The following is a 71,126-nucleotide window of genomic DNA, read 5'->3' on the forward strand; positions in this document are numbered from 1 at the left end:
GCACTTCTGTATCCCCCCACCTCTGTTTTTCCCATATGTGTATATGTTTGTGAGCTGTCCTTCCACAGTGATCTGGCATGCAGCAGGAATGTATGGATCAAGGTGAATTCATTTTCCCCAGACAACAGAGCATTCCATTTCAAATTAAAATTCTAGCTTAAAATAGTACAAATGTAGCTTATATTGAAAAACACTTGTAGGTGATAAAGCAATTTTTGTAAAGGACCTCTTGAGTGAAAAGGTAACCTATGATGGTAATTCATTCATGCCGTCTTAATAATAGAAATCTTATGTGATAGTTGAACATTTGGAGCACAGCAGTAGGGAGATCACCTGTGAGCAGCAGGCCTGAAGAATGCAGCTGGCTGTCCTGGGTGAACTACAGGGGATGTTACAATGTTGGAATCTCTGCTTTTCCCTCCTCGTTGACCTTGACCCACAACGTCTTGAACTGGTATAAAATGGCAGATTGTGGTTTCTGTTAAATGATTTTTTATTTTAGTTTACATATGACAGGCTTTTTGGATGGCAGAATGAGTTTATACACAAAGTGCATCCACTTTTTTTCTGAATGAAGTTCTTCTCCTCAAGAGTTGCGGGTCAGTGCCCTTATGAAAAGCTTACTATGCGTCATCTGTTTTCATGTGGAAGAGCCGCCTTTTTGAAGTGATGACATATTAAAATACCACACTTTAATACAATATAAGAATTTGTGAATTCCTAATGTTTATGCACTCCATGTGCTGGCTGGTATCCAGCAGTGGAACCTTAACCCAAACTTGAAGACATGACCTGGAGGGTATTGGCAGTCTGCAGTGCTTAATATAAAGGTTTAAGAATGGCTTTCTCCTATTGTCAAGTGAGAACAGCCACTATGCTCTCTGGAACTCTATAACCCTGTTCACTGATCACTTTCTTTGAGTGATATACTGATTTCTGCTCTTCTTTTGCACAACCCTTTTGTGTTCAAGATAGTTCATTTGGCATCGCTAGAATAAAACACAAGTCACTGTTTTATCCTGCGGCTAAATCGACATGGAAACGTCAGACATAAAAGTATCCCACAGATGCCTTTTTCATTCCCTCTTTGACTTCAAATGTGACCTGTCCCTATTCAGATACGTTAGGTGATGCGTTATTACTAAATAATTAATGAGGGGATACAGAGCAGTTTTGCTTTTTACCTCAATCTGCCATTGTGCAATTTACCGTGTACCATATGGTTCCTTTGCCACTCCATTCACCAACCTCACTTCATGGGAAGCATATGCTGTACTGAGAATCAACTCGCCTGAGGAATATGATCACATGCGGGGACAGAGTCAGTCTTCTAGTGTCAAAAAGAGGGGACATGTATATGCCACTATTTGTTTGTTTGTTTGTTTGTGTGAGAATATCCGAGATGGAGTTGAAGAATGGAAAACACTGTGATGTGGCATAGACTTCCTCTCTAGCAGATCATACGAATGTTGCCCCGTTAAATAAACTTAACTATAGTCGCGTGACACAAACGCCTAAAAGTGTTTTTTTTTTTCGAGAAGCGGTATCTGAGGGTTTATCAAGTCAGTTCTCTAGTCTGTGTTCATACACATGATGTTACACGTGAAGCATTGTGTCTCTGCACGTGAGGGGGAAGTCAAACATGTTCAGCAACCATACGTCAGATATTTAAGTTAAACAAAATAGCTAAATAAAGTTTATTTTATTAGTTTGTTTGTTTTTGTGGGTGTATTTTGTGGACGTGTACGTTTTGGAGAATAAATAAATACTCTATGGCAAAAGGTGTGCAGAAAAAAAACGTTTTTTTACAACGTGCACCGTCAAAACTGACGGGGGAGGCGGAGCAGACAAACCTCGCCTACTGGGTGGTAATGCATGCTCGTCCCGATACGCGCGAGTGATGTGTCCTTCTCACCGAGGACCAGGAGCTTGCGCGCGTGCGGTGTGTCCCCACTTTGCGTCCACGCGCTGGCGACAGAAGGGGGTGAAGAGAGAGGAATGTAAATGTTAGGAGGGGAAGGGGAAACGCTGCGAGGCAGGACAACGTCGGACCGTCCTGCGTGAACCCTGATGCTGGTGTGGAAAGTGTGTTGCTGCTCTCTCACCTCCTGATGCCACTGTCATTTTGAGAACCTGTCCCGGCTGCTTAGCGAAAACGTGCAAAACTCAACATGGAACTATTTTGCATCGAAAAGGAATCAGCTGTCATAGCGCAGCGAGACCCCAATATTTTTTGCGATAACAGAGTGTTGACGAGCCTGTTGACAGTAGAAGACAGATTTTTACCCCAGGGACCTTATTTTAAACGTGTGCAGAAGGATATTAAGCCCTATATGAGGCGAATAGTTGCTACTTGGATGTTGGAGGTTTGTTTCTTCTGATCACTTGTCTTTCCACACAGATATTTAGCAAATTAGTTAGCTAGTTATATAAGTAACTGCTTGAAATCAGGTATCAAAATGGTGCCCGAAAGAATGGCTAACACAGTATTAGAACCAGTTGTAGTGACTGTGCATCATTATTAGTGATGAAAGTTATCATGACAACAGTTTATAGTGGAGTCTAAATGCGTGCTTTTGTCACCCTGTATATAGACGAAGATATATGTAGTCAGAAAGGAGTATAGCAATCTAAAATTAATTATAAAATAAGCTAGCTACAGCTATATTTTAGAATTAACACTTTTCTTGTTCATGCCAGTATTGGATAAAGCAAAGCAATATCCTGCACACATAATTTAGAAATAGATCTAAATTTTAAAGCAGAATAAATGCTTTAAATAAAGTTCCTCTTTGACCCTACTCACCGGTGTTCAGTTAGCTAGCCAACCAAGCTAGCTCGTGATCAACTAGGTTAAGTTTATCAACTAGGCGAAGTGATTAATCCTTTACGTTTTTTCTTCAGTCAAATAGCTGTTGGGTAGAAAATAGTTTAAGCTTCATTTATATATAACGTATGCGTTTCATGAATTTCTAATGATTAAGATTTCTTTAGACCATTAGAGAATTTTGAGTTGCTAACTGCTGTAAACTATGGCAAACGTCCGATTTTTGTACCTGGTACAGTTAAAAAACGACATATTTTCATGTGACATTGTAATACATGCATATTTATATACATGTATAGGCTAGCTCAATGTGATACATTGTAATGAATTTTTTTGTTAAAGGCTTTTTTTTACTTGAAACACCAACGCCACTCTCTGTGTGGGCGTTTGCAGCTTGCGGTCTTATCCGACTAGAGAATTTGCTATTTCGAGGCGTAAATGAATGAATATTTAGCAATTTTTAGTTTTTTGCTCATTCAAGAAATTTTGAAATCACACACGAATTCTTGTATACTGTTTTCGTTTTTTTAGTAGGCAAGTTTGTAGAGACCTATAACCTTCTAAGGGGTGTATAAATTGATTATGCTGCCATAAATTCCTTTTTGACAGCCACGTTTCGTGTTCTATAGGTTTGTGAAGAAGAGAAGTGTGATCAAGGCGTTTTCCCATTGGCTGTGAACTACCTGGACAGATATCTTGCTGCAGTTCCCACAAAGAAGAGCTATTTGCAGCTTCTAGGGGCTGTGTGCCTGTTCCTGGCATCCAAGATGAAATCATGTCAGCCATTATCTGCAAAGAAACTTTGTCTTTACACAGACAACTCTATCACATCTCAAGAGTTGCTGGTAAGAGTTAACATTGAATCACAACATGCTAACAGTTTCTTTTCATTAACTTTAAAATGTTAGTGAATTTTCTCCAGAGTCACACCCCACTGTTTTCATTATTTTCCTGTTTTCACTTGGCATTCTCCATGAAACTGTTCCATTGTTACATGTTGGTCTTGAAGTTGGCCCTCCACACCATTTGACACAAAGTCCCTCTTCCATACAGTCTATTGACATATACAGTTGGCTCACACGGTCACCAAATACAGGCAAAGCATGAATATGTTTTTTTACTGTCAGCTGCTGCAGTTGCAAAGATACTGTAAGTGGGGTCCATTGCTGAAATTAAGATCTTTTGTAACTGTAGGTAAGGAGGGAAACAAACATGAATGTGGTTCATGCATGGGGGGATGCATTTGCCTGAATGCATGCATCTGAACAGTAAATTAACGAGAAACTGATAAGACATACCTCTCATGCAATGTCCTAGACATTTGTTGCTTCATGCATTCATGCGCTACCACTTGGATGAACATAGTTATTCATTTTGAAGGATTATTTTATATGAATTTAGCATATCTGCTTATCGGTTTATCAGTTCATCTGTGGGTGAGAATTGGCTGCTTCAAATCTTGTGTGTCAGGCACAGTTAATTAAATATGTCCTCAAATCAGAATGCTTTGATATATTTGTGTGTGTTGAAGTAATTAGGTTTGAATCAGATTTTCTACAGATGGGTTATATAAGTGGATCACTTATAAGTATCACACTAACTGGTGTCATCAGTGATGCTGCTCCCTTTTGTTCTGACACTACTAAAATGACAGTTCTCAAGGCCCAATGGCATATGAGCTCTTTAGATTAGATCTATTGGAAGATGGTTGAAGAGACTTGGTGTTCTGTCGTCTTTGTGATCTGCTTTCAAAGAGCATTCAGAAAATCTATCTTAGTTCAGATATTCAGAGGTGTTGCTGATACTTGTGGTGAAGCCAAGATGTTGCTCTTGAAAGCATCTTGGTCTTTTCTAGCTTTCATTGCTTTGGGCAACAGAGAATCCCCCAAAGCATAAAACAACAGTCTTGCTGAAAAAAATATTATCCTAGCTGAGTCTTTTAGTGATGCATCAGCCTCAGCAGTGTCAATAAGGCGCGTGTGGGCGCAGAGGAGTGGTGGAAAAATCAGAGATGATTATTCAGTTACCTCCTTCACTGAGCCCCATCTGCAAGGCCCTCTCCTCCACTCATAGCCAACTCATTACCAGCACCTCCTCTGTACAACTCCTTCGTTTTGGTTCAACAGAGGTGTTCATTCCTTAATGCGATGGAACTCACACATGACTCACAGGGTTGGCCACGGGGCTTTGGGGCTCTGAATTTCATCGCCCACGAGTGTGAGGTTATAGGCATTGTGACAGGAAACGATGAACGTCCTTGTAGTGAAAGGATAGAGTGACCGCCGGGGGTGATTGGTGCCATGAAGGGGCATTGGGGCTATACGCTAAATTTCTGGCGCGAGTTTTATGTGTCGGGGAGAATAGAGAAGTGTCACGTTGAACGTTTTGAATGTTTAATTGCAACAAGATATCTTCCTGGCATAATCTTCCTGGTAGCAACATCCTCATGCTGTGAAGCCAACACTCCCACAAACAGCTTATAGAAGTATTCCTATATTTTGTTCTCCAAATTCAAGTTGATTTAAACACATTTTAGCTTTAGGTTCACCCTCAAAAGCTCAGGATGGTCACACACCAAAATGAAGATGTATAACTATTATGCAAACTCATGTTGACAACAGCAGTTGGTGGAAATATTTAGCAACAAAAAGGAAGGAAATCTGAAGTCTCATGTAACTTGGTGAACAAGGTTTGATGGCCTTCAGATCTTTTTGGTGCTGTGTTTATAATTACAGACTTAATTACAGAGCCGGCCTCTGGTTCTCTTCTCTTTGTGTTATCATATAGCTCTGCAAATCCAGCTCCACATCAGGGTACTGCACAGTAGCTGGTAATGGTGGCTAGAACCTTGACTGTCCTGTGCACATTTTGGTCCCACAAGGGTGTGTTCTTCCACACTGGATGATAAATTCTAAAAGTAAATAGCAAAGAAGCTGTCAATTGTGCGCCAAGCATTGACAGGCCTCCATGTCGCAGTCACTTCAAAGACAGGGTTTGACTCCACTTGGCTCATTGTCACCCATTGCCATTCACTCGTGATTGTGTTACTTGTGCCTTCAGACCGATGCAGTGACAGCAGTAGAGACTTAAAGCAAAACTGTTTCCCTACTCTCTTGGTGGGTTAAGTGTAAAAGAGACATTTAGACATTTGGTTCCACCGGGAATCTCTTTTCTCATGTGTCTTGCCACCTTAAACCCTGCTTTGAAAACACAGCAGAGAGACCCTGGCGAAGATGCACATGTCCCCTAGAATTCAGACCCTGTGTTTGGTAGGCGTGAGAACCAGGGCAACATTGAACAGTGCCTGGGATCTGAGTGTCCTTGCCTGTGGTCACTGGCAGTTCTTCACTTTGGTCCTTCAGTGTGGAGAGAAAGGGGAAGCTGCCGGTGTGGCCTGCTCGATTCGCCAGCCTCGTTTCCTCCCAGCGCAGAGAACATCTCTGCTTTCTCAGAAACCAGCCTGCAACCAGCAGCAGCACAGGAAGGAAGTGAAAACGCTTTCATGGGGTGTCGGGGCGGGGGTGCAGATTTGGTAGGTCAGGATTAAAACAGGGCAATGTGCAAAGCTTGATGGCATGGTGGCAGTTTCATTACCGACAGTTGTTGGATGGCCATTGCACTGCCTCAGGAGAAGCTCCACCTCTTTGGTGGGAGAGGTGCACTGTGGGTAACAATCTCACTCCCACTGCCTGTCTCACTCCCATCTATGTCTTTGCCCTCTCTGTGTTTTTCCTCGCTCTCTCCATCTCTTTCCACACAGGAGTGGGAGCTGGTGGTGCTGGGAAAGTTGAAGTGGAACATGGCAGCTGTCACCCCTCATGACTTCATCGAGCACATCTTATGCAAGCTCCCCTTACCTGAGGACAGGGTGTTGTTGATTCGTAAACACGCACAAACGTTCATCGTCCTTTGTGCAACTGGTACGTGAGTGCAGTCATTTTTGAAGCCATCTGCCACTGACCTTCCATTGATGGAGGATTACAAATCATACCTGTAATCCAAGATTTCACTCAGCCTTCTTTTACTGTCCTGTATGCATGTTTCATGGTGAAGATGGTGAAGATCACAATGTCGGTAGCTACACTGTAGTTTGAGATAATGCATTACAGTTTTCTTCTAGAGTATTCTTATAGAGTGTTATTGTGAAATCTAGGAAATGAGGTTTTTCCTTAATCTGGGTACACAAAACTTTACATTGCGAAGGTTCCCAGTGTGCATGCAGTGTCTTTGAGACCAGTGGGAAAGACTCAGCAGACTCGTGTGGTCTCTGCGGGCCTCGTCTTATTTCTGTTTTGCGAGATTATTTTCCTCTTCTGGGCGTGTTCTCGAAAGCCCACGTGTGTGCGCAGGGCCCACGAGCCGCGAGGTGGCCACAGCAAAGAGCCCGCTGGAGTCTGGGCGCAAGCGCGAGCGCTCAGACTTTTTCTCCCTCTTGTTGGGAGATGGCGTTCTCATGGCCCACAAGGCGGCCCCCGCAGCGCAGCTGGCCCATGTGTATGTCAGCCCATCCGCCGCGTCCTCCGCTGCCTCTTGAAAAAGGAAGCCCCACCGTCCCAGAGAGGGGAACCGCTGAATAATTCCGGGGCGGAGCCGTTTCCTCTGCCGGCCACAGGCGAACCTTTGCAGGGACAGAGCTTGCGAGATCCACTACCTGGATTTCACACTTTGCTTACTGCATCTTTCATGAAACACATGCAGGTAAGATGAGGGGAACAGAACTGGATTAAGAGGGGACGGCTGCGTCATCAGGTATGCTGACAGCAAGGACTGGGACTATGAGTTAGGATTTAGATCCTATGGTGCAGTTTGCAGAGTGTGTCCTTTAAGTGTTCCCGTCTGGATCTGGCCGAGGCCTACAACAGGCTGAGGGGAGTAGTTCCTGGAAATTCCGAAGCCTTCCAAGAACACAAGAGGGTGGAGGAGGTGGTGGAGGAAGGAGGACCAAGAACACAAGAGGGTGGAGGAGGTGGTGGAGGAAGGAGGACCAAGAACACAAGAGGGTGGAGGAGGTGGTGGAGGAAGGAGGACCAAGAACACAAGAGGGTGGAGGAGGTGGTGGAGGAAGGAGGACCAAGAACACAAGAGGGTGGAGGAGGTGGTGGAGGAAGGAGGACCAAGGCTCGGCTCTGTTTTTCTAATCACAGCTGTGGCTCAAGCTAAATTAAAGCACCGATGTCGGAACGCGGAACTCCCACCCCAAGTCAGGTTGAAGTTCTCAGCACTTGGGCTGAATTCACTCCAGATGTGAGAAACACTCCAAGAAAGGGGGAAAAAAGGAGAAGTCCAGCTCTCCTTAAGATCTGTCCCTCCTCTCCTCCCTCATACGGCTCGCTGTTAGCCCAGGCTGCCTGCAGGGGGGGCCGTCACTACTACACAGGTTAGGGATGTTCTCACGGCCTCTCCCCTGAGCTCCCCTGACGTTCTTCTCGGTTCTCCCACGTGCAGATCACAGTTTCGCCATGTTCCCCCCCTCGATGGTCGCCACGGGGAGCGTCTGCGCAGCTGCATGCGGACTCCAGCTGGACCAGGTGGAGGGTGACGTCTGCAGGCTGACGGAGCTGCTGGCCAAGATCACCCACATCGAAGTGGTGAGTGCGTCACACCATCCACGCCAGCATCTGCACTGCTGCACCACGCAGGTTACATCTATCCTACGAAACACAGTCCAGGATTACACTTCTTTAATCTGTGCCATATAACAGGAAGTGGCCAAGCAGGTTGTTCAGTCCAGAAAATGTACATTCTAGAGCACCAGACTTGGCATGTCCGTTTGCTGGATCTGAGACCTTTCTGATAGTACTATCCAAACAATTGCCAGGCTAGTTCTTAGTGTTGTCACTCCAAAAACAAAAGCCTAATGTTGGGATCACTGTGAAAAATCAGCCCTGGTGTTTATGTGCAGGGAGAATGTTGGTTTTTCCACTAGTTATATACTGAACCTATTTATATTCCATGAAGAGAGTCTGTATGGTTTGGCTGTGGTTGCAGTCAGCAGCTATAAAGTGTTTGTGGGGGGGGGGGGGGGGTGATGGATGCTGTGTATGGGACGATGTCCAATGTTGACTGTGTGTCTGTTGTTGCTTGTTTGTATGGGCTGTGTGTGTGTGTGTGTGTGTGTGTGTGTGTGTGTGTACATGATTGAAGAATGTGTGCTGTGAGTCACATTCTTGTGGCAAGACAATGGCTTCTCCTTCTCCTGACTATGGCTTAAATCTCACCACTTCTCATCCAGAACACACACACATGCACACAAGAATGTTAAGATGCATAACTAGCCAAGGGGGAAAGTAGACACACAAGTACACACACACACACACACACACACACACACACACACACACACACACACACACACACACACACACACACACTCCCAGTCCACAACTTTTCCATGTTGTATTCCCTTAAAAAGAAATGAGAATGTTTTCCGTCTTTAGCTTTGGAAAGAATGACCATATAGCCGAAGGGCCAGTCCTGACCAGTGTCGCCACTGACAACCAGGAGCCAATGACCTGCTGAAGCCTTCCATCACAGCTGTTGATTTGGGGGAGTTCCTCAGAAACTGGACTATGACACATGACACAGCCTTTAAAAAAGCACACTGTGGTCAGAAGGAGAGAGAAACAGAGAGAAAGAGAGGGGGGAGGGAGTTGCACAAGGAGCCCCTCTACAGATTGTTTCTGCAGACCTCCCACACAGACGGGAATAAGACAGCAGGGCTTCTGGTTAAGTGTGTTACTTGATATGAGTCCTGTCAGTAGTCATTTCAGACATTTTCTATTTCTTCTTAAAGAACACTGTGTGTGTGCGTGTGTGTGTGTGTGTGTGTGTGTGTGTGTGTGTGTGTGTGTGTGTGTGTGTGTGTGTGTGTGTGTGTGTGTGTGTGTGTGTGTGTGTGTGTGTGTGTGTGTGCCACGTGCAGCTGTTCATATGTATCTTAAAGTTTCATTCACACTCTTTCTCTCTCTCTCTCTGTCTTGCTATGCTTTTGTTTCAGGACTGCCTGAAGTCATGTCAGGAGAAGATCGAGCAGTTGCTGGCCACAAGCCTCAGAGAAAGTCAGCAGCACAAACTTAAAGAGGGTGGAGCCACCTGCAAGGAGGCGGAGTCTCAGAGCCAGTCATGCACACCTACAGATGTGCGTGACATCAACTTATGATGTTACTTTCACTCCATCCCTGCCACAATTTCTCAATCTGTAAATGCAAGCTGAAATTTTTCGATTTATATTTTTATTATATTATATAACTTGTGAAAAGATACAGAACAACAAACCATTTTATATATATATATATATATATATATATATATATATATATATATATATATATATATATATATATATATACATACATACACACACACACACACACACACACACACACACACACATACACACAATGCACAGCTGAAATTTCAGTAAACCATTTAAAAGAAGCCAAACGCCATGCCTCAGACTCATGTGTTAACATAGCTGAATCTTGAAATTCGACTAAATGTAATGAAATATATCTATATGGACATATATAATCTATATACAACATATAGCAAGAACAGAACCGTGTGCTAATATTATTATTATTATTATTATTATTATTATTATTCAAGCACACGTTGATATGAAGTGTAATACTACACTCCTCTGTCACCGTGGTGGTCACTATTGGGCTTTGTAAAGTTTTGAGGATGAACGCCGGTCGCATTTCGGCGAGCAGTAAAGTAGCCTGTGTGTTCCTTACAAGGCTGTGAGTGGTGGTGGCAGCCTGCTCGCCCCAGCCTGGCCCCTAGAGGGCAGCCATGCCCTGAAAGGCTCTGTGAACGCAGGACCCTCCTGCGGAGCTGGCCAGTTCACAGCAGCCTCCGATGGTCCGCTCGGGCTTTTACGTTGCTCAAGAGAATAGTGTGTGTGTGTGTGTGTGTGTGTGTGTGTGTGTGTATGTGCGTGTGTGTGTGTGAGGGAGAGAGAGACTATTCCATGCAAAAGAGTAGTGCCTTTGTACAGCTGGGCTGAATGTTGTTCAGGCACTTTTGCTGTCATAAGGTGGATTTCCGTTGACATTTGATTGGATGGGGAGTGTTGGTTGTCTGTTACTCTGGGTGTTGTGTAGGTGGGATGGAAAGACCCAGCAGGTCTAGCTGTGGGTCAGAGCAGATGGGAGAACCCAGATAGGAGACTGGAGACGGTCCGGCATGTAGCGAGTGCTTCTGTAAAGTCGAGAGAAAGAGGTCAAGAAGTTGAAGAGAGGGTGTGGGATTGTGACATGAAATGAAAAAAACCTACAGAATGTAGTCATCTTGAAGGTGAGAGAGACTTGTGTGTGTCTAATATATTAAGTAAGCAGACGTCAGAACCATAGTAGCTAACCTATGGTCTGCATGTATCGTCAGGGGGCTTCCACCTCCACCCATCCTTTAATTATTGATTAATTATCTGGGTAAGTGCAGGCAGCGTCAGCAGGAGAACTGAAAGCCCTCAGGACACAAGCCTGAGTCCTGTAGAGTTCTGGATGTGCTGGACTAAATACTTGGTGAAAAGAATAATGGATTCCTCATAGCAAAGTCCAAATGCGAATGCACTTTTGAAACCTGTTTCCCATTTATACATGACTATTGTGCTGTTCCAGAGGAGGATTAAAGGTTATTTTTTCTAGTCAATTATCTAGTTAATTTTATCCTTTTTAAGTTATTTTAAGTCTGGGGCTGGTCTCCTGTTATATTAGTTTTACTTGTAGGTTTTCTTGCTAAGTGTCAACCAAAGAAGCAAAAGTTGGCTGGTAGTGTTTACTCAATAATAGAGATTGAAAAACTGTTCTGAACATTTTTGGGGGCAAAGATACGCAAGTTTAGTTATTAGTTTGTGTTTTTGTTTTAGTTGTGTTGTCATATCATTTTATTGTCAGCATTTTGACATTATAGACTTGAAATTTATATGTTTTGCTTCACATCACAAACAAACGTAATAAGCGGTGTGTTCGTCTCTTCATCTGGAATGCGGTAACTGATTTAGCAAAAGCGGACTGTGGTTAGTTAACCCTGTCAGCACAGCACACACACACCCTTGAGTTCTCTGTGCAGATCCTAACAATGAAAGCAGAAAGAAATATTAAAATGTATCTAATTTTTACATTACAGCATCTATAACTTATGCCAGCAACATGTCCTAAGCCTTCATCGATGCAAAGACTCAGACTTATCCACCGTCCCATATGAAAATGGAATATACTGCATTATGTTGTTGATGTAATCCAAGATATAAAAAAAATCAATATATTGCATTGTGTATGGGCTAGCGTATAATTTTTTCATTACCATATAGAATTTACAGCAACTTATCTTCTGTTATAACTGTATGATCTGTTATTTGTATGCTGCTAAAAGATGGAAAACGTGCTAATCTTTGTCTAGTCTTACACAGATAGTGTTGTCAACCTTCCACTTTACATGTGCTGCTACATCTGAATTATTTTGTATCCCCGTTTCCTTTTCTTGGCTTCTATTTGTTTAAAAAGTGAAAAATGTAGTTGTGACAGGGTGGTTGATGTGTGTTTGTGAATCTATTACTCTGTTATACATGTCCTCTGTATGCCTTTGTTTTCTTTCCAGCTGGTGCTGTTGTTTTATCACCAGGTGATTTATTTTATTTCATTTTTTACTTTTTTTGCTACAGATCTGTAGCGCAAACATGGATGCATCTCCTGTTTTAGTACTTCACCTCTTACATTTGTCAGGGAACTTAGGCAGACAGCTCGGAGAACTAGGAAGGGACGGGCAGATGGTTCTGCCGTCCTGCTGATTGGCAGGTGTCATTGGTTTGTCTTACACCTACCGGAGGGCCTTCCATTACTCACCACACCTCTAACAGTAAGGGCTGTCCACATTCAGGTCATACTTGGTGCCAAATGTGAGACACCAGGGAAATATATTACAAAAAAGCAAAAATACATATATATATATATTAATGTTTTCTTTTTAAAACCTATTTTCAGTCTGGTTTGTACCTCAATAATGTCTATTCCACATTTTCTTTGATAAATAAACTAATGCAAAACATTGTGGCATGTCAGTTTGTTATTTCAAAAACCTTGAGATACCCATTCACTTACGATGTAATGCTGACATCTAGTGGCAATTCTAGAGTATTATGCATTATGTTGTTCTTCCGTGCACCCACGGGAGGGCAGCGCACAATATCAAAAAGCGTAAACGCATGGATAATAAGCACGACCGCCACTTTACTATGTTATGACGTAGTTCTGGTTACATTGAATATCCTGATGTAATTCGGACGTTTGACCACAAGATGGCAGATGTCTCAGAAGAACGGGAATGCTTTCCGTTAGACGTCATTTAGCTGCGGCGCTGTTACATGAACCAGGAAGAGAAGTTATTTAAATTCTTTATCTAGAGCAGTTTTATTATGCTTACATTTGGCTTAACCGTCGTTCGACAGTAAGTGGATGCTTCATCATCCATTGCCAGAGATTATTTCTGAATTTCAGATCTCACACTATTGTCCCTGTTCGGAGAGGACAATCACATAGTGATCATCCGCGTGGACACCTTAGCCTGTTAGACCTTGACGGTAGCCTGTAACCCATTTAGCGGTCTGTATAATAATGTAATGTATTTAGGAATTTACAAACAAATATCAGTGCTTAATAACGAAGATAATAAGTTCTTGTATTTGACTAGTGAAAGCTTTGGAAATGCCCTCTTTTCTCCCTTAGTGGTGAAACACAATACAACAAGGATAAACTGCTACAAGGTATAAACAAAGACTTCAGGAATGTCTTCTTATAACATCTACCAGCATGCAGGTGAGTGAGTGAGCGTGTGTGTGTGCGTGTGCGTGTGTGTGTAGGTCAGGGTGTGGACACTCCGCTGTCAGAGGTGGGACTGCGTCAGGCAGAGGCAGCCGGACATTACCTCCGAGACCTTCATTTCAGCAATGTTTTCGTCAGCAATTTGCAGAGAGCAACAAAGGTATGTCTGCATGTGTGTAACTTTGATGGGAGGCTGCATAGACTGGGACAACACTGACGGTGACCCTGAAGAGCCCCCCCCCCCCCCATAAGACTGATGAAAATGATATGAAAATCTTTGGTCAGAACTTCCAGGTTTGCTCAACTGATGCAGGTCTGTTTTCATGCGTGTCTCCTTTTTCAGACGGCCGAGATCATTCTGAGGAGCAATCTGCACTCCTCTAGCGTTGAGATGGTGTTGGATCCTTTACTCAGAGAGAGGGTGAGCCGCCGACCCCTTCGCAGTCCTTGACCCACGCAGGAAGGCTCAAGTCATGTTCCGATCGCCTCAGGTCAGCTGTTGCGAGGTGACCTGTTTGGATTTTGCCTTTTCAACCCTTAAATAGGAACTGAAACTGAACCCAAACCAAAATCAAATCAACCTCGAGACGATCGATTCGAAGCACTGCCTGGTTCTCGTTATCTCACACTCTTTATCCCAGTTGTTGCACACACTCGACCCTGCTTGTGACTTTATTTACCCCCTCACCCTACGTCAGCCCATTTAATCTGGCTCTGGAGGCGCCATCCGCAAAGCCACTGTTCTGGTTCTCACTGCGCGCTGTCTTGGTAGGGCTTCGGGGTGGCCGAGGGCCGGTCCAAAGAGGACCTGAAGAATATGGCCAACGCAGTGGGCCAATCCTGCAGGGACTTCACACCACCAGGGGGCGAGACACTCGAGCAGGTACAGTTAATGTGCTCTCTGAGCTAATTCGAGTTCAGCGAAAGCTGCTGTTTAGAAGAAATGAGAAGTAACCCTGCTTTATACGGTCCTGCTGAGGACCAGATTAGGAGAAATGCTTTATTAAAAAGGACCTATTTTTGCTAAAAGGTTATTGGTTACTAACATTAAAGAAAGTTACGCATAGTTATGTATGTGTAATATCAATGTGACTTTTGGTATCCTGACAAATGTGTGTGTGTATCTATCTCTGTGTGTGTGTGTACATGCATGTGTGTCTGTGAGTTCAGGTGAAGTCACGCTTCCGGAAGTTTCTGAAGACCATGTTCCAGCGCATGTTGGACGACCACGGCTCTGATGGTCCAAGCGCGAGTCTCGGTCACGGCCTGAGCTGTAACGGACCACCTCCACCCGTGGCTGCAGGCGAGGCCAGTGAAGGAGTCACCGACCTACCCGCCCACGCACTGGTGGTGAGCCACGGTGCTTTTATCCGAGTAGCGGTGCGCCACCTGGTGGACGAACTGAACTGCAGCCTGCCTGTGGGGCTGAAACCGAACCAGGTGTACTCGGCGTGCCCCAACACGGGTATCTGCAGGTTCATCATTGCCCTGCGCGTGGACGAGAGTGTCCCACGGCCTGTGATTGTCCATTGCATCTTTGTCAACAGGAAAGATCACCTGGCCAGCATCACAGACTCACATTAGAGGCTCGGAACAGCTCTAAGCTCCATGAAATTAAGAACAGCAGCAATCAAGGATTTCCCCCTTGTTTCAGACTCTGTGTACAACTTCTCCAACTGATCACAGTTTATGCCCTTCAACAGTGTTTTCTATTATGCATGGCCATACAAGGAGAAACGCACTCTGTCTCGCTGTATGTGCATTTGTATTAGTCACGATGCTGCAGTCCAAAGTGTCTGTGAACAATTTTAGATTTAGAATTAGACAGTTTTCTAGTGCAACTCTGTTGAATTACCTCACCTGCATGATTGTGGATAATGTCACGCTTTAGTGTGACAGGGCGCACTTTATATACATTTCTTACGTCCTTCCTGAGAAACGCTTGACGTTTTTAAATATCTCGTTCCATATGGAATAAAGAGTGAAACACTTGAATAAAGAGAGTGAAGAACACTTGAAAGCACATAAGTAGTTTCTGGATGTATTTTTGTAATTTTGAGAACAAATGTGCAGTAAGGGTTGAAAACATGCCTCACTGCCTGGAGAGGGATGGGAGATTTGCAGTGCATGGTCACTTCCAACACCTTTGGACACTTTTAGTTTTTTTGTTAGGCTTTTGCTTTGAAAATGGGCCACGCCACATGTAGCTGTATCTTCTTAGTGTTCACATTCTTCATTTCACATCAATTTCACAGGTGTGATGAAGTAGTTTGCTGCTCTGTGCTGTCCACCAGATGGCACCACCGGACTGAGGCCATATACAGACCAAACATGATGAGGGATATTAGAGAGAGAGTACACGTACCCACTTCCACCTACGCACTGGCCACAGACAATCACGGCCTGGGGCCCCTTCATTTAGTCCCGGCCGTCCTGTGCTGGAAGCGTCCTGCTCTGCTCTGGCCTGTCATTTGTCCACCGACGTGTAGGCGACGGTCTGGTCTGGTTTGGTTTGTCACGCGCAGGGAGCTCGGACAGCGGAACACCACAACCGTGGCCTCGCATTCCTCCTCTCTCATGGAACCGCCCACCTCCCAGCACCCGAAATACGCCTCCTCCTAACAGTGCAGGGCGACCTCGGACGGTTGGTGCCGGAATCACCCGTCTCACTCAGGTGTCCCTGAAGCCACCTGGCACGGGGCTACCATCAGGTGGGCCCATGCGCGGCAGGTCCGGCTGCTGGGTTCTGCAGGATCACGTGCCTACATTGTCGGTGATGTTTGCATCTCTAATTACATAGCGTGGCCCTGGGGCGTTGTTCTGCTCCTTTGGACAGGAAAGGCTGTTGGTGAGTGTCCAGCTCCCAGTAAAAACATGACGGCGGACGCACAACCACGCTGCGCTGCAGACACCCAAACAAAGTCATGTGACCAGAACGTCTGGGGCTGCGAGTGTGGCTTCCTTGGCACTGTTTAAGTGCTGCTCCGTCTTTGAAGAACATGGCGCGAGCAAGGTGCCCACATAATGCAAACAAAATAACCATCTAGAGCTTCCATGCATGGCCCGTGAGCGTCGGAATCAGCTGCTCGCAAAGTACCAGAATGATCGAGACGTGGAAGCCGTTGCTTTGGTTTTTTTAACATGTTCCTACTCTTGCATCAGGAAAGGGCGATCATGCAGGTTTAAATAACCACTGGTAATACAAGAATTTCATAGTATCATCAACAGTAGATCAACAGAAGCTGAAACAGCAGAAGCCACAAAGCCTTTATATGTGTGTCACGCGCATGAGCTGAGATTGCTTGTGCCTGTCACGCTCCACATCCCTTTTGCCTCGTTACAGGTCGACGACCTTTCATCCACGCTCTGCAGAGGGATTCTGTAGCGCGTGTGCCGGGCCAGAGAACACGCCCTTCTGCCCTCGCCCTTCTGCCCTCGCCCTTCTGCCCTTCTGCCCTTGCCCTAACTTCCCCCTGACAGCAGCTTTTCTGCACGCACATGCTGGCCCTCATTACCGGGACAGCAAATATTCCCCTGGATACAGTTGCTCAGGAACAGGCCGGTTCAGTCATTTCAGGTACCTGCACGTTTAATGAAAAAGGGAAATATTGTGCTTTTATTGTACTTTACTTCTATATTGTGTTCATGTTTACATTTAGATTAAAGAAATGTCTTTTAAAGTCTCACCTCATTTTGCTTTTGATAACTGCACAGTAAAACAAGCTTATCATTTCATTGTGGTCTATTTAGCAGCAGCTGTGTGTGTGTGTGTGTGTGTGTGTGTGTGTGTGTGTGTGAGCGCCCGTGTGCCCGTGTTCATTGGAGTGTAATGTGATGACTCTGCTGAATGGAATGCCCATCGTCTCTGGAGCTTGAAGGGGTCGATACCGTCCTCTTAGAACAGACATTAATCACCTACTGTCTTCTAGTCTGTATTCAAGTCGCATACGGCCAAAACAACCCTGAACAACTTATTATAGGCTAGGACCAAAGCAGTGTGGCTGATTTATGAGTGTGCTCTTCACATAAACACAATCCATTTTATAAGGTAATGGTGAAGTTTAATGGAAGAGCTGTTTGAACACACTATAATGAGGACATTTACAGTAGGGCAGTTATGGCCATGGATATATATTAATTGTACATCAGTTTAGGAACTGTTGCCTGCTCATTCTGTTGTTTTCCCCCCAAGGACCATATATACAGTATCAGTCTAACTTACTGATACTCGTCAAGTATATGCTGTAACCATTTTAGCAAACAGCTGACAGGAATCTCGAGAATCCGATATACCCATTTCAGTTGACAGGGTATTAGTTAACTTTGGACTGATTTCAAACCAACATGATGTCCTGCAACTCTTGTGGTACAGAGACTATATATATACAGTTACTTTCTCTCCACTGTGGCTTTCTAATGATGCCCAATCAGTCTGCACCTCTACCTCCGAGAGGTTTAATTAGTGGTTGACTGATTTGCACTTCCCTTTTCTTCTATATAAGGACAGGCCCGGCAGTCTGGATCGGTCTTTCGGATATCCGGACGCGAGGGCAGAGTAGCATCCTGCTGGTGTCCTGGGCTCAGAAAAGGCCCCTGGACTCTGGCTTCCTCCTGGTGCGAGGAGGCTCTCACCACAATGCCTGCCAGCTCCGACCTCTGTGGGCGGCGAGGGGGCATTGCGTTTTTATTTTTTCCGGAGTTCACCAACCCCGCAATTCTACATAAATGTACACTTCCCGAGCTGCGTAGTCTCTGGGACTGATGCACTAATTGCTGGGGAGGGTGAGTTCGGGGATGGGCTAGAGGTCCAGCTTGTTCATGAAGCTCCTTTGACCCATTTCGGCCGGTTTGTTTGGGTGGCGCCCGCACAGGGGCTGGGTCCAGGAACAGGAACACCACAGCACTGTGGGAAGTGGTGAAGACACTCTGTTCCTGACTGAGATTCTTTGGGGAGGTTTGTTAAACAGGAGACATTTGCTTGAAAACTAGCACAATGGCACATGGGACCTGTCCTGCAGACTCATGCTGCACATGTTTTTCTCTTTGTTTCTCCTGTGCTCACTCATGAAGGGCTTGGTGATCCTCAGAGGGGCTGGAGCTGCTTGAGGTATCGCAGAGGAGAAGTAATCAGAGCGGGCTTAGACATTCCCACGGCTTAGACTGAAAACCCCTGGTCTTGTATGACAGTCAGGGACAGTTGGGGCTCAAAATATTAGAAGAGCAGCAATGGGAAGATTAGGAAGAAGTAACTTTAATGTAGCAAAAGTGTCTCCTCGAGATATCAGATATGAAGGCAGTAGGAGCGAAGCTACATGAGCAGGAAAGGCCTTTGGTCCCTGAATGTGACGCGCATGACAGTGTCTTTGCAAATTCTTCAGATTGTGAGGCTCTTCCTCACTGTGCCAGACTGGGACCCTTCAGGCTGCCACAGGCTCCCGGCCAGTGCAGAAGTCGAACGAAGATGTGAGGTTGCTGGCAGCGTCTCGGTGTGGTGTCACTATGTGCTGTACGGTTACGGCTGCTGACAGACACGGGTGGGGTGGGGGGTGGGGGTGTTGTGTACAAGCACCATGCCCCAGCACACTTCAAAATAGCCACATTGTTTTCTACGCTTCAGACTGTGGGCTGAAGGGTATAAAGTGTGTGCGTGTGTGTGTGCGTGTGCGTGCGTGCGTGTGTGTGTGCATACCGTTGGGCTTTCTTGGCAGGAGGGCTTCACTCATTAGCTTTCATTTTTGTAACTGGGGTTCAGTCCTTGATGTTATGGCTTTGGAGGTCCCTGCTGAAATGAAGACGTCATTTGTACTGCATGAATAGTCTGTGGTCTCTGCTGTAAATGGGTGCTCGCTGTACTCACATGCATTCCGCCCGCAGGCCAATGTGCCAGTCATCTCCCACACACTGATAAGGGCTGCATCAGTTCCGACTCGGTCTCTTCATAACCCTCATCGCTCACCCAAAGCTTTGTAAGATTGGTGCCCTCCCACACCCAGTCCTTACACACACACACACACACACACACACACACACACACACAGCCAGTATAGTTTTGTTCAGGAGGTTCATTGACTCTACTCACAGACATTAATACAAATACATTGATATGTACTGCAAATACACTGATACAAATACTCAGAACCAAATGTCTGCAAATACACTGATACAAATACTCAGAACCAAATGTCTTCCATTTTGCTGTAGAGGAGCTGGGTTGGTGTTGTACAAACAGTCATTTGCATGCACAAGCATTTGCCAAACAGTGAACTGTTTTGTTAATAATGGTGCAATGCAGTGAATTATCAGGAGGAACAATCAGGTAGACAGAGTGAACCCTGTCTTCCACCAGAGGGCGATACTTTCTTTTTTAACAAATATCCTTAAAAAAAAAGAGAAACCCAATCTCTCTGTGTTTGAAAAGGGAAACTCAGTTTTTCAAAGTGCTTCCTCAACACTGGCTTTCAGCCAGAGTGCTTCATCATTGTTGTTACAAAAAAGATGGGTTTTTTTATGTTGGTGTCGTATTAATGCGTGTCCTTAAAAAGTTCAACTGCACCCTTCTCTCTTGACACAGTGACATGGATTGATTCCACTGTAAGCACTTCTGCTTGTACTACTACAGGAATAGAATGACTGAATATGCTCTGTGAACCCAAACAGAAACTGACAAAACAGTCACGTATGCCAGTTCCAGAAGTTCACAGCAAGATGGACAGATACGGGACGAGAGTCTCCACACGATGATGCCGCTTTTGTTCATTGCCACTGCGGCATCTGTTCAGCAGAGGGACACATCGGCGTCTGAGACGTCTTACTTGGTGTCCCTACGGTTCGTGTCCCTGTGTGAGTGTAAATGCAACGTTACCTAGCACTACATTCCTACCCTTCTGCCCCCCTGCCAACGTGAAGCCCACACGGCCGGCTGCCACTTAAATCAGGGGGGTGGGGGTGGGTGAAAGGCAGGGGTGGATGGGGGAGGTGGGGGTGGGTGAAAGGCAGGGGTGGATGGGGGAGGTGGGGGTGGGTGAAAGGCAGGGGTGGATGGGGGAGGTGGGGGTGGTCTCGCGCTCTATCGCCCTCTTTGAGAGGCGGCAGCGCACTTGACGCCCGGTGGGGGTGAGAACGTGCAAAGCGGCCCATGGATGTCTGACAGAATGTCTTACATTCCCAAGCCGGGCAGTGGGCCCTGAAGCCTGGTGTTGGGTTCCGGCCTCTGGAGACGGGGGAGCGACCGTGGCCCTGGGTGACTCAGCAACACCCAGTTGTCCCTACTGCTTGCTCAATTGTTGAATTGTGTTTTGTAGCGTCGAAGGTCGATCTCTGAGGAAAAGCCCCACTCTTGGCCTGAATTAAATATCTCCCAGACATCTTTTTTTTCCAGCTTAATTCTGTTGAAGTTCTTACAGGTCCTTTTGTTTGAACTGAAACCCATATCTTCCTAAGCTTTGTACAAGAAAGCAGAGGCAGAAAGCACATAGTTGCTCATGGACTGAGCTGGTTGGAGTAGGTGGTATTATTGCTGTGGAGAGGAGACATTGACCTGACATTCCCACCTTTGACATCACAAGCCCAACTTGGCTTCTGCTCAGGGTCTGTCAGTAATCTCTCTCTTTATTTCTCTGTCTCAGTCTCTGTCTGTCTTTCTCTATCTAGCTGTTTATCTAGCTATCTATCAAGCTCACAACTTTTGCCAAAGGGCTGTTGAAAGGAGAATCCATACCCCAGCCCCAGAGACATTCAAATGGTCTCTAGTGTCATCATAATAACATGGCACTTAGTGATGCCTTTCAGAAGAGCACGTTTCACACCAGCAAAGCCAGACTGAATCTTGTTCTAAGCATACTGCACAAAAGGGAGGAAAGAGTGGCGGCGAGCAAGCAAGGACAAAGCAGCCATCCTTTGATGCCACACGCCGAAGACAAAGCCATGACCCCCCCCTGCACGCCGGCAGGCTGTCTGCCTGAGTCATCCTCCAGCGCACTCGAGTACCCAGAGTTCCCTGCTCCCTGCAGGGCGGGGCAGACGCAGTGTCTTAGCCAGCTCCCACAGGGATGTCCGTCGCTAAACCGGTCGAGTGTGACCGAGTGTCAGTAATGCGTGAGCTGCTGTGGCCACGTTCTGTGAGGTCGACACCGTCAAGTGCTGTCCCTGTGCCTCAGAGACAACACTTTATAATGTCTTTAAGTATATTCTTCCATAACACTTGATAGGAAGTTACCCAAGCTTCTATTTATCTCTTTTTCCACAGGCACTTTTCTACCACGGATCATCTGTGTCTACAGTAGAATCCACGGTGCAGCCCATATCCTCAAAACCATCTCAAGGGCTTCAGTCATATGTGCCTGCACCTCCTCTGTGTGCCTCTGGCCCTCTGCCAAACTGCCCTGTCCTTCTGTTCCATCACAACATCAGTCGACTAACGACAGGCTCATTAATACATTTGCATTCTTCTTGATTTCTTTCCTACTTCCTGCATAACTAAGCCATCGTGAAGCTCTTTTTAACGGGCATGGAAACGCAGCTGCCCTCCCACGGAGAATCCAGGCCATGCATTAAATGTTAAGTGGACATGCGCAATCCTTATGTCACGCCTGAGCAATTCTTTCCTGCCTCTTCCCAGCTGTTGGATCAGTGCTGTCTAATGCAGCATTAATAAAAAGTAACTGAAAGGGCTTGAAAGCATGGTAGATCCAGTTACTCACACCAGCACACTCCTCTGCTGCATAAAGCTTGTGGAATGGTCATGTCCCTCTAAACAATAATTAGGGTTGTACTGGGCATAGAGAGTGTGTGGTACCTAAATATGTGTGTGTGTGTGTGTGTGTGTGTGTGTGTGTGTGTGTGTGTGTGTGTTAGAGAGAGAAACAGCTGACCAAAGGCAAGAGTTACATTCACCAAGCTCACGCAGTCTTTGCATTTCAATTTACATTTGTCAAGTTGTGACTCCAGTAGACTGTAGTACTGAGCATTATCATGTCTAAGTAGACACTACATTCTCATGTCTAATGAGAAATTACATTCCAATGTCCATGGAGACATTACATTATCCTGTCTAAGGAAAAATTACATTCTCATATCATAGGAGACATTACATTCTCATATCTAAGGAGACATTATATTCCCTTGTCTAAGGAGACATTACATTTCCACGTCTAAGGAGACCTTATATTCCCAAGTCTAAGGAGACATTACATTCTCACATCTACAGAGACATTAACTTGTCCTATTTATACAGATATTATATTCCCACATCTAAAAAGACATTACATTTGCATGTCTAAGGAGACATTATATTCCCTCATCTAAGGAGACATTACATTCTCATGTCTAAGGAGACATTACATTCTCATGTCTATGGAGACACTACATTCTCATGTCTATGGAGTTATTACATTCTCACGTCTAAGGAGACATTACATGTACATTTGGATTTAGTCTTGCTGAAAATCCTATCTGCACTGCAGTGGATAAATCAGCCATGAGGCTGTGCGCAGAAGGCAGATCTTGTGCTCCTCATCTCTCCTGGTATCTTCCTAGCACACATCATCAAAAACACACGAAGTGGTGGCAACTTCCTTCAATGCCCCATTTAACGTTTCCTCCTCTGCCGCGGCTCTAACCCTAATATTTGCTGGCTGACCTATTTCCGACAGTTTACAGATTATATTTGAACAGCCCAATATATGCATACACTTATGTATTTTGACATTTTTAGGTCATTTACATTTTCTTATATGAGGTAAAAATATATACGATTTTCACAATTTCCAAGTGTATTACTGTAAATTGTATTAACCTGTTATGTATTCCCACTTAAGTCATCTCAAACAACTGTAGGTGTCAGGGCTATTTTAGAAGGTCAGTTATATCTTATTTACATTTACATTTATGGCATTTGGCAGACGCCCTTATCCAGAGCGACTTACATTTTTATCTCATTTTTTATACAAGTGAGCAATTGAGGGTTAAGGGCCTTGCTCAGGGGCACCTCAGTCATGGCCTGGGGATCGAACCTGCGACCCTCCGGTCACAAGACCAGTTCCCTAACCGCTAGGCCATGACTGATCTTATAATCAAAGCTGCCAACTTGAAGAGGGCAGCAAAGCCCATCAACTAACCCTACAAGAAGCCATATGTGCTTTTTTAAACATAGGCTCAGCAAAACACAAAACATCGAAACCGAACGTTAAAAGACAAGTTACAACCCACTCAGCTCGTCACAGTAGGACTGCTCAGCAGAATCACAGCACTCTTTAAATATTCCACGCGGGTGTTCTTCTAATATTGATCTAGGGCTTGGTCTGATAATTGAACTGTCATTATGCTCCCGTGTGTGATCTAGCATCATGTGTAAGACTACAGACTGCTGATTCATATGGCTTTGTATATGCTTAGATAGATAGATAGATAGATAGATAGATAGATAGATAGATAGATAGACAGACAGACAGACAGACAGACAGACAGACAGACAGATAGACAGATAGACAGATAGATAGATAGATAGATAGATAGATAGATAGATAGATAGATAGATAGATTTTAAATTCTAGTCATTGACTGTAATGTTTTGCAACGTGTAAAAATGCTTATATCTATCTAACGATTTGGAAACAGCAGCACGTCTTTCCATGATTGTACGTACGTTTTCGTTACTTGAAGAAGCACGTGGAGAACAGCGAGACGCGTCAAGGCATTCGCTGACGTCTTGGCATTCCAAGCGGCGCGTACATTCTCTGCGAGCCTAAAGAAAACAGCATCTCAGCATCACTGCAACACCGAGAGGCTGTCGGCGCTGTTGCTTGTGATAAGACTGAGATCATGTTCACGACAGACGCGGTATAGCTTCACTGCGCAAAGAAGCTTTCAGAATCAGGTCGTTGTGTAAACTTCCTACACAAACAGCGGGAAGTGGCAGAGTGGAGTGTCATTGCTCTCCGGTGACAACTGGACTGTTTTTACACCTTCCTTCTAAATAAGGAAGCAGACTGTCAGACATATGACCACCGTCCCAATTTGGGTGCTGCAAAAGCGCCCATCGCATCCCATGATCTCTCCAAGCCGTCCAATAAGGCTCTGCGACCCCCGTTTTACATGAGGAGTAACGGCGTCCCGCTGTAGTCTCATCGGAGAAGCGGCTGCAGTTTCAGCCCTCGCAGTGCGGGGCAGTACTTGCTGGCTTGCAACTTTCTCTCTCTTCCTCCCTGCCCTCCCCTTACTTTCTTTTACGGGACACGAGTGATGTCACATGAGGATGCGGGTGTCCGGCAAGGTGCGATAGGTTTTTGGTGAGGGGCATTCTCCGTGACCAGCTTTGCCCAGCAAGAGGCGCGGACCTGCAAAACATGCTAATCACCACTATCACCACCATCAGAAGTTCTGCCGCACACTCTCCCAGTTCTGTTCTGATTTCGGGCTACTGTTTCATGCTCGAAACTCTGATCTGCCTTGCTAAAATAAGCGTGTGCCACCATGCCGAAGGAAGAAAAACAAGAAGAGCGGTATTTTTAGTGGCATTAATTTTGACCACGTGCCCCGAAGGTAAACCGGATGGCCATTGCGCAAAGGTTGCTCATCAGTATGTCCAGCGAGGCCAATACGCGCTGGCCGCGGACTGCAATTCTTCTCCTTGGCTTCCTTGCTGGGATTGTGTCATCATACTCGATTCCAAGTAGGATTAACGTAACTTCACTGGAAAAACGATGGGAGACCCTCTTCTCCCGGTCCGTACTGGGAATATCGGGGGAGAAATCGGACCTGAACTGGGAGCGGGACTATTTACTGGGCATCAAAAGAGTGCGAAGGCTGTACTGCAACGTGGGCATCGGGTTTCACCTTCAGGTCCTCCCAGACGGCAGGATAAACGGTGTACATAATGAAAATCAGTACAGTGAGTTCCATCCAGAAACGTAATGCAATAAATGACCTTTTGTGAATAACAGCGACGTAATGGGTTTGATGGCTTTAGGTATTATTATTGAGATTTGATACGTTGTGTAAATAGATTTAAATGTCTCATCAAGCAAATACAAATCTATTAAAAACACCAGTATCCATTAAGTGCTAAGTATCTGTCCTGGCTAAAACATGACATGAATGCTTAGACGCATATAGACGCCAACTTATTTTTACACCGACTCCTTCTGCGTCCCAAAAGCGGTTTGCCATGCACGCCGGAAAGTGCGCGTGTGAGAGATGTTCATTTAGATGGTGATGTTTTGCATTGTTTTTTTTTTAACAAAGCCCGTGCATCCCAAATCGCCACCTGCAAGGTTCCACCCACCGCAGTACGGTGCATGCCATTGTTTCTTCTTTCATATTGATAACAGTGTAGGTACGACCCAGTTCGTTTGTATAACATGGTGTTTTGTTTGATTAGGTTTGATAGAGATTTCTACGGTGGAACGAGGAGTGGTTAGTCTGTACGGTGTGAAAAGCGAGGTCTTTGTCGCAATGAACAGCAAAGGAAGGTTATACGGAACGGTAGGTGCGCGCAACTATATTCGCAATCCAGTCTGCATCCTGCATCCATAAGACAAACCAAGGATGTGTTTCTGAGTGCTTCTGAAACTAGGACTACTGTGTAAAATTGATCATGGTTAATGTATTCCTTATTCCTTATAACTGTTTCATTTCTCGGTAGACTTCATAAACATATATCTCATACGACCTGAATGGGAAACACAGAGATGCACTTCTGTAATTAATGCATATGTTAAAATTATGTACTGCGGGTTGGCGAGATCAGTGACCAGGGGCAGGGGTGTTACCACGTGCAGATATTATACATTAAGACATTTTGGTCAGCAGGTCCATGCAATGAGTCTGTAATATCTTTCAAGAAGCCATAGGTAGGATAGGTTTATGGGAATTTTTAAATGCCAGCAGGACTGCGTTTTGCAGTTTTGGAACTGATCTCTGTTCATTGTTGGCAAAGGCATCTGGATCTGGGCAGTGACAAGACAAACTCTGAAAGTTTTTTTTTCTATAAGGACACCTCTAAACTTGCATTTTATATGTATTTTCTTTGAGGCTTTATGCTAACTGCTCGCAATAGCACGGGTAAAAGTTTTCATGCTCTTTACGTAATAGGCCTAAGCCACTCGGTGCAACTGAACGATGGTCCCTTTGTTGGCACACGCGTCCGTGTAAGATAACAGTCACTCTAGTTGTGAATAAAAGATATAATGATAAAGGTAACCATCAATTAATAATAACTGTGATGCTGAAACGACAGAAACGTAGACGCACGGACCTATTTTTTCTGGGGGACCGACTTTTTCAAAAGCCGGTTTTGGTCCCCCCCAGTTTTTACGGTTAAAACCAAATATTTAAATAGCGACGAATCCATGTCCCCCCCACTTTTGAAATCAAAATTACGTCCATGCGTAGACGTGCGGGACACATAAATTGAGATTTTTGGTGAGCAGTTGACAAATTGTATAGGCTATCAGTTTCGTTCACTTTTGCACAAACGTTTCAGGGATTACTTGAACTTTGTTAACGGAGTTAATCTGTTGATGCTGAAAGTCAGATAATAATTACATATAATGAGAATTTCTGATCTTTCTAAAAGAGACTTTCTGGATATTAATAGGTTGGATATTAATGGTTTTTCTCAGTGAGATTCCAAGAAACCAATGCTGTCTTTCCAAATGAGGGTCCTAAAAACTATAAATACCATAAAGCTTTTTTGCAGCCAGCTCCTTAGAATCTGTTGGACAAAATGCTTTTTGGTGGTCACAGGTTCTGCTGCTAGAAGTAGGCCTATAATCACAAGAGTAGCTGTACCCAAACATGTGAAGTGCTTTGAAAACGGGACTCTGCTGTCTGGATTTTTATTTACTTTTTTTTTGATACTGTATGTCTAGCAGGAATATGGCTAAGGAGTTATTGGACGTATGTTAAGGCAATTGCAAATTTCGTGTTTCGTGTTCCTCTTCAAGAAGCCAGTGTAAAAATTCCAATCTATACCTGTGCTTGTGCAGACTACATGGAGACCAGAGCATGGAAAAAACCTACTTCTAGGCTGGTATTCAGAAAATTCTTAACGTTTCAAGCCTCATCTTCTGTTGTTATTACATCAGAAGAGGTCTTCTTTACCTTTACATGTTTGTCTATATACAGTAGACAAACGTTCGTTTAGAGGAATTTTAATATTTTACATTTCTTCATCACTTGCAGAAGTTAAATAAGACATTGATCAGTATAATATAGGAGATCATATGACGGCTTCTTGGCGCCTAAGATGGCGTTTGTGTGAAACTCTAATGACTGTAGTAGTTTTGTGTTACATACGCCACCAGTTCCGTGTTATCTACCCTAAAATATTTTTTTTGCACAAGGCTAGTTTATACTGAGAAAGTGAAACAAAAAACGAATTACACCACAATCCTTTCCAATAACGCCCAGCTCTGGACGCAAAGTCCCTGTGCGCGCGTAACGTTGCGTAAACGTGACCGCGTTTACCAGCGCGCGCTGGCCTTGCGCCTCTGCGCGGGGGCCTCTGATCTCCTTTTGTCTCTTCTCTTTCAGCCCACTTTTAATCACGAGTGCAAGTTCAAGGAGACATTGCTGCCAAACAACTACAACGCCTACGAGTCTTTCGTTTACAAGGGATTCTACATCGCCCTCAGCAAGCACGGCCGAGCGAAGAGAGGCAGCAAAGCCAATCCCTCTATGACAGTCACGCACTTCCTGCCGCGAATATGAGCGGGTAACCGATAATAGCGCTATTGTTTTTGCACACGTGGATGCTCCCTCACAGAAGAGATTTGAAATCATATAATACCTAAAAAACTAAGGGGAGTGCAAGAACACCACTACAATAGTATTTATTCTTGTCTTTATATATGTATATGTATATTTCGATAGCTAAAATTTTTTTTTGAGAACTTACATATGTAGGCCTACCATTTTTGCTGCTTTTTTCTTTTATCTCGTCTGGATTTGGCGGTACCTGTCCATTCGCCTCACCTGAGTGCTTATCGGGAGGGGTCGTAACACTGGAACGGACGGCAGATGTCCTTATCCTCTTTAAACAGTGAAGTGATATTTTGTATTACCTCAGAACCCCTCTATGGGTATAAAGGATGCACAGACATTTGCAAACAATATGTAAATTTTTGTTTCCTTTTTTCTTTTTTGGTTCGAGCCAACTTAACCTTAAGGTTGGTTTATCATTAGGATATATACATCTATTTTTGCTTTGTTTTGTTTCTTTCGTCTAGTTTTCTCACCGTGGAAACATGAGAGCGCTTAAAGTGACGCAGATCCCTTTCTGCAGCTGAGGTGCCTTGGCTTGCTTCCATGCCTCCCCTTTAACGTGCATTCTCCGAACACCCCGGGGAGTCAGAAATAGGGCTGACATGCAAGCCAGGGCCCTGCAGGGACTCTCCCCCACAAGGGCCAGCCAAGGGGGGGTAGGACGTGGGGTGGTGAATCTCAACTTCATTTTGCTTTTCTTTGGCCAGAGGACACACGGGCCACTCAAGGCTGAGTAGAAGAGTGTGACCTGCTCTGGATCACTGATGATAATGTAAAAGCCAAAGGCTCCTGTCTCCTGATTTACTGTCGTATCTCAGCTGCTCCATGCTAGCTTACAAAAAATATGGTGACACAGTATCTTTTCCGGCACAGTGTGCCCAATCATCGCGTTGGGTCTGGTGTACCATTTACTTGTGCACTTTAGTTTCAGATGTTTTTGGAACTGAAGAAAAGTTTTTGTAGTTAAGAAACAAAATACAGGGGAACTTATGCAATCGCATACTAAAAATATTTCTGTCCATGAACTGAGACACCACTGGTAAATTATGACACAATGCCTGTCAGTGGTATGGCTGATGAGATGATGACACGTAGTTAAGTAAGCTTTTTGCATAGTACGTATGTGGGTATGCTAAATCAATAAAAATGCTGTACATACTGGTAGCTTTGCCGAAACGAAAAGCAGGGAGCGATAAGATGAACGTTTCGCTGCTAATGAGGGAAAACGTGCTTTGGGTTGCACAAAGATGAAGTAGATGTTGGTGTCTGCTGTTTGGGGTGGGGTTAGGCGTGTGCATGGGTGCAGGACTTATTATATTTATTCACATGTTTGAGGGGTGCTTATGTGTGAGTGTGTGCTGCGTGTGTGTGTGTGAGTTGGGGAGAGCTGTGTGTGTGTGTGTGTGTGTGTGATGGGGAGGAGTGTGAGATGGGCAGAGCTCACGCTCTCTGCTGCTGCAGCACTGCAGTGCCTCGGGGAACTGTAACAGCTCCCTCTGATACAGGCTGCTGGCAGGACAGGGTTGCCATGGCACGGCGCTCAAACGGAGGGACGGCTGCAATCCCATCCCAAGTCAGGGTGTGCCCACCTTCAACTTCAAGGAGCGGTCCCCTTCAAAGGGAACTGGGAAGGAATGGCACTACTTTACCACGGAGAGACACTTGTGCAATGCTGTGGCCGGATTGTTTGTTCATTCTGCTGCAAGAATGTGTCTCTCGTCCAGCACGGTGGGGGCAGGGGCGGGGGTAGGAGGGCAGCTTCCCAAATACCTGAACCGAAGCTCGGCCGCGTGCGTCGGGCCGCCCTGCGCAGTTATTCCTGTAAAAACGCCACCGCATACCGAGGCCTTCAGATTCCAGCGGTAACCCGAGGGCCGTCTGCTCCGGGTACCAGCTCATTTTTAGTTCAGGGCCTGGGCCGCCAACGAGCCCGTAACCCTGACACACCATGGGAGGACCAAGCTTGTCCAGGTGCCCGTGCTCCGTGTTACCTTCACCTTCGCCACATGGCCTTTCCCCCCTTCACCAACCCAGGTTCATCTCCACTTCCACTTTGCAGCCCCCCTGCAGGGCAGCATGGACTAGTGCTGGTGGGGCGGTGGCTCAGCTGGGTGAGGGTCTGGGTACTTCATGGCCCTGGCTGTGGACACACCTGGGTGGAGTGCTCTGGGTGGCCCTTGCTAATTCCTCATTGAAGCTTCGACCATGACGCACAGGGCCTGGCGCCAGTCCTGATGGTGCCACCCTGCACAGGCCCCTTGCCTGCACTGCTATTCATATTGCATGCAGAGGAGGACGTGTGTCCCTGTTCCTGTCCCTGTCTTTCTGCAGGCTGCTCTTTTCCTCCTACTGCCCTGTACGACTGCAGGCTTCAGGTCGCTCTCTGGGGAGGGGAACGCAAAGCTGAGTGACTCCACTGCGCTGCCACGCACTTTATGCACTGTGTTTAACCTTTGTTATGTCCTTGATGACTGTTGGGGTTTTTATGTGCACCATTAAGATTGATGCTAATGTTATAGGACTGTCAATATAAGATGTAATTTAAAGCTTAGTTTTGGACAGAACTCATTTGGAATTGATATTTCCATGTCCATACCTGTCCTTATTAATGTGCATCCACAAAACCAATCTGGTGAAGTCTGGTTAGTGCCATTGGAAGATTTAAGCGGTTTCTTTAAATTAAAATTTGTATTTATTAAAAGGCTTTAAATAGTAACCATCATATGGGCTAAACCTCCCTCTGAAAAATGTATTTGATAAAATCATCATAATGTAATTGAGCATGTTATGATCACCGGTATGAATCATTGAGTTCTTTCCCAAAGTCAGCTAAGCCTGTAATTGCAGTTGCAGTTGCCTGTAATTGCAGATTTTGGCAAACTTCCTCTACAATGGGAAACTGTCAGTACTGTTACATATGAGATGGTAATGATATGAGGAGAGGCCCCATGGCACAAAGGAAACACTAAGTAGGAACTGTTGAGAAGTCTACATAATGTCAATTAATATAAATCGCAACTTCATAGAGAATTTAAAGGCCATTTTCATCTGCACAGTTTGCCACCATTGTTAGCATCAAAACCCACGAACAACATACGCCTTTGTTATATTCCAGTACGCTGCATATTAAAATCACCAAAGCTTAAGAAAACCTTGCCAACCAGCATGGTGAAACGTTTCCTCTTGTCTTTGAGAGCTTTGTGTTATAATGTGTTATAATGCCTTATGAATGTGCTCTGAGCTTCTTAGTACCTCCTGGTACAGCGAACGCATTCCTGTGAATTCGGAGAAATAGTGAGCAGGACAGAGTCATACCGGAGTCACAGGAGCCATAGCTGTCGTAGTCGGTGAGGGATGGGGTGGGTTGGGGGGGTGTCATGGGAACCTTGGAGAACGGGAACACCCCTGATCGCTGCTGCGTGTGCCGCACGGATTTATAGCAACAGCTGTAAAAATGTTTATTGGTCACAGAAACGGGGAAGCTGTGAGACGCAGCCTGTCAGCTTCACGAGGCAGAGACCGTCTCCGTGAGCAACAATGCGCCATAGCCCCTTCATTCCAGGGTCCATCTCTCCGCCATGTAGCACACAAGGCGGTCTGATGGCTTGGGATGCCATTGTCTTCTGAAGCGAAGATGGATAAAGTTTTTTTGAGGTGCATTGTTGAGCTTGTTGCTAGATAACTTTCCATCGGCTGTGGGGAAAACCTTTTTTTCAGGAAAAGGGTTGACTGCCATTTCATGTTTGTTTTTATTTTGTGTGTGTGTTTTCAGGTTATGCAGAAAGGGTTCTTTCACTTGTTCATTTCTATTCTAATCCGTGGGCCCACTTTGTATTTCTCAGCATTAGTAGCAGTTCAACTATGACAAATTTGATGTTGCACATGGTTTCCTCAAATTCAGCAAAACTACAGATGCCCACACTAGGCAGACAGCATACGCATGGCCACAGAGATCCAACCAATAACAGGCAAATGTTTAACCAACCAATGAAATCCAGTCTCCAGCAAATAATGTCTGCAAACTGCAATATGGAAAAGAGCCAGTGCATTGTAACTGCTGTGATGTATATTAGAGTGGACATTGTGTGTGTGGACATGGCGGATGCTCTGTGGGAACTGGGACTGTGGAATTAGGGGACATGTGTAACCTTGCAGCATATGCTCACTCAGTCTTATCCCTCCTATCTCTCTCTCTCTCTCTCTCTCTCTCACTCACTCACTCACACTCTCTCTCTCTCATTCTTTAAACTCTGGCCCTGAGTGCCATCTTTGCCCATTCTGCTTTTCCTCACTCTTGACATATACCTCACCTCCTGCCTTAGTTATGATTTCTTACAAAGATTGGGAAGCAGCTGGACACAGACGTCTTCCGGCGTTTCTCTCTGAAAGCCAACAGTGCTGTGTGTGAAAACAAATCTATTGAAAAAAAAAAAGTGGTTTACCTTTTATTTTTGTACGTATGTGCTGTGCACAGCAGCGTAACCATATTCCTGATATCAATAAAAAGTTTGATTTTTTAACAAGTGTCTCTTTCCTTTCATTTTCCCATTTTCAGTGATGGTATCTCCTTCCTGGGTAGGGGGGTTAATAACAATCCTGGTTGATTTTCAGATCAAATGGCATATTTTAAATACCAACAACAAAAAGTGTATCATATAACAATACATTTACAACTCCTAGACCAGAGTGACTGTCATAATGACATCAACCTACTACTTATTTACTAAGTAGTTACCGTATACCGTGTATATATATATATATATATATATATATATATATATATATATATATATATATATATATATATATATATATATATATATATATATATATACTGTGTTGACATCTTATATACTGGCGAAGATAAATGAATCACAGCACACGGATCAAATCTTGGATCAAGAATGTTGTCTCTCCTCGCTTTTTATTCGCGCACAAAAAACTTCTCTGCATACATAGCTTCAGCTCTCTCTCCTTTTTTAACAAAGCGAATGTAAGTAAGTAAGTAAGTAAATATTTATTTGTATAGCACTTTTCCAAGTGAGACTACAAAGTGCTGCACATAAAAACATGAGAAATAAATATGTTACACAAAAATCACAACAAATCAAAATCAAATAAACACAATTAAAACAGCACACCTACGCTTCCTACGCACACCTAGCTGTGCCCATCTGCAAAGGCTAAAGAGAACAAATGTGTTTTAAGCCTTTGTTTAAAAAGCTCTTTAGAACCAGATAGCCGAATATCCAGTGGAAGGTTATTCCAAAGCTTTGGAGCGCATACAGAAAAGGCGCAATCTCCCTTTCGTTTCAGTTTAGTCCTAGGGACTACCAACAGCCCTTGATTAGAAGAACGCAATACCCTTCCATTTGAGTAAGCTGTTAAAAGATCAGAGATGTACTCTGGACCCTCTCCACAAAGCGCTTGATAAGTTAAAACCAATATTTTAAACTGAATTCTATAAGCTACAGGCAGCCAGTGCAAAGCGGCCAGAACTGGAGTGATATGATCACGCTTCTTAGATCCAGTAAGCACTCGTGCCGCTGCATTCTGGACCCGCTGGAGCTGAGCAAGACTTTCACAACTGAGACAAGTGAACAATGCATTACAATAATCCAATCGCGATGAGACAAAGGCATGAATAATTTTCTCTGTATCCTGAAATGACAGAAGATTTCTGAGCTTAACTATATTTCTCAACTGTAAATAACAAACCTGTAACAACTTCCTCACATGTATAGAGAAAGTAGCATCAGAGTCAAAAATAACTCCTAGATTTCTCAGCTGTGTATTAATCTTTGTATGCAACCAACCCAATTCCTTCTTCAGATTACTAGCCACAACCTACATTAATTAACAATAGAGCATGCGCAACTCTGATAGTCACATGACTAATATCAGATAATCATATAATGGAGAGCACACTATGTACATTCATGTTAACACCCCCACTTGCTCTCACATTATAAACATCCCTCGTTTACACTCCAAACATAAAATTGTTGAATTTTTGCAGCTTCATTTTTGTTGCAGGTTTTGTCATCATGTCAGCCACCATTTCTTTGGTTGAACAAAACGTCAAAGAAATACTCCCATCCCTCAACATAGTTCTGATAAAATGATACTTTATGTCAATGTGTTTGCACCTCTGTCTACTTACAGGATCTTTTGCTAGAGCTATCGCACCCTGGTTATCCTCATAGATTTTTACTGGTGTATGATGGCTTTTGCTATCCAATCCATCAAGCAACTGAGAAATATATACACTTTCTTGTGCAACAGCGGTAAGAGCCATATATTCGGCTTCACACGTTGTTAGAAAGCGCAACGGGTGAAATACCATCTCCTTGGCAACGGTGGTAATGCAGTCCGAACGAGTCGGGAAAATTGCTGTCACACACTGACAAGCGGCAGATCAGCTAGTGAGCGAACCGAAGCTGCCTGGACTTTCCGTGGGTTTTTTCCATATTCCTGTGTGTGTTCTTGAGGGAATGTGAGTGATTTCTACCTTCTTAGTGATGGACAATTCGATGATTGTTGCAGTTTGTGTTGAACTGAATTATATTCGCAGGTCGAGTTGACTCGTGTTAGCTTAGCAGCATTGCAGCTAGCCTGAAACCACTGTTGCCAACTCGTCAGTAAGGAAAGTCGCTATTGGTTGTCCTAAAAGTTGCTAGAAGTCGCTAAATGACGTCATCACCTAATTTGCATAATACATGTTTTTGAAGCTGTAAAAGAATAACGTTGGGAGAGATAAAAAAATGAGTAAAAACACCCTAAATATGTTAGAACTACAAATGAACAACATCTGTTGCCTTTGAAATAGGCACTCACTTCTCAAAAGAACTACATGACTTTAATGCTTTGTATAAATAATTTTTACGTAAATTACAGTTTTTTTTGCTGTGTTGTTAAATGTTAGTATATGAGTAGCTGTTAGCAGGAACTAGTTGGCATAGAAATCAACCTTACAATACAGGCAGTATACCTGTGTATTATCTCCAATACATGGCTTCAGCCAGCCTTTAAATTCAGGATTTGATTCCCACTCTTTCCTGTATTTTTGAGCATATAGTTTAGTGAGACATGATGAGCAAGTTAGCTAGATGTTAAGCTTTCACAGAGACGCACTGTGGACGAGTCGAGTGACCGGCTACGTGGTGAATGAGGTGAAGAATGACTGAGACTGTGTGAGTTAAATTCTGTGCTTTCTTTTCGTGTCTCACATATTTACATCCCTCGGCGGCGGCAGCTTTGGGCATGCGCAGTTCATTTGCAGTGTGGACGTGGAGCGGTGAGGGTCTGCTCTGAGTGCGAGACTGCACTGAGTGTTGTGGGGCTCACGGCCCAGAGGACAGCAACTGAAGAGCGTGTTTGTTCAGAGCTGCCAAAAGTCTCCAATAACACCACAAAAAGTCGCTAGATTTGTCGCTAGTCGCTTTTTACTACAAAAAGTCGCTAGAGGGTCTGAAAAGTCGCTAAATATAGCGACAAAGTCGCTAAGTTGGCAACACTGCCTGAAACAGCTCCTTGTTGTTGTGTATATCTTATAACGTTATGCTGTTAAGTAATTTATCCGTCTCTCATATTATTTCTCTGCTACTGTATTATACTTAAGTGGTGGTTTATATTTAGATAATGAATCTTACTGGCGAACTTCTGCCCATATGGCAGTTATTTACTAATGTTTAAACGTAATTGCTGGATAAGATTCTGATTATAACTTCTAATACATTGTACTGTTTCTGTATATTTTCAGACCACACACACACATACACACACACACACCCACGCACTTCCACACACGTTACAATTGATGTCAAGATCAACAAGTTCTATTAAAGAAAAAAACTCACTGTCCCAGTGCGTTGATTCTTTAACGGGAATCATAGTCCATGATTCACCGCCTCAGCCTGCAATCCTTCCCTTTGAGTTTTCGCCCCGCATCTCAAACATTGGTCCTTCGAGCCGTAATTGAGTGCAACCTAAGAGGAGGATCATGGACGACGCAGCATTATGCGACGCAGAGCCCCGAAGACGTCCACAGAGAGAACATCACCTACCTGCTTACCTGGATGACTACCAAGTTGCATTCCAACCCCCTGCGCACATGGACCTACAGACCGCCGTTCCTTGCTCTAGCAGCCACCATAGCAGTCACCACAGCAGGTCATCCAACAGAAGTTTGTCCACCCAAAGCACACCTAGTAGGTATACATGTTACTCAGTTGGTACGTATCCCACTCAGGGTCTCTCCACTGCCCAAGCTGCAATCCTAGAAGAGAGAATAAAGCAGTTGGAGCTAGAAGATACACGTCGTATGATCGAGCATGAAACTCAAGCCGACTTAGAGTGTGAAATGCTGGATGACCAAGCCAAGGAAGCACAGCGACTCCAAGATGAGGCAATCAAAGCCAGAGAAGCACTCACCAAGCGACTAGAAAGAGAGCGACGCCTGAAAAGAGCTGAACAGGACCTTGAGATTGCTAAGCTTCGTTCTTCTATGCTTTCCAGTAACTGGGCACCTGCACATTCATCCGCCCACTCTGATGTGTTAGAACCTTTCCTGGGCTTACCAACGGCAGTGCTGGTAAGACAGGTTGACGAACGTCCAACCACCTCTCCGCCGCGGTCAACCCAATTACTTCCACCACCTGCTCCTGTTGTGTGTCCAACCACTCCTTCCCCACAAGTGATGCCACAAGAACTGATGCCGTCAGTTCATGTCATCACTTCAGCACCTGTGACCCATCCTGCACCTCAAGAGGTATCATCCTTTGAGTCAAAATTTCCTAGTGAAAAACAAGTTTGCACTACAACCTACAATTTCCCGCTAACTCGGTAGAGCGTCAGTTTTCAGCAGTGTACCAACCAGCCATGGCACCACTTAACGCTGCTCAGCATACCAACCATGGAGCTCCACGGCCTCTACCGACTCACCATGGGAAGCCTGTGCCAGTTCTCTCTGCTCCCTACCCTGGCTATACACCACTACCCGGAGCAGAATTACTCATAGCATCAGCTCTTGGAATCCCTCGGCCTTCCCTTCCAGTGTTCGAGAGTGGTCGGGAGAGTGATTTTGCATTGCTTAAGCTTGCACTAGACAAGGTACTGGGAGGCAGCCTTCACCTCAGTGAGCAATATAAATATCAAGTGTTGATAGGACACATCAAACTCCCAAGCGTGCTGCAGCTGGCTAAGGCTTAGATGCATGACCCTACAAGATAAATACGGGCAACCACGACAGTTGATCCAAAGTGAGCTAGGTTCCATCCTCAATGCGCCTGATCTAAAGATTGGTGACGCTGACGCCTTTGACTCATTCGCCTTATCAATCCAGTACATGGTAGGCATGTTAAAGACACTTGAAGGACAGAATGGGTATGAACTCCACTGTGGTTCCCACGTTGATCATCTGCTCAGTAAGATGCCTCCCACTTACCGTGATGGTTTGTTGAGTAATATGGTGTTCTGCAGACTGGTACCGACAGCACCTACGCCCTTCTGGACTTAGCTACCTGGCTCCAGACAAAGTCACAAGCAAGGTGTATATCCAATAGAACGGCAGCACTGTATCAGACAAATACCCCCCGACCAGCTAGGAAGAATCAGTGAATTGCTCAACCTGAAGAGAAGCCAGGAACTGCGTGCTTCAATGTAACTGACAGGGCACCAAGGGAGGAGACATCTTTGTCAGAGCTTACGCCTTTCTGTCCATACTGTGATAGTCAGGACCACTACCACAATTCCTGTGAAGAATTCAAGAAGTTGACCACCGATCAAATCTTAAAGTGGCTCCTGGATGGTAAACGGTGTCGAAAATGTGGACGCAATCACCCAGAGGACCGGTGCACAACTGCAAGGAGACGCACCTCACTATCTTGCATGAGTTAGTCCAGGAAACCAAACGGAAGGTGTACACGGTCAGTCTACTTCCCACAAAGGTGATGATCAGCCCAACAGGTCTCAAAGAGTAATGCTGAAGGTGGTCAAGGTCCTCCTTCATAACGGTGACCAAAGGATGCAGGACTCGATGACGGGTCCAAAAGGAGTATCGTCCTTCCTCAGGTGGTGCAACAGCTCAACCTCTTCAGCCATCCAGAGACTCTACCTTTGCAGACTGTGCACCAGAGCGTTAAGCAACTTAACGGCGCATCAATCTCCTTGAAAGTGTCATCACCACTGCGACCATACGAAAAGCACCTGATATCCCACACCTTCACTGCCAAAGGGTTGGTTCTTGCTGAACACACTTATCCAGTTGGTGTGCTGCAGCAGAAATACAAACATCTCAGGGACCTTCCCTTATGCCCGGTGAACCACGTACAACCACTGCTCCTAATTGGGTCTGATATGCCCCACCTGATCACTCCGGTCCAACCAGTGCATGCAGGACCACCAGGCGGACCTGTCGCTATTTGCACTAGGCTGGGTTGGTCTCTTCAAGGGCCAGTTGATACTGTTCATCTCTCACCTGGGGTCCAACAATGCCTGCACATCACCACAGCCTCAGCTTCCAGCAAGCTTCTCGGGAATGTGGAATGCCTTTGGCAAATGGACACCTTGCCCTACAGTGAGAAAGTTGTCACTCGCTCAAAGGAAGACCAACGCACTCTTACTCTGCTCCAGACAGCCACCACTAATAGTAATAGTAGCTGATGTTCCGCGCTACGCCACTCCCCTTCTTCGCCGTACGACGGACATGGTTCTCTGGGCTCCTGCCGAAGCAGTACTTCCCAGGCTTCACAGCATAGAGCAGAAGCTGGCTAAGAACCCTACACAAGCTAAGTCATACTGTGCTGAGATCCAGAAATTGGAAGCATCAGGCTATGTGGCAAAGGTCTCACCAGAAGAAGCCTGTCAGTCACCAGAGTTGTGGTTTATACCACACCACATGGTCCACCACAATGGAAAGGACAGGGTCGTTTTCGACTGCTCATTCCAATACCGGGGGCAGTCACTGAATGAGCTCCTGTTGCCTGGACCAACACTAAGGCCTTCACTACTAGGTGTCCTTCTGAGATTCCATCAGTACTCGGTCGCTGTAAGCGGAGACATAAAGGCGATGTTCCATCAGATCCATTTGCAGCCTATTGACACGCCAGTGCTGAGGTTCATCTGGAGGCACATGCAGAGGGAAGACGAGCCAACCATTTATGAATGGCAAGTGCTGCAATTCGGCACTACATGTAGCCCCTGTTGTGCTGTATATGCTCTCCAACGCCACGTTCGAGATAACTGTGGTGACAATTCCAACTTGATCGAGGTTGTGGAGCAAGGCTAATGTCATCATCCAGGACATCTGGAAGCAAAACATCAGTTGGGATTATCTGATTGAACCTTAGTCTCTGAGAGAACAGTGGACAGATTGGGTGAAGGAGTTTCCCGATCTCATCCACCTCCAATTCCCACGGACCTACGCACGTCCATGTGTCGACGAGCCAACTGCATCCAGGGGGCTTCACATCTTCTGCGATGTATCAGAGAGAGCGTATGGTTCAGTGGCCTACCTACGCACCGTCGATGACCAAGGTTATGTCTACACCTCCTTTGTGCTAGCCAGATCAAGAGTGGCACCAAAGAAACATATTAGTATGCCACGTCTGGAACGTAGCGCTGCACTCACTGGTGCCCAGCTTGTCAAGCTTATCCAGACAGAGCTGACCATACCCATTCAGCAGACGTTCCTCTGGTCAGACTCCACTATGGTGCTCCAATGGCTGAGGTCAGAGTCGTGCTGTTACAAGGTCTTTGTTGGCATGCGTATCGCAGAGATTCAAACTAACTGAGGTAGACAGCTGGAGGTATGTGGACTCGGCGAGGAATCCGGCAGATGACATAACTCGAGGTTTGAAGCTCTCAGACATGGTGCATCCACACCGATGGATTAATGGTCCAGATTTCTTCCGTCAACCTCCAGATCAGTGGCCGGCTAAGACAGCAACAGAGGATGATGAACCTGATTCTGTCGAACTCCGAAAGTCCACCTTTGTCGGTACAACATCTGAGGCTCGGAGCCTAGATCTACCTGATCGGCACAGTTCCGCACATGGAAGGAGCTAGTCCAGACTACTGTCACATCCCTTCATGGGGCGACCGCCTCCGGTGATTGTCAGACTGTAAATGCTGCAACCTACATCCTGGCTGAGAAGTTAATCCTGGCCCAGGCCCAGCAGGACTCTTTCCCTGGGGAGTTAAAAAACCTGTTTCAGCTGACAGTCATCTAATCACACTCTCACCTGAATATGATGAAGCCAACTCCGCTCCAGTTCAGCTACTCAGCACACAGCGGTGAGAATGGCAGAAAGTGCATCAGACTAAAATTTTTAACAAAAAAAAGCTAAACTAAAATCAGCGGTGAAAATGACGTAATCACGGTGGCCTCACGCGCTGTCGATTTGCGAGGTCGTGCACCTCTCTAATTTTGTAACTTTGCGCGCCGCGCCTGAGCGCAATGAACAAAGTCATGTTTGCAGGGTTCATAATTAAAGCACTTGTACGTCACTTTCAATGTCCATTTCTATATTTCCCAGCACGTTAAACTAAATTTTGTTAAATACATATACTCAAAATGATTCAAAATAATTTGCTTTTTAATTACATTATTTAATGGTTGTTTATTTTCAAAACGCCCAATCTTAACGTCTTCAGGTTCTCTCATTTTTCGTCCTGGAATTACAAGAGGCTCGTATTTGTTAACGTAATACAAGAGAACTGTTCAGTCAGACAGCTATTTATTGTGAAACGAAGTAGTTACAATTTCTTTAGCCTAAATTCCAGCACTTTTCAAACCTGAAACACAAAGCAACATTAAAATTAGTCAGGTAAATGTTCATTCCCCATCGTTACGGAGAACACTGAAAAGAACGTGACACGGTGGAGGTTCGTGTGAGGTGTGCGGAGTTGCGTGCTACGGTCACTCGTGAAAGTATAATCCAGGCTTTATAAGGTCCTTGCTTTCACTGGATGTGAAAGATGCCATTAATTTACATGCGTTCATTTTCAAATTCTGACATGTGTTTTTCGTATGTTAAAACCAGACTCAGTGTGAAAGCCTTAAAATAGAAATCTGTGAGGATCATGTCAGAAATAAATCCTCTCTTTCTGCAGTATCTGGTTATATTCCAACTTTGCAGTAAAATGGACCTTTACAACAGTTGTTGATTAGACACGAACCCAGGCTCAGTTTATCAGATATTAAATAATTTAAACTTAAATAATTGTACTGAAATCCATGATTTAGGTTTCTCTAATTTTGCAGTATTTATATAAACATGTGTACAGCTTATTTTTTTAAAGGAGACATTTTGTATACAATAGTTCCAGGTTTCTACAATAAATAGTTAATTGAACAAAAAAATTGTTGTAATTTCTTTAAGGGTCAGTGTATATTTTAATAATATATGTAACAAACTGTGATACCGTTATAACCGTGATACCGCGGTATTTTCTGAGACGGTTATCATACCGTGAAAATCTCATACCGTTGCAACCCTACCCATGAGCTCTCTGGCCAGTAGGCAAGGTGGTCAAAATCCATCCTGGGGCAGACGGGAACATCAGAACAGCCACTGTCCGAGTTAAGGAGAGGACCTATGTCCGTCCTGTCGCCCGGCTCATCTAACTGCCCAGATTCAGTGACTCTGAGGGATGATACTAACTGATGGGCTTTCTTTGGGAGTTCAAATGTCCTGAAGACAGACATTTGGGGGTGGCTGTGTTAGAAAGCGCACCAGGTGAAATACCATCTCCTAGGCAATGGTGGTAATGCAGTCCGAACAGGTCGGGAAAATTGCTGTCACACACTGACAAATGGCAAATCAGCTAGTGAGCGAACCAAAGCTGACTGGACTTTCCGTGGGGTTTTTCCATATTCCTGTGTGCGTTCATGAGGGAATGTGAGTGATTTCTACCTTCTTAGTGATGGACAATTCGATGATTGTTGCAGTTTGTGTTGAACTGAATTATATTCGCAGGTCGAGTTGACTCGTGTTAGCTTAGTAGCATTGCAGCTAGCCTGAAAGAGCGAACTATTGTTGTTGTGTATATCTTATAACGTTATGCTGTTAAGTAATTTCTCCGTCACTCATATTATTTCTCTGCTACTGTATTATACTTAAGTGGTGGTTTATATTTAGAGGAATCTTACTGGCAAACTTCTGCCCGTATGGCAGTTATTTACTAATGTTTAAATGTAATTGCTGGATAAGATTCTGATTATAACTTCTAATACATTGTACTGTTTCTGTATATTTTCAGACCACACACACACACCCAACGCACTTCCACACACGTTACAATTGATGTCAAGATCAACAAGTTCTATTAAAGGAATTCGATAGTATTCGATAGTACCCTTCAAATATCTCAACACATGCTTTGCTGTTACCCATTGTTGATCACTCGGCTTTGATAGATATTGTGACTGACAACAAAACTCAGGTCTGGTCTGGTCATTACATATATCAAACTCCCAACCAGTTCTCTAAATTCTCCAAGTATGTCTTGCGGCAGCCTGCAGGAAGGTGGAGTTGGACATCCAACCCCGCCCACATCCAACTCCACCCTCTAATACGCTGTCGTGCGCCAACCCACTACTTCTTCATTCGAGAATAACTGTGTGGCACTTGAAAATATGCATAATAACTCACAAGTGTTCAAGAGACACGTCGTTGCGCTTAATTTACACATACCTTGTTTACTTTGTGTATCGTTCCACGTATGTTATTCATTATTTTTATTTATTGGGTGGCGAACGTAAAATGTTGATGGGGGGATGTAAAATGGACACAAATTAAGTATTATATCGCGATCGATCGATCGCCGGTGGTTGGCGTCAGAGCGAACTAGTAACTCATTGAATCATATATGTGGATCTGAGGTAAATAAACTAGATTTTTTTCGGCGTGAGAAATCAGATGTGTGGTGTGAGAGCGTGTGAAGACGGTCAAATGCGTGAGAGTTGGCAACTCTGCTACTATAAGTACACAATTAAAATGGTAATGTTTACTGTTTACTGATAATGTTGGTGATAGAGAAGGGGTATGTTGGTAATGTTGGTAATGGAGAAGGGGTGTAATCAGGGCTTAATTTGAGCCGGATCAGGATCCGGGAACTCTTTCATTTTGAAGGGTGCGTTCCGGGAACTGTCTGCCTCGATCCGGTAACTTTCAAGCCTAATAATTATAAGTTATGAAGAAATCTGTCTGCGTTGAACCAATTAATTGAACAAATAATTCTCTAAAACACATTTTAAACACAAGATCCACATTCCTAAATCACATAAGAGCTCTCCTTTTTAGCGATGCCTTTCCGTGTCTCCCCTATAAAGCTAGGGGATAAAGCACACATCCATTATACTTTCGTGAGTGACCGTAGCGCGCTACTCCGCACACCTCGCGCGCGTCACATTCTTTGCAGTGTCCTCCTGAAACGATATGTGGTAGTATAAAGAAACACCCCTCAAACACAGGGGAAGGAACATTTACCTGACCAATTTTAATGTTGCTTTGTTTCAGATTTGAAACGTGCTGGAATTTAGGCGAAAGTACTTGAAAATGCACTTCTGCACTTAAAACACTTATAAAACACATATAAATAATTTAAAAGTAATTTATATATATATACGAATTGGCTTGTTATTTTGACATTTGTGCGCCTAAGCGTTGCGTTTTGTGTGCGATCCGGTGACATTGTTGGCCTCAGTGACCCTGTGTCTCATGCCGCTGTTTGCGTTCCGGCAGCGTTTGATTTACAAATTAAGCACTGGGTGTAATAGTAATGTTGGTATTTAGTGTACTCAAGCAGCCCAGCCCACTTTCGCAAATGGCGACACACCTGAACAACTCTAGTGATATGGCAGTGTTGTAGAGACCAAGAGTGGCACGATGAACACTATTCTGACTAATGGCTAAGCACATTATGATGTTGCCACCATGCACCCCAGGGACACTGACGACGGCTCAGTGTCTTATCATGTGCCTTTCCCTGTGCCTTGTTTTAGTAAAGTTGTAAAGGAACTTTACAACCACTGCTGCTACATTAATATTTATTTTATTGCTGTACCTTTGGGTAAGAGAGTAATGTAATTTAAATCATTTGTATGTCCTGTACATATTCAGAACTGACAATTAAACTATTCAAGAAAAATCTAAAAAGATTGTACTAAGACTTAAATTATTCATGTGGGATAATAAAGAAAAACATACATTTTGGTCAATAACATGTGAGTGTTTTTCTTGGCATCTGTTAAACTAATTAAAATCTGGAAGTTCTGTTTACTGGGAGCAAAAACAGTCCGAGTTTCGAACATAACATGGGCGTGGCTTCGGACTTGAGAAGAGGGTGGAGTTGGATGTGGGCGGGGTTGGATGTCCAACTCCGCCTTCCTGCAGGCTGCAGCGAGAGGCTTCTCAAATTTTCTGGGGTCAACCAACACTTCACAATTGTCATCATATTCCAACTTTTGGTCACAAGGGGTCGCCCTTGGCTTGCATTCCGCTAAATAAACCGATCCAAGACCTTCTTAATGTACCTTTTCTGGTTCATTTTCACAAAACCCTCTATATACATATACGTATATACACTGACGCAGACAAAGCACGTGGACAACGTTGACACACGCCCAAAAGGGAGGGGCCGGGGTCCTCAACGTGACAATTGGTATATGTCAGCAGGATTCTGTTTGAATCCATTTTCACACAAGTGGTCATGTAACATCCTGTTCCAATTTCGACCTGATTGTTTTAACCCATACAATGATTTCTCCAATTTGAATACTAACTTTTCACCCTTCTAATTTTTTATCTTGAATCCTTCTGGCTGTTCTATGTACACTTCACGGTCAATTGGGGCATGTAAGTATGCAGTCTTTACATCCATTTGATGCAACAACATATCATTCTGTGCTGCTACTTGCATCAATGCCCTTATGCTCGTCATATTTGCTGTAGGGGAGAAAGTATCAGTAAAGTCAACTCCCGCTACTTGTCTGTACCCTTTTGCCACGTACCTCGCTTTACACTTCTCAGAGCCATCAGGGTTATCCTTGATCATTTATACCCATCGACCTCCCACTGCATTTTTGACCTCAGGTAAGATGGTCAGTGTAAGTATTGTTTTCCTTCCGCGAATCTATCTCCTCATCCATAGCTTCTTTCCATTTGCTAGACTGAGTGGAATTCACAGCCTCTATATATGTTTGGGGTACATTGCTTATCATCCTGTAACAATAGTCGATGTTAGATAGCACCCTATCTTCACTGTCTAGATCTGACACATAATGGTCTAAGTATCCTGGTCTCTTGTGCTCTCTGCAAGGATAACGTGTCTCAGGATTATCCTGAGAACTGTCCTGAATCCCTATTGAATCTCTATTTACTGGTATTCCTGGTGGGTTCTCCTCAGTAACTTCGAAGCTTTCATTAGTTTCGTTAGTCGGTTGAGTTTTATTATTCCCTCTAATTATGTAATCATCAGGGTAATCAACAACTGCTTGTTCTGTCTGTGTGTCCTGTTCCACCCTACTCTTTTCAACACACTTCACTAGTCTGTTCTTAAGGATCTTGCCGGTGTCTGGGTAGTAGACCAAATAGGCTGGACTATTTTTGTGATAGCCCACAAAGATCCCTTTCTCACTCCTTGGATCCAACTTTCTCTTGTCTTGCTTGTCTGCAAAACACTCTGATCCAAATCTTTGCATCGTGGAAATGTTGGGTCTCTTCCCTGTCAGCATGAAATAGGGCATTTGTTGTCTTCCTGATGCCTCCAGTGACCCCTACCTCCCTCAGGAGGCATGTGGTTGACAAACCCATGAAGCCACGGCATCCGTAAGCAAAGGTTCTACATTGCTGTGCAGTAATGTAGGGATAGAGAGACAGGGTCTGTAGTAGGTGTGGACGCGCCAGGGAGAACTAGCGCCTCCGCGACTCCGGCGATAGAGCCCTCACAGCGGGGCGAATGGGTGACGTCTCGGCGGCGTAGTCGGAGAGCGAGGGCTGCAGCTACCGCTAACGCCAGCGCTAGCCCACCAGAGCACCACTCCCCGGTTCACGTGTCCAACAGGTTTGCCCCGCTCAGTGTTACACCCGCTGAGGAGACTCTGGTGATAGGAGACTCTATAGTCCGACACGTGAAAGTAGCCGTAGCTGTAGGGGCACCAGCGGTTACAGTCAGCTGTTTACCGGGAGCCAGAGCGCCGGACATTAGTGGCAACCTTAGATTGTTAGCTCATAGGAGGTTTTCTAGGATAGTGATTCATGTAGGGGCCAACGATATACGTCTGCGGCAGTCAGAGGTGACTAAGGCTAATGTTAAAGAGGTGGTTAAATTAGCCCAGACGATGTCCGATGCCGTAATCTGCTCTGGCCCCATCCCAATGCGGCGCGGTGATGAGCAGTACAGCAGGCTCACGTCGCTAAACCGCTGGATGTCCAAGTGGTGTTCAGAAAATCAAGTGGGCTTTATTAATAATTGGGAAGAGTTCGAGGGCAAGCCTGGTCTTTTAGGCAGGGACGGTGTCCACCCCACCCGGGATGGCGCTGCCCTGTTATCTTGCAGCATAGCCCATAGCCTGTTAGCTAGTCGGCAGAGTAGCATTAGGAGCTGCTGACTGTCCAGGGTCGCGACCAGGCCGCAGACTAACGGGTTAAACCTGTCTGCGAGCTGCTTAGAGGCGTCACCAAGTTCCCTTAGGATTGAGACTGTGTCTGTGCCCCGGGTTAAACTAAATCATAAGAAAATAGTCCGCCCGAAGTTTTTAACTAATATTCAGACTTCACATCAAATTATTACAACCTATATGACCGATCTGAAAATTGGATTAATCAATATTCGATCGCTCAACTCAAAAGCAGTTTTTGTAAATGAACTTATAACAGACCAGAAAATTGATATTCTTTGTCTAACTGAAACGTGGGTTCAATCTGGTGATTATTTAACTCTAAACGAAGCCACTCCTGTGGGATATAGTTATATACATAGACCTAGACTGTCAGGCAGAGGAGGTGGAATATGTATAATCTATCGTGATTGTTTAGAAATTCATCAGAAATACTTAGATATCTCAAACTCATTTGAGATGCAGTCTATTAATGTTATTAGTCCATCTGAAAATAAAAGTACATTCTCCCTAACTAATGTATACAGACCACCAGGGCCTTACTCAGATTTCTTAAACGATTTCACCGATTTTGCAGCAAATTTAGCAGTATGTAGTGACAAAATAATAATGGTAGGAGACTTTAACATACACTTTGATAATGCGGAGGATCCACTGACAAGGGCTTTTACTTCTATATTGAACTCTGTCGGCATTAAACAAAACGTAGTAGGACCTACACATTATCGAAATCATACCCTAGATCTAATATTAACGCTGGGTATCGACGTAGATAATATAAACATACTCCCGCAAACCGTAGCAATCTCCGATCATTATTTAGTAAAATTCGATTTTCACCTTAACATAAATACCCGCCCGTCTCCTCGGCAGTGTATAAAGCGCTCAATAAATTCATCAACAGCAGCACGGTTTATTGAAACCCTCCCTGACTTAACTGCTTTAGCCCACTCGCCATCCGATCCAGGAGAGTTAGATAGTCTAACCGACTACTTAGAGAATACCTGCAGATCAGCTCTAGATATAGTAGCTCCACTAAAATATAAAAAAGCTAGATCCAAAAAGCTCGCCCCATGGTACACCGACCAAACTAGAAACTTAAAACAAATAGCACGTAAATTAGAGCGGAAATGGCGATCTACTAAATTGGAAGTATTCCACTGTGCCTGGAAGGATAGCATTATTGACTACAAACGGGCACTCACTAAAGCACGCTCAGCATACTTAGCCTCACTGATAGAGAAAAATAAAAACAATCCTAGATTTCTTTTTAATACTATTTCTAAACTTACAAAAAATCAAGCAGGCACAGAACCTCAGATTCCAGTAAACCTCACTAGTAATGTATTTATAGATTTCTTTGATAATAAAATAGAGAATATTAGACAAAATATAAAACCCTTTATTAGCAATACAACTGGTATGTCATCTGGTTTGGTTGATATTGATTTAAATTACATACCGGGAGAAAAACTTGATGCTTTTCATCCACTCCCAAAATCAGAATTAGAGAAAATAATTTCTTCCTTAAATTGTACTACCTGCACATTAGACTCAGTTCCCTCAAAGTTATTAAAAGGGGTATTACCAGCTGTAACTGAACCTCTTCTAACTATAGTTAACTCATCCATTACAATAGGTCACATGCCAAAATCATGTAAATTAGCAATTATCAAACCTCTGATCAAGAAACCAAATCTTGATCCGACTGTGCTATCTAATTATAGACCCATTTCAAACACATCATTTATATCTAAGATCATAGAAAAAGCTGTTGCCCAGCAATTATGCCTATATCTGCATAGGAATAACACATTTGAAAAGTTCCAATCTGGTTTTAGGCCCCATCACAGTACTGAAACAGCATTAGTTAAAGTAACAAATGATCTCCTCCTTGCATCAGATCAAGGCTATGTATCACTGTTAGTGCTTCTTGATCTTAGTGCAGCTTTCGACACAATTGATCATAGGATCTTGCTAGAAAGGTTAGAACGCTGGGTTGGAGTCTCAGGCACAGCCCTTTCATGGTTTCAGTCTTACTTAACAAATCGCTATCAGTTTGTAGAGCTCAATAATATTTCATCCAAACGTACAATGGTTAAATATGGGGTCCCGCAAGGCTCCATCTTAGGACCACTATTATTTACATTATATATGCTACCATTGGGCACAGTTATAAACAAACATGGTGTCAATTTTCACTGCTATGCGGATGACACTCAACTTTACATATCAGCCAAACCCGATGACAAACTCAGTTTAGGAAAAATTGAGGCCTGTGTAAGAGATATTAAATGCTGGATGTCTCTAAACTTCCTACAATTAAATGAGGACAAAACAGAAGTTCTCCTTGTGGGCCCTAAGGCCGCAAGACAGAAAATTCCAAATTTAATGCTTAATCTTGCAGACTATCCCATTACACCTGGCACAGTAGCCAAAAACCTAGGCGTCATACTCGACTCCGACCTATCATTTGATAAATATATAGATAATACTACTAGGATAGCTTTTCTACATCTCCGCAACATTGCCAAATTAAGAAATGCATTATCACAGGATGATGCAGAAAAATTGGTGCACGCATTTGTTAGCTCTAGACTAGACTACTGCAATTCACTACTGTCAGGATGTTCAAATAGGAATCTAAATAAACTTCAAGTAGTTCAAAATGCCGCAGCTAGAGTTCTGACCAGAACTAGAAAATTTCAGCATATTAGACCAGTCCTATCAGCCCTGCATTGGCTCCCAGTTAAATTTCGTATTGATTTTAAAATTCTATTATTAGCATATAAAGCACTACACGGGCTTGCTCCTGAATACCTCCAGGAACTTATTTCCTACTATGAACCCCCACGTCAACTAAGATCACAGGGTGCTGGTCTGTTATTAGTTCCACAAATTAACAAGGTAACAGCAGGGGGAAGAGCCTTTTCTTATAAGGCCCCCCAGCTTTGGAATAATCTTCCTAAATGTGTCCGGGACTCTGACACAGTCACAATCTTTAAATCTAGGTTGAAAACCCACTTATTTAGTCTAGCGTTTGATAATTAATATCCCCCTTAGATAAAGGTACAGATCCAGGGGTTCATAGATGAAGGGTTTTATGGTAGACTGGGGCGCTGGTGCTGTCGTCCTGTCACTGCTCGTGGTCACTCAAGTTTGTTGACAGTGCAGTGGACGGATGCCATTGTCTCAGAATGCCCCCAAGCCTATGTTACCTTCTGGTTCTGCCTTTTTTTTAGCTAGGCTGTAATAATTTAACTTAGTGCCGGAGTTGCTGCCACACTCCAGAAATGTTTATAATTTTACCTGTCCTGTATATGTCCTCATACAGAGCTAATTTTCCCTGTTTCATTTCTCCACATGGCTGCCCGCCTGCTTGAGGAATAATGAGATGAGGAGAGACAAGCGATCCATCCTGGCCGGCCACCTCCTGCCTAACCGGATGCCTACACCATGATGGACATTATTACATATTTTTCGGTCTAAATTGACATTATTGCATCTTTTACATTCTGTCTACATTCTGTCTATATTGTTGTTGTTGTCATGGTGACCGGTGTCGGCCAGAGGAGGATGGGTTCCCCCCCTGAGTCTTGGTTCCTCTCAAGGTTTCTTCCTCATGCAAAAAACTAGGGAGTTTTTCCTTGCCACTGTCGCCTTTGGCTTGCTCACTGGGGGCTAGGACTCGGCACTTGTAAAGCTGCTTTGTGACAACAACTGTTGTAAAAAGCGCTATATAAATAAAATTTGATTGATTGATTGATAATGCTTTAATTAGATGAGTAGGTGCAGCATCTACTATGCATGTGGAAGGTTTGGCAGATTTTACGAATGAAATAAGCTCCTCACAACCAATTGGGGGAAAAGAACTCCAAAAGAGCATCAGGGCTGACCAGACAGCTGCCAGAAGGCATTTGCAGGTTGACAGGGTCTGAGATAGCATGACTAATTTCTTCCCTAATTTTATCTATCTTATCATTAAAGAATTTCATAAAAATGTTACTGCTGCACTCCTGTGGGATTACAGATTCGATTTAGTCATGATTCCTAGATACAGTGTTAAATAGGAGTCTTGGATTATTTTTATGTTTTTTCTATTAAAGCCTATTCTATTATAATCAAACTTGAATATAGAAAGTTGATCTGCTGAGTTCATATAAAATGGGACTTGGGTGGAAGTTATGTAACCAACCTATCCAATATATTAAATTCTTACAAACTGTTAATTCAAGGGTTTACATTTCCAATTAATCCGAGTGCTTTTATCGCCCAGTGTAAAATTGTCCGTTGATAAGAGATCGTTGTGAATAAATATATTTCTTCCTAAGATTTACCATTGATCCTCAGAATACTTACAGAGTCTGTGTCGGACTTTAATAAAGCATGAATCTTTACTGCGAAGGGCTGCCGCTTTTAGCGGGGCGAAAGTTGGGTCTTTGGCATAACTCCATATTTAAAGTAGGAACGTTGCTCTTTCCGCACACCAAATAGTTAGGACACACGCGCACTTGCTTGCATACTCTCTGCATCTACCGAGGCAAACAGCAGCTGGCCGGCCACACAGATCGTGGGACGTTTGGGACAACATATTTGGTGAATGTAAATGTTACTGTGTCCTCGATGTGGTTACAGTAACACCTGTTTCTGATCATTGCTGCTGTTTGCACTGCATATACCCATAAGGTAAGTGGCTCTCAATTAACATGCACCTAGCCATGTCAAATAGGGTTCTCCACTGTCGTTCTGCCGTGCCATTCTGGTGTGGAGAGTATGGTGCCGATGTCTCATGTCTGATTCCACTTCTGTTAAGCAGTGACTCAAAATCCATACATGTAAACTCGGTGCCATTATCTGACCTCAGACACCTGATCTTTCCATAGGGAGCTGTATGAGCCATAAACCTCTCTAAGGCTATTACAGCGTCACTCTTATTTCTCAGAAAATATACAAATATTGCACCTGAGAAATCATCAGTGAATATCATCGCATATCTATACCCCTCTTTCGAAGCTGGATCAACTGGGCCTGCTAGGTCTGTATGTACTAGTTCCAGTACCTCCCTAGCTCTCCTTTCTGGGTTACAATTTTTACTTTGGGTGAATTTTCCTTCTATGCATATCCCACAATGACGGTTAGACTTGTCTACAACACCCTTAATTTTCTTACCGTCAACCGCATTCTCTAACTTTAGGATGTCGTCGTAATTGCAATGACCAAGAATCGCATGCCATGTTTGTATATCCCTATAGTCTGTTATATTCCTTGATGATACCGTAACTTGTTACCATCCTTGAGTTGTATTTCATCTCCACCCTGCTGGAAGACCACCTTAGCTCCGTTGGTTGTTGCCGCTTTTACAGAGAAGATGTCCTGTGGATATGAAGGAATGTACAGTGCATCTCTGAGAATCGCTGTACACCTTCGTCCCTCGCCATCAATCAGCTGAACCTCCGCATCTCCTCTCCACTGCGCAACTCCTGTAGTTCTTGTCCCATCAGCTAACTCCATGGTGTGATTTTTTGGTTGGAACTTGGAGTCGAAAACTTTAAATTTTCTAATGTCGGTTATAATGATTAAAAGTATACCCTGAAGCTCAAATTCCTAGGTTGCGGTAGGCTATAGTTTATGGGTAAAGTTGAGTTGGGCAGTGGGGACAGGACCTGATCCTGTATTTCCCTGCCCACTGGAGGTAACAGTATATAGCTTTCCCTACATCGTGGTTCGTACGATCCACTACATTTGTATCATCTAGAAACTGTATTAGCTCTGCGTAGGCTTCGCCTTCGTCTTCTTCGTCCTCGTCGCTAGCTGGCGTGTGTAGTATCGTTTCTTTTCGTCCTTAAGCGTAGATGACCTAAGAATTTTGTTTCCCACAATTCGTAATTGTTCTCATCTCCGTCGAACACTAACCTGCTCCATCGTGTGCTTTGTTCTTTCGTTTTGCGTCTTGCAACTTCTACGCCCGCCATGTTGTCCGCGTCGTCTCTTCAACTTTCGTTCCGGTATTAACTAATTAGTCAGCACAAACGTAATCTGGGCCCATAACCTGTTGACATCTTATATACTGGCGAAGATAAATGAATCACAGCACACGGATAAAATCTTGGTTGAAGAAGTGCTCTCCTCGCTTTTTATTCGCGCAAAAAAAACTTCTCTGTATACATAGCTACAGCTCTCTCTCCTTTTTTAACAAAGCGAACGAACTTAATTAACAATAGAGCATGCGCAACTCTGATAGTCACATGACTAATACCAGATAATCATATAATAGAGAGCACACTATGTACATTCATGTTAACAAACTGCTTTGCTAAAAGTTATTGTACTTGAATAGAAAATCTTAATTAACATTAGGGACATATTGTTATATTGTCAGCGACATATTTTAGTTGAATAGGCTACATAGAATTGTTGGTTAACACATAAATGAAACTCGTAACATGTATTTTTGCATCTAGACCAAGGGCTGGCGAGAAAGGGGACGGGTTAGGATTTGCACTGCACGAGACACAAGCTCACTCTACTGGTCATACAAAGGAGGTGAACCACATTACTGCATCGCACTTGAACTGTATTAGTGAAAACTACAGTCAGACTAACTTTTTTGTGAAAGTTAGATTTTTCAACAAGCGCCTTTAAACGTGTTCCAGTAAGATCTTTATTTTGCACACCGGCAGTGGCGGAGCTAGACTTTTATCCTTGGGGTGGCCAGAGGGTGGCCAAAGCTATTTTAGGGGGTCCATAGACTATGACAATGTATATTTACGAAAAGCATTCAATTGCAATCAAAATCTGTAAATGTTATACTTTTCATATCAAGTACATCTTAAACACGCAGGAGATCAGATTTGTGTATGAAATTTGCAGTTTTTTAACAATGTGCAAAATGTACAACATGTAAAAGTAAAAACACAGATGTGCTACTTCTGGCATATCTTACAATCCAAATATACGAAATACGAAAGCTGCTTTCAGCATTCCCTCGATCATTGAGTGACTGTTTTTGAAATAATTAATTCCATTTGAGTAGGCCTACATATTTTCAGTAACTTACATCACTGATACGGTCACACAAGCTTAAGTCGGGGCAAAGAAACCACTGTAGATGTAATGTGTAGTATAATATTTTTCCTAGAAAAGTGTCTTTTTTTACTATTTATGTACAATATGTAAAATTATAATATAATTCATTCATAATATTACCCGCACCTACAAAGTTAAAAAAAAAGAAAGTAAAATGTTTTATAAGCTGCACCGGGCTAAAAGCCGCATATATCTACTGAACTGAACCCATTTAACTGAACTGGGGTGAGTTTCCCAAAACGTTCTTAGCGCTACTTCGTAACCTCGTATGAAATGTACGAGGTTACGAAGTTACTTAGCGCTAAGAACGTTTTGGGAAACTCACCCCTGATCAGTTTCTGAACGGTGCCTGTAGCATTTCACGTGCGACACTTTTTACTGTCAGCCGGTGTTGTGGGGCATTCCGACAACCCTCGTTTATCCGCATAAAGACGCTACAGATTATATTGTCGATTTATGTTTCTATACATAAATAAGAGCTAGGTTTTAATTATCCATCACAGCAAACTGCATTATCTATGTCCAAAGCCACACTGGCTCAAGGGTGTTAATTATTTTAAATAAAATACACACTGGCTATACCGAAGTTCACCTCGGACCACGACATCGCAGTATTACAGCAGTATTATGTCTAAATATCTAGTTAGGACAAAACTAGAGTGCTCAGTGAACTAAGTTATAATCACTGTAACTCCGGAATATCATCTGTAGCGTCTTTATGCGTGTGCAAACGAGGGAACTCGGAATTCGCCACAACACGTTCGTTTGAAAAAAATTCTCCGTCGTGCCTGCTGCTTGCATGTTTTAAATGAAATTGAGCATTGAGTATTATTACCGATTACAAAACGCAACAGGCTCTCAACAAGATGTGCGATGCGGTGACATGTCAGTCATCTGGGGGGGCACTTGGGGTGGCCAATCAGAATTCAGGGGGGTCCAGTGCCACCCCGGCCCCTGCTTTGGCTCCGCCTATGCACACCGGAGATATTTTGACTTTTGTTATATTTACTTTTGTTTTGTTGCTCTGTGGTTTATCGTATACTGACTGCAGTGAGTGACGTGTTGCGTGTGGGTACATTGAGAAAAGTGTTAAGTGGGCTATGGTAAATTCAATTATGGCGTGTCCGGTACCGGCCAATTAACTTCACTATAAACAGACCAAGGTGTACACATAAAACCACCCATGCGTTCTTCCGTTCCTTGTGAGTACGCATCTCTAGTATGGGGGCGAGTGTTGCGTAAAAATGCAAGGAGTGGCGCAGAGTGAGTTTAAATAGCCGGACTTTAAGTTTTACGGACCAGAACGACTTCAAGTCCTGACTTTTGTCCACGCACCCTGTGTCCTCGCTCCGTCCGCCACCATGCGTAAAGCTGGCCGTTTGAATGTGCACTCTCTCCTTGCTCTGTGGCTCGCGGCGTTTCAAGGATGTCGCCATGCGGATGCTGCTCCAAACGCATCTCCTCTACAAGGTTCCAACTGGGGAAACCCGCGGAGATATATTCACTTACAAACAACCACAGATCTACACAACTTTTATTTAGAGATTACTCTTAATGGACAAGTGCGCAAAACTACAAATCGTGGTTCATACAGTGAGTACGAACGCTTACGGAAAACTTGAAAAGTTGTGGGTCTGTGTGTCTGTGTGTGAGAGAGAGAAAGAGAGAGATACATCCATAAATATATGTATATACACAAGAACTCAAAATCGTTTTTCATTTCCAATCTATTTTGTATCTTTTCAATAGGTGTGATTCTGTTGAAAGCTGAGACCAGGGACCGTATGGCAATATTTGGAGTAAAAAGCAACCGGTTCCTGTGCATGGACCCAGAAGGGAATCTCTTCACATCTGTGAGTACAGCGGCATTATTATATAGGTAACCAAAAACTATTATGAGAAGTGCTTTTGAGTTTAAAATGTAATTAAAGAATAATAACATATAACTCTCTCCCTCTTTCATCATTTGTCTCATTCTGACGGCAGACGGTTTGCAACAGGGATGACTGCCTTTTCTATCACAAGCTTTTGGAGAACCACCGTGACGTCTACTACTCCACCAAGACCGCTATATTACTCAACTTGGACGGAAAAAAGCAGATGTATGCAGCTGGTCAGAACCTTGCTCAGTCGTCGCTCTTTCTATCAGAAAAGAATACAGTTCCACTAGAGCGCCTTCAGCACAGAGAAAGGAGAAACCGACAGATTGATCCCTCAGATCCCCTCAGCGCACTCAGATTTGGAGAAGAGGCGGACTCACGTGCCTTACAGGAGGACGATGCAGACCAAGACGTCGATCCGTCAGAAGATCGCAACATCTCCAGAGAAACGCTCAATTTCCCTTCCGATGATGACCCATGGGACCTGATCCATGCTAGGAACCCCAGCAGTCCCCGTATCTCTGGAACCGTTGGCTAAGATCACTCATCATTCATTATGACTGGACAACATGTGTACAAAATTGCGTCGAAAACAGCTGGTCTGTCAAAACGAACACGGGTCTAATTTAACAGCATTTAAGCACTATTTAAGTAATGATAATGAGACAGTGTCTACGGTGATATTTTTGTTAGTATCTTGCCTTTTCTGTTTTTTTCATTTCATTAAGTCTACTGCTTCTGGTGTTTACACTCAAGTATTGAAGCGCCACAGTCAGAATGTGCCCAGTATCTTGTTGCTATTGTGTCTATGGACAATGGGATGTCTACTTGAAAATCACTTTAAATGATCAAATTTGATCTTTTATAACTAAATTACCTCTCTTTGCAATATGGTTTTTACATAGGCCTATGATTAATACCTGTAGGCCTATATTTATTTTCCTAATCTACCATCTCAGATAATCAACTGGTGCCGGACACCAACTCCAAACAATAACTGAAACCTAAAATATTTATTTATTTAATTATATTAACATGTTTTATTTATGGTATTTATATAGTAGACACTTCATTCATTTTCTCGATAAATAACAAAATGAATATAGTGAACGTTTTCCACATTTATGGTTATCAATAAACTTTTCCCCCTCACTCTCGTGTGCTTCGTTCCCACACAGTCCACACAATCTGCACAAAATGCAGTGAACTGCGACCTCATGGGTACACAATCTGAATGAAACGTGATCAGCATTAACATGTTTTTTATCTGGGGTTCAGAGCTTGCATTTCTTTCTGCCTTAAAAAAAACATTTGCACATTTTAAGCTACTTTTTCCGCTCAGGGAAGCTATTTTTGGTGAGAGCCGCTGGCCTTTACAGTTGTGACACAGGCAGGGCCGGCGCCAGGACATATAGGCTACAGTGGGGGGGCGTCAACAAATTTAGGGGTGGCGAACGTAAGTTCTTGACGGGGGGTGTTTCGATCGATCGCCAGTGGTTGGCCCCACAGCTAACTAGTAACTCACTGAATCTTAAATATACATCAGATGTAAATAAACCCTGAATAATTGGATCTTATTATTAAGGGGGCGGGACACTTCGCCTGAGGGGGCGACGCCACCTTTCGCCCCCCGTGTCGCCGGGCCTGGACACAGGACATCTGATAATGATAATGGCCTCAGACAGGCTATGAGACGGTATAATAAAAAATGCCCTACTTTCAAGTGTGTGTTTCTTCCGCCTTTGTGTTAGAACTTCCGGTCAGCTATTTTTGCATTAGTGTACACTACTACATTTTAATGATTTTTTTTTCATAAAATATGCATTCTTGTCTAATTACTTCTTTACTTCTTAAAATTACAAAATGAATGCAAGGAAAAGATGTGGCCACTGATAATAAAATAGTTACTTATCTGATGGAATAAGATGGAAAATAGCGTGATATTCATATTATATTGTGCACACACACAGATTACATACATAACTATGAAGCCGGTATAAGGGCCTGTACAATTTTATATTCATTTTGAGACCACTCTGCTTTAACCATATGATGCAAAACAGTAGACCTGTTTTATAATTATATAACATTATAATTATAAACAATCAGTTGAATTGCTGTTGTACACAAATACGAGCTCTTTAAATCCATATATTCAACTAAGACGTTAATTCTAAACCAGGGGTGGGCAGTTAATTTTCTCAAGGGGCCTGGAACGAATGATACATTAGAATGATACAATGAAAATGTGGAGGAAAGGTTTATGTCATTAATTAATGAACTTGAGATTGTTCAGTTTAGATTGAGATTGTTTTTTGTTTTAAAAAACTAGCATAACATCGTCCGCATAGTTGCAGCTCCTCCGTCATCTCAGTTTTCCCCTTACCCCACATGTAAAGATCAGTAACTGGGATATCATCACAACTCTCCAGAGCCAAGACAAAAAGTTAATATCTGCTTTGTTTTACAGTTGAATGTCCAAATTCCTCTCGTTCATCTTGTTGCGGTTCACCTGAAGAGGGACACATTTGCAAGAGGGACAAATTTCCTTTTCTCAGGACAAATTAGTACTACCAAAGGACCACCAAACATCTTTGGCAAACTCCCCATCAGATAATGTCTTACTGCTTTTTGCAGTGTTGTAGGATATCACAAAGCTGGTCCTAACTGCTGTATTCCTGGACGAGTGCAGCTCTGTAAACAATCCTTGCTGCCTTTGCGGTTTCGCTAGCAAATTTTCACATGCCCGTGTCGGTGTTATGCTTCAGTCAAGTTATTGTATTTTTCTGAGCGTTTACTCTTGTAATAGCGATTCAAATTGTAATCCTTAAACACAGCTAACTGTTATCTGCAAATACGGCTTTACATTTTACTTCAGTAAACAAATATTTAGATGTCTATTCCTGTATCACTCATTCTTTGTTACAGTTATATGACATATACAGTTAAGAACTCATTTCTTGCTGTCCAACACATTCACCGACACATTTGAGTGAAGGTGCACGAGCGAGCTGACCGGACAGCAGAGGTGTCAATTCCAGGTTCAGAAAGTAAAAGTCCTCACCAGGATTTTGCTCAAGCTTGCTAGATTTTCTAATTAGCAATCCAGGTAAAATTAGTGGAATCAACACAATCCAGGAAGCCTGAGCAAAATCCTGGTGAGGACTTTTACTGGAATTGACATCTTTGCCGGACAGACACAAATTTAAAAACAAAACCAAAACAGCTGCCTTCAAAATAAAAGCAGTGACTTTTTATTTCATGCACGTATCACAGTGTAACAAGTGTCATAGTCACACATTTACTTTTGACTGCTAATTTATCAACTATCTCAATGGGGTCTACAGTGGCCAGGTCTGCTCTAAGGTCTAGATAGCTCTCTGGGTGGTGCATGTGCTCTGGTGGCTATGATGGCAAGGTTGTCAATAGATTCGACATTTTAAATTACGCACTTTTCTGTACTTTCCCATCCAAAAACAATTTAAACGTTTAACACAGAATATGATCACATTTGCGTATCAGATATTTCTACTCATTAGCGATGAAACGGTGCCATGCTTTAAAGTGAACTTTTACGAATCTGTCATCACGGAACCATCAAATAACTTTACTCAATTTGTTTTCAGGCGGGTTCGCGGTAGATCTGTCAGGCAGGAACGCTGAAGTTGCGCTTTCGCCAAGATGATATTTTGTGGCTAAATTCATAAATTAGACTGCCATGTAGGTCATTATCGTTTAATGTACCTGTTGTAAACCATATCTAGCGCATAGCTAGGTTATGTGTTTGATCGGGAGAGAAACGCACTGCTGCTTCTGCAATACAAACACCGACTCTGGTCAGTCTCGCCTGCTCCTGTAGAAAATGGAGCGACCCTCCAGGTTTGTAAGATGATGGCTGGCTGCCTAGGTTAGCTAACCCAACTAACTGAAATGATTCCTCTTAAACTTAGCTGGACCTAAGCTAATTAGGTTTTAATTCATTCATTTTGATTGTTTTTATTGATCAGATGAGTTGATATCTCACATGAACTCGCATGACTTTGCATCCTGTAGTTATAGGTCTGTTAACATTATAACGCTAATTTTGTTATATATCTTGGATATGAATACATAATAATGAATTGTTATTCTGCTTTCAAGCTCGTCCGAGTAAGCTAGCCCAGCTAGCCGTTTCTTGTGTTTTAGCTATTAATTAAGTTTTTTGTTGTTTTGTTTTGTTAGGCATAGGAAAACTGTAAATTACGTGGATTTCCTGGATGATGACGGTAAAGTATTGTCTTTTCTTAATGTTATCCAAACACTGCAGTCGCTTATTTCTGATTACGTTGTTTGTAGCGATACATCTTAAGCATGTCAGTAACACATCTTACTCTCCCACTCTCTAAATGCGCTTTTAACACAGATGAGGATTTTGCGGCGGTGAAAGCACCGCCACATAAAAAAGCTCGAGGCTCTGTGAAGGAACCTCAGCACGAGAAAGAGAGCAAAACCCCAATTAACTCTGCACACGAACGTGGCCTATCAGAGATTACTGGTAAAGGATGCAAAGAGAGGTATTTATTATGTATTTTTATTTTTTTTTTACTTAAATGACGAAACGGTGCGCACAGAAAGAGAGGCAGACGGATTACAAATGTAGTAAAGCACACAAAGTTTCCAGAGAAACAGTACGTTTCGGGCAGAGGTCCTTCATCAGATGTGAAGCTGAAGCTTGAATACACACACACACACTCTCACCGGTCACTTTATTAGGTACACTTTGCTAATACTGGGTTGGACCCCCTTTTGCCTTCAGAACTGCCTTAATCCTTCGTGGCATAGATTTAACAAGGTACTGGAAACATTCCTCAGAGAGTCTGGTCCATATTGACATGATAGCATCACGCAATTGCTGAAGATTTGTCGCCTGCACATTAACTATGCGAATCTACCATTCCACCACATCCCAAAGGTGCTCTATTGGATTGAGATCTGGTGACCGTGTGTAGACTAAATGTAATAAAGCTGACTTATTTAATAAGTGATTTCTTAGTGTATTTAAATGTGTCTTAGGGTGTCTTTGGATGAAAAACTGTACAAAAGAGACTTGGAAGCTGCACTCTCTCTCTCACTGCTCCGGTCTACAGAAACCATGGAGATGCCACTTACCCGTGGCCGAGGTGTGACTGTTTTGTGTTTGTGAATGACTGGTATCTCTTGGTACTGCTAATGAGGTTTGCCTCAACAATTAACCAGCAACTGCTCATTTTGTGCTTTGAAGACGATGAAAAGCCCCTTGAGGATTCACCTCCTGTGCTGATGCACTTCAGTACAGACAGCAGCTGCTTAGGTAATCAGATCTGATCAGAACTGTGCTTCATTGGTGTAATTCAAGTATAATTTATCTGCCATATATATAGTAGTTTTAGATTGAATAAATCTTTAAAATGTTTTACTTGGACTTGATTTCACCCCAAGAGCAGGATACATCTTCAAGACCGCTCCTTCAGGATTTACCTCCCGTGCTGTCAAACTGCAGTGTGGATGTTAGTGAATTAGGTAAATATAGAATTCTCTTCTATTAAAATACTGATGTAGGAATAATTTAAGTAATCAGAATGAAACAACTTTAACAGTATCTTTTGTGGGTGGATGGATGTTTTTATAATTTTTTTCTGGAAACACATTGGTGGAATGTTACCATAGCTGTACTGTATGTATGCACACTGCCACCACAGGTTTAGATCAGATCATCAGCGAGCATCCCTTCTTGCCTGCCATTCCCGGACAGAGGAAGCCCTCACAGGCCCCGCAAGGGCAGAGGCCAGCTTTACAGGAGGAGAAGGACGAAGACTACCAGCCCCAAAACACGCCCGGTACTCGCAGCTCAACAGCTTAATTCACTGGGCTTGCCCATCGCAGCACGTGTAGTGAACATCATGGCTTCAGCAGTGTGAGTTCACTGCCTTCTTTCCCCTTCACTCATTCAGAGAGTGACGCAGATTTTAGTGATCCGGATGAGAGCGAGGACGAGGAATATACAGGGAAGAGAAAAGGAGAGAAAAAGAAAACAAAAAAGAATGAGAGAAAAACAGCCCCCAAGGCTGTTAAGGAGAAGAGGCCTGTGAAAACTCCTAAAGCCAAATCACACTCAACAGGTTGTACAATTTCCTGCATAAAAAAAAAAAACAAAACTTATTGTAAAACACGTCTATGTCTTTTCTTCTGGATGTTTTCATGTTCAGTATTAGACTAGGGTAAAATGTGCACATCTCGCAACATTTTGGGTTTGCTGGACACAACATATGAGCTGTTAATGTCCATCTTAGTATTATTTATGATTTTACCTATTTTTACCTATTTATGAACTTAACTCGGAACAGTGCATTTTCTATACTCCAGAACATTAAGATATACATACACTTGAGATGTGCATGTTGACTTGGTTCCCTGAATCAGGAAATAAACGTTCATTATCATAATTTTTTGCACACCTTATCAGCACTCAACAGAAGTCCAGCTGTTTCTCATCCTGCCTCCAACAGGAGTCCCACCACTCCTCCTGTGGCTAAGCCTGCACTCTGCTCCAGTCCTGCAGAGGGCAGAATTCCAAAGTGGAATCCTCCCGGTGAGGTGGCATTCAATCAATCAAAGTTTATTTGTATAGCGCTTTTAACAACTCAAGTTGTCGCAAAGCAGCTTTACAGGGTTTACAAGGTTAACAATACTATGGGTCCAGAACCCTAATGAGCAAGCCATTCTGCAAAGAACTCTATGAAACTCAGGACCCTCATTCATGACCAGATTTATAGTGTCAGATTAGTAATCTGAGCACTTCTGTTTTCAAGTAACTTATGTGCTGTTCATCAATAACATTTTTTTAGATAGTATCTCTCCCAGGAACCGATACGTGCACATATACAAATAGGGAAACTATTTTCTTGACCAACATCACATATAATAGAATCTATTCTATGTGCTACTGGTTAAGAAAATAGTTTTCCTAATTGTGTGTGTGTGTGCACATATCCGTTCCTGGGAGAGATACTATCTTAGTTTGAAATAATTTAAAATTCTCTCGTATCCCCTGAGTCGTGGATTTCTAAATGGCTAGGATAGTCTGGATTTAAAGTAAGTAATGTAGTTATAGATTTGCCATGATGGACTCGGTACATGTTGATTTTTAAACAGGTCTTTTTTAAATCTGCAGGTCAGACTGATAATGGTGAACAGTAACAGTTAGTAATCTGTAGTAGTAGTAGTATTTCTGATTCTGATTAATCCTTCTTTCCTTGGCTGTCGTCAGGTGTGGTGGGCAGAAGTCCTGGCTCCTGTCTGAATGGCCCAGTGAAGTCACCTGGGTCGGGTCTGCGTCTTGGATTGTCGCGATTGGCTCGAGTCAAGCCACTGCACCCTAATACTGCATCACGTTGAGTTGATTTTGTGTAAAACATGCCATGCAACTGTTCTCAAGCGTATCCAGTGTGTCCTACTGTCTGTGTGCCTTTGTCTCCACTACATTGCTAGTAATTTGATCTGAATCAGGATGTCACATCTCTGTACAGCAATTTTTTTAACTGAAAAAAATTGGCCTATTGAGTAAGTATGGTTTTTGTTATCATTCATATAGTTTCACATTTTCATGTGGTTTTTCACAGGATTTTAAATATGTGCTGTCAAGGTCATTAAAAATTTTAATGAAATCTTTTAGAATTAAACATTTGTATTTAAATTGTCATAGACTGTAGTGTTTTCTTTTGTGTACACTGTTTAATTCCATTTCAAATCTGGACCCACTTGAATACATATATCAACAGTGTAAAAGATATAGTTCTTATAAAATATTTACAAATGACTCTGCAGCTGCAGACCCTGTTGCCTGACATGTTCTGCAGGTATGAAACTGAGCTACTCGTATATACGCACAATCACTGGCCACTTTATTAGGTATACCTTGCTAGTACCGGGTTGCAACAACTTTTGCCTTCAGAACTGCCTTAATCCTTTATGGCATAGATTCAACATGGTACTGAAAACATTCCTCAGTCTGTTCCATATTGACATAATAGCATCACACAGTTGCTGCAGATTTGTCAGCTGCACATCCATACAGCAAATGTCCTGTTCCACCACATCCCAAAGGTGCTCTATTAGATTGAGATCTGATGACTGGAGGCCATTCAAGTACAGTGAACTCATTGTCGAGTTCAAGAGACCAGTCAGAGATAATTTGAGCTTTATGACAGGGCCCGTTATCCTGCTGGAAGTAGCCATCAGAAGATGGGTACACTGGTCATAAAGGGATAGATATGGTCAGCAACAATACTCAGGTAGGCTGTGCCATTGACAAGATGCTCAATTGGTATTAATGGGCCCAAAGTGTGCCAGGAAAATATTGCCCACACCACCACCACCAGCCTGAACCGATGATACATGGCAGGATGGATCCATGCTTTCATGTTGTTGATGCCAAATTCTGACCCTACCATCCGAATGTCGCAGCACAGACTCATCAGACCAGGCAACGTTTTTACAATCTACTATTGTATTGTCCAGTTTTGTTGTGCCTGTGTGAATTGTAGCCTCAGTTTCCTGATCTTAGCTAACAGGAGTGGTACCCGGTGTGGTCTGCTGTAGCCCATCCACCTCAAGGTTTGACATGTTGTGCATTCAGACATGCTCTTCTGCATGCCTTGATTGTAATTACTGGTTATTTGAGTTTTTGTTGCCGTTCTATTAGCTTGAACCAGTCTGGCCATTCTCCTCTGACCTCTGGCATCAACAAGGCATTTGCACTCACAGAATATACAGCTCATTGGATATTTTCTCTTTTTCTGACCATTTTCTGTAAACCCTAGAGATGGTTGTGCGTGAAAATCCCAGTAGATCAGTAGTTTCTGAAATACTCAAACCAGCCTGTCTGGCACCAACAACCATGCTACATTCAAAATCACTTCAGTCACCTTTCTTCCCCATTTTGATGCTCGGTTTGAACTGCAGCATATTGTCTTGACCATGTCTACATGCCTAAATGCATTGAGTTGCTGCCATGTGATTGGGTGATTCAACATTTGCGTTAATGTGCAGTTGGACATATGTACCTAATGTATAGGGAGTGTTGGCATTATAATAAGTACTTATTTAAGAGTATAGCTTCCCATTGATTTCAGAGCTGCTTCAGGTTATATTGTAATGTGGACCACACCCATTGATTAACTCATCTTTTATAGATACGTACCTAATTGGCCTACAGGCTAAAATTGTTCACATTAAAAAGGCCTTTTGTGTTCATTCTCTCTACAGAAATCTATTCATTTTACACTTATTTTTTTAACAGTGTGGTGCTGTCTCCATCTGCTGGTAGTTAGAATTAAATGGCAGCAGGTTCAGAATGTGTAAACTGTGAACTAATCTCGTGACCTGGAGTGCTTTCTTATCACAGTGTAGCAGGTGTGTTGTTAAGAGTAATTGTAGCAACCCTTAGATCCCAAAGAGACTCGACAGGCCCTTAAGTTTCCTTTGACATCCTCAGCAGGACAAATTTAATTAGACGAATCCACAACACACACAAACATCCACAGAATATAAATACATCAACACACACAAAACCCAAATTAATCCATCCAATGGAAGTGATGATCATGGTCCTTTACAGTCCCACCAATCATGTCATGTTACCACAATTCATACATGATTCCCAATTCTAAGGATCATTTAATATCCCAAGGTCAAAATGTGCAAATAAGCATAAAATACTTATCATGTTCATTCATCTATCCATATTTGTGTGATACTATTCACTCGCAAGTAGCAGAACTAACGTTTGTATTGGTCTTTCTATGATTGAGAATTTAGATGGAGAATTAGGTTCAGATGATCTCTGTTCTCTTGTAATTTAACTCTTCGAGCTAAGCCATCACCATCCACAGTTGTTTCCACCACTCGTCCCAACTGCCACTTACTTCTCTGAATAATTTCGTCCTTGGTAATGACCACATAATTTACCTTAAGTGTATGGAGGATTGTAAACTAGTTATGTTAAGTTGTAATCGCTACAGAGGATCGGGTTAGGATCACAATTTTATACATCCAGGTGAGGTGCGGGGGGTGGGAGGTGAGGTGCGGGGGGCGCCGATAGTATGTTTGCATACACCTCAGAAAGTATGTAGTTGCAACCCTGCTCCGAGTCGGGCATTGTGAGTTCCGTATACAACGTAAACTCCTCTTTCCAGATTTTCCACGTTTTCGCTAAGTTTGGAGAGTCCAAACAAAGTGTTGGAGGTGGTTTCAGTCCATCCATCGCGACGACCAGAACTCCTCTCCGCTCGGTCTTCGGCTCCGTTCTTACCAGGCACGCGCTCCGCTTCCCGCGTTCTTCTAATCTAGCGGCACTTTTTCTTTCGTCAGGGCTCTCACAAACTCGCTACAATCGAATACATGACCGCTGCCACCATGTTTCATTCTGTTCTGTTTTATCTAACTATACAGAATGGACGGTTAAAGCAGTATTATTGCTTATTATCAAGTTTATTAAACCTTAACACATAGCAAACTCACTGGTACATATCCTCTCAGCTCGCGGTGTATGTCACACTCAACTCCGTCCCTCTAGGAACATAACATGTAACTAACAAATCCACTTGTTACAGAAATGGCAGACTCAGTAACATATCGCTTATTCGTGGCATCACATGCAAACTAAACATTGGTGCATTTCAAGCATCTTTATTTCTTGGCTAAAGGACTGCTGTTAAACAAGGCTTATCAGAACTTTGGCTGCACTCTCACGCTCCTTTACAGTCACAACCTCCATGAAACATTTTGGCTCAGAGCACAGTCTTTTAATTCGTGCCACTACCTTAAGGAGTATTGCCCAGGACGAATACCTAGACAAGCGTTCAAGCATATCTATGCGCTCACTCCCGCTTGATAAAAATATTTAAACTACCTTCACCTCTGGATCGCCAACCAAGAGGTCACCTATGGAGAAGGTTCAACTTGAACTTCTTGCCTCCACAAGAACCTGGGGCCTGATAGCCAATTAGTTGACAGAATCTCTGATGAGCAAAGTCCCCTAGATGCATGATCAGCTGGATTTTCTCATGTATCAACAATGCCACTGGTTTGAATTAGTATTTTCTTTTATCAACTGAACACGGTTTGCTACAAACATGTGAAACCTCCGTGCTTCATTATTGATGTATGCTAGAATGACTTGAGAATCTGTCCAAAAGAATAATCAATCTTCATGTTCAGTTCTGATTTTAGTAGAACACTCAGTCGGTCTGCAATCACAGCAGACAATTCTAAGCGGGAAATACTTGTGACCTTTGATGGCACGACTCTAGCCTTAGCCATGACAAAGCTACAATGGAATTTGTTATGGTAATTCTTGTAGCACAAGTAAGAGCATGCACCATATCCCACGCATCTGAAACGTGGTGCAATTCAATGCTCACATTCTTGCCAAATTGTGTTGGATAATAACATCTTGGAATTGCGATCTCTCTCAACCCCTCAAGATCTGTTTTCCATTCCTCCCACTGTAGACACAAGTCATCAGGAAGTGGATCATCCCATCCAATACTCCTACGGCACAGCTCCTGAAGAACACTCTTTCCACTCAAAATGAATGAAGCCACAAACCCCAATGGATCATACAAGGAGGCTATGACTGAAAGAATACCACGGCAGGTGTCAGGTTGATCTTTCCAGTTTACATTAAAGCTAAAGCGGTCACTTTCAATTAGCCACTGGATGCCCAGTGCATATTCTACTGGGGGAAAATCTTGATCGAAATCAAGGCTTTCAACGGTCGCCACTCTTTCAGAGGGATCCATTCAACCAAGAACTGCTTTCTCATTCGAAATCATTCTTTGTATAGGCTATCTGAATGCATGAAGGAAGTCAGGCAGTGGTTTACTAATAACTTCCTTCAGCTTAATGAAGGAAAGTCCGAGGCGGTCATATTTGGTCCGATTTCAAGCTCCCAAACTATTAGTGAAGATTTGAAGCATCTTTTTCCCAACACATCGTATGATGCGAAAAATTTAGGTTTTATCTTTAAATTTGATAAACAAATAAACTCAGTTGTAAAGAGCAGCTTTTATCAGTTAAGACACATCGCAAAGCTGAAATCTATTTTATCATTTAAGGACCTTGAGATAGTCATACATGCTTTCATCACTTCACGCCTCGATTATTGTAACTCTCTATATATGGGAGTCTGTCAGTCTTCTTTGGCCCGTTTGCAGCTTGTCCAAAATGCTGCTGCCAAATTACTCACAGGTACAAAAAAACGGGAACATATTACACCTGTCCTGGCCTCGCTACATTGGCTTCCCATTAAATATAGGGTACATTTTAAAGTTTTGCTCTTTGTTTTTAAAGCCCTCCATGGCATGGCACCGGTGTATTTAAGCGACGCGTTGCTCCCTTACCAGCCCCAAAGGTCACTTCGGTCTACTGGTAAATCATTATTGAATGTTCCACAGTCTCGTCTGAAACAGAAAGGGGACCGGGCCTTTTCTGTTGCTGCTCCCAGACTGTGGAATTCGTTACCCCTGGATATTAGGAGTATAACAGGAATAAGCGAATTCAAAGCCCACCTTAAAACCTACCTTTTTTCTTTGGCCTATAATGTTAACTAACCTAATAATGTTTTATTTTTCTATTCTTTTTACTATTCAATCTCTTTTAACTTGTTTAATCTGTATTGTATTTTGCTTGTATTTTATCTGCTAATCTGCTGTACAGCACTTTGGTCCGCTGCGGTTTTAAATGTGCTTTATAAATAAATTGAATTGAATTGAATTGAAATTACATTTGTGAAACCGCAGGCCTCCTCTTTTACACAACTCCTGTTCTTCAACTATCAACTCAGAAGCTTCTTTAACAGAGGGAACACTCACTAGTCCATCAACAACATGGAAACTGTATGCCACAAATGCTGCTGCAAACGGATAGAGTGACTGTGCTTGCTGTGCAAGTACTTCAAGCCAAAGTTAGTACATCCTGAGGACGATGTGGCACCAAAAAGGTGAACAGCCATCTGATATTCTTTGGGCTCACAATCCAGGACTCCATGCTCCCACTATAGAAACCTCAAATAAGTGCGGTCCTCAGGCCAGACAAGGCATTGATGAAACATTCTTTCAATATCGCAGATGATTGCTACTGCCACTTCTGAAGCAGCAGAGGACTCCCACCAGAGAACTAGTTAGATCAGGGCCTGTCAAGAGCGTGTCATTTAAAGAGATGCCACGAAAATTAGCTGAACAATCAAAGACAACTCTTAGCTTGCCAGTTTTCTTAGGATGGTATACACCATGATGAGGTATATATAAGGTAAATATACCTCAATATCCTCTTCCATGTCCGTCTCTGGAACCATCTCTGTATCACCATTGTTGATCACCTCTTCCATGTAGGTCTTGTAATGATCATACAATTGTTGATTAGCTTTCAACTTCCTTTTTAAGTGATAAAGGTGAACTATAGCCAGCAGTGGCGGCTGGTGCAAAAAAAATTGAGGGGGGCGCAAAAAATGAAAAACAAATAAAGCAGTCTTAGTGCCCTTTATTTATTTGAACATGAATTTTGCCCTCCTTTCCTTCTGGCTTGCAAATTTCTCTATTACATTAGTATTAAATTCAGTCATCTCTGTGACTAGTCTTTTCTCCATTGACAACATGGCCAATGCATTCAGTCTATCCTGGGTCATTGAGTTTCTCAGAAAAGTCTTGCATTTATCTGAAAGATGTTTTAAGTCTCGTACCCCGGTCCTTGTCCACAATTTTTCTGTCCCAGGACATTGAAAAAACAAACATGGGAAGCAGTAAAAGGCATTGCTTACATCGCATACAGCTAGCCAGCTCCGTTTGTCATAGGAAGAGCTGGAAAAGGCTCGGGTGTAAACTCGTCCTGGATCACTCGCGTTCTGCCGAATTTGTAAATTTGGTTGATCCGGGCCAAGCTCCTTTATCCTTTTTTTTCTTCAATTGAACGCTGTGTGAATGGATTTTTTTGCAACGCTAAAACGGAATTTTCTCTCATTTTGCTGCTCCAACCTGTAGCTATTCAACGTGAACCGAGTTAACGAACCACAGATGACTGACTGACACTACCAAGAAGAGTGGGGGTGTCTAACAAGAGTGGGAGTGTCCGGGGCACAGAGAGCTGCGCCCCATGGAAAATCTGAAACCGACCAATTAAACTGCAGCCTCACATCACGTGCTTGGCAAAAGTTTACGCATCTACATTGACTCACATTAGACCGGCGCCCCAACCAGGAAGTGTGCACAATGTAAGCAATAAAATACAATTATGTGTTTACTCTTAATAAATTCAAACGTGGCTATATTAGACACACAGTGTGACTAAATAATTTCCTCACTATCGCAATTTATAATGAACTCATTTTAATATCGGAACAATATTAAGGGGGCGTATTGACCAGCCGCCACTGATAGCCAGTTTCTTATTATTTGGCAGTGAGGGAGGACCTTGGCCTTTAAAAAGAAGAGGCATCTCTAAATGGCCATCATCTCTCTGTTGAATGTTTTCATTAAGAAGCTGAATAAAATGCACATCGTCTTGACACATAAGTTTGCCCTCAGAATTTTTCTCAATAAAGTCAGTCTTCAGGGCTCTCAAGATGTCTGCAGCAGATGGAACAGCAATTTCCTTCACTCCTACTCTGTGCACAAACCTTTGGCTTCCTTGTCTCTCCAGATGGGGATTTGCTGCTCCTATTATACTCCATCCCAATTCAGTCTTCTGTGCAAATGGCTCATTCTCAATAATAACCTCAAGGGGCGCAAAGGCTGAAGGATAATCATATCCAATAAGCAATCCCACATGACAATCTTGAAGTAGTGGCAACTCATTTGCAAGATATTTAAGATGAGACCACTGCAAAGCTGTAGCCCTAGTTGGTATACAAGACTTGTCAACAGGAATAAAGCCATGTATATATGCTTGACGTAACAAAAATTTTAATTGTAAAAACTTTTAACTTGCAAGCCACATACACGTTGACTAGCTATGACTATCTACAGCAGTCATCGTACTTAACTTTAACTGCAGTGGTTGAGTAACTACATTTAGCTCTCTAACAAGATCTTCCAAGACAAAGGTTGAATCGC

General features: G+C 43.3%; 5 protein-coding genes and 1 long non-coding RNA gene across 6 annotated transcripts; 5 read left to right on the forward strand and 1 right to left on the reverse strand.

Moving 5' to 3' along the window:
* The first annotated feature begins 1,909 nt into the window (after positions 1–1,909).
* On the forward strand, positions 1,910–12,880 carry ccnd2b (cyclin D2, b). The gene is made up of 5 exons (XM_077006360.1): positions 1,910–2,366; positions 3,457–3,672; positions 6,588–6,747; positions 8,273–8,415; positions 9,825–12,880. The coding sequence occupies exons 1-5, from the start codon at positions 2,172–2,174 to the stop codon at positions 9,984–9,986; spliced, it is 876 nt and encodes a 291-aa protein (XP_076862475.1). The 5' UTR covers positions 1,910–2,171; the 3' UTR covers positions 9,987–12,880.
* LOC143514774 (uncharacterized) lies at positions 11,772–24,947 on the reverse strand. Its single transcript, XR_013130952.1, has 3 exons — positions 24,293–24,947; positions 19,508–19,645; positions 11,772–19,432 (listed from the first exon to the last, which is right to left on the reverse strand). It is a non-coding gene; the product is annotated as an uncharacterized LOC143514774 (long non-coding RNA).
* On the forward strand, positions 13,124–15,647 carry tigarb (TP53 induced glycolysis regulatory phosphatase b). Its single transcript, XM_077006361.1, has 6 exons — positions 13,124–13,276; positions 13,555–13,592; positions 13,689–13,810; positions 13,994–14,071; positions 14,423–14,533; positions 14,821–15,647. Exons 1-6 carry the CDS (start codon positions 13,245–13,247, stop codon positions 15,232–15,234), a joined length of 795 nt encoding a protein of 264 aa, XP_076862476.1. The 5' UTR covers positions 13,124–13,244; the 3' UTR covers positions 15,235–15,647.
* Positions 24,554–32,925, forward strand: fgf6b (fibroblast growth factor 6b). Its single transcript, XM_077006362.1, has 3 exons — positions 24,554–25,537; positions 26,027–26,130; positions 28,183–32,925. The coding sequence occupies exons 1-3, from the start codon at positions 25,198–25,200 to the stop codon at positions 28,357–28,359; spliced, it is 621 nt and encodes a 206-aa protein (XP_076862477.1). The 5' UTR covers positions 24,554–25,197; the 3' UTR covers positions 28,360–32,925.
* A 22,354-nt stretch (positions 32,926–55,279) lies between these two features.
* Positions 55,280–56,980, forward strand: fgf23 (fibroblast growth factor 23). Its single transcript, XM_077006364.1, has 3 exons — positions 55,280–55,714; positions 55,871–55,974; positions 56,108–56,980. Exons 1-3 carry the CDS (start codon positions 55,483–55,485, stop codon positions 56,537–56,539), a joined length of 768 nt encoding a protein of 255 aa, XP_076862479.1. The 5' UTR covers positions 55,280–55,482; the 3' UTR covers positions 56,540–56,980.
* Positions 56,981–59,590: 2,610 nt separating this feature from the next.
* On the forward strand, positions 59,591–63,716 carry rad51ap1 (RAD51 associated protein 1). Its single transcript, XM_077004567.1, has 10 exons — positions 59,591–59,880; positions 60,223–60,266; positions 60,404–60,554; positions 61,054–61,160; positions 61,262–61,330; positions 61,459–61,539; positions 61,719–61,856; positions 61,971–62,138; positions 62,483–62,608; positions 63,287–63,716. The coding sequence occupies exons 1-10, from the start codon at positions 59,864–59,866 to the stop codon at positions 63,412–63,414; spliced, it is 1,029 nt and encodes a 342-aa protein (XP_076860682.1). The 5' UTR covers positions 59,591–59,863; the 3' UTR covers positions 63,415–63,716.
* Positions 63,717–71,126: the final 7,410 nt, after the last annotated feature.

The sequence above is a fragment of the Brachyhypopomus gauderio genome, chromosome 5 (genome assembly GCF_052324685.1).
Source record: "Brachyhypopomus gauderio isolate BG-103 chromosome 5, BGAUD_0.2, whole genome shotgun sequence".
Taxonomy (NCBI): domain Eukaryota; kingdom Metazoa; phylum Chordata; class Actinopteri; order Gymnotiformes; family Hypopomidae; genus Brachyhypopomus; species Brachyhypopomus gauderio.

Excerpts from the sequence above, each read along its gene's own strand:
- ccnd2b (XM_077006360.1), top strand. The coding sequence starts at position 2,172 with ATGGAACTATTTTGCATCGAAAAGGAATCAGCTGTCATAGCGCAGCGA. Across the intron at positions 3,673-6,587 it reads TCACATCTCAAGAGTTGCTG|GAGTGGGAGCTGGTGGTGCT; the intron begins GTAAGAGTTAAC and ends CTTTCCACACAG. Across the intron at positions 8,416-9,824 it reads AGATCACCCACATCGAAGTG|GACTGCCTGAAGTCATGTCA; the intron begins GTGAGTGCGTCA and ends CTTTTGTTTCAG.
- tigarb (XM_077006361.1), top strand. The coding sequence starts at position 13,245 with ATGCTTACATTTGGCTTAACCGTCGTTCGACA. Across the intron at positions 13,593-13,688 it reads CAAGGATAAACTGCTACAAG|GTCAGGGTGTGGACACTCCG; the intron begins GTATAAACAAAG and ends GTGTGTGTGTAG. Across the intron at positions 13,811-13,993 it reads ATTTGCAGAGAGCAACAAAG|ACGGCCGAGATCATTCTGAG; the intron begins GTATGTCTGCAT and ends CTCCTTTTTCAG.
- fgf6b (XM_077006362.1), top strand. The coding sequence starts at position 25,198 with ATGGCCATTGCGCAAAGGTTGCTCATCAGTATGTCCAGCGAGGCCAAT. Across the intron at positions 25,538-26,026 it reads ACATAATGAAAATCAGTACA|GTTTGATAGAGATTTCTACG; the intron begins GTGAGTTCCATC and ends TTGTTTGATTAG. Across the intron at positions 26,131-28,182 it reads AAGGAAGGTTATACGGAACG|CCCACTTTTAATCACGAGTG; the intron begins GTAGGTGCGCGC and ends CTTCTCTTTCAG.
- fgf23 (XM_077006364.1), top strand. The coding sequence starts at position 55,483 with ATGCGTAAAGCTGGCCGTTTGAATGTGCACTCTCTCCTTGCTCTGTGG. Across the intron at positions 55,715-55,870 it reads TACAAATCGTGGTTCATACA|GTGTGATTCTGTTGAAAGCT; the intron begins GTGAGTACGAAC and ends TCTTTTCAATAG. Across the intron at positions 55,975-56,107 it reads AAGGGAATCTCTTCACATCT|ACGGTTTGCAACAGGGATGA; the intron begins GTGAGTACAGCG and ends TTCTGACGGCAG.
- rad51ap1 (XM_077004567.1), top strand. Across the intron at positions 60,555-61,053 it reads GGTAAAGGATGCAAAGAGAG|GGTGTCTTTGGATGAAAAAC; the intron begins GTATTTATTATG and ends AATGTGTCTTAG. Across the intron at positions 61,540-61,718 it reads TGTGGATGTTAGTGAATTAG|GTTTAGATCAGATCATCAGC; the intron begins GTAAATATAGAA and ends CTGCCACCACAG.